Below are 72,089 nucleotides of genomic sequence, written 5' to 3'. Positions count from 1 at the left end.
AGTGAGGCCCACACGGCTCGACCTCACGGGAGCTTATAGTGAGGTCCAGCGCATAGGAAAAGGTACTATGAGGTCGAGTTGTGTGGGCCCCACCATGATGCATTTTGAACATCTACCCCATTAGTCAGATGCACTATTCCATCGTGGGTCTAGGTCTCAAAAATCAAGTCAATCTGTGATTTGTGTAGGCCAAACTACATACAAAAGTGGAGGGGCCGTGTACCATTAAAAAATTCATAATCATTTTTTGGGCCCACCGAGATGTGGTTTGCAAATCTAGCCCATCCATTATGTGTGTCCCACTTGGATGAGGGTTCATACCAAGTTTCAGCAACATTTAGAACTCAGGTGGGCCCCACCAAGTGCTTTTATATGTTTTTGGCATGTCTTCACATGATTTTAGATGGTATGGCCCACCTGAGTTCCGTATACGGCTGATTTTTGGGATATCCCATAATTTAGAGGGGACCCATCAAATTCACGGTGTTGATGGTTGACACGCATTATGGTGGGGCCCACACAGCTCGACCTCACAAGACCGTCCCATGAGGTCGAGTTGTGTGGGCCCCACCATGATGCATTTTGAACATCTACCCCATCAGTCAGATGCACCATTCCATCGTGGGTCTAGGTCTCAAAAATCAAGTCAATCCGTGACTTGTGTGGGCCACACCACATACAAAAGTGGGGAGGGGCTGTGCACCATTAAAACATTCATAATCATTTTTTGGGCCCACCGAGATGTGGTTTGCAAATCCAGCCCATCCATTATGTGTGTCCCACTTGGATCAGGGTTCAGACCAAGTTTCAGCAGCATTCAAAACTCAAGTGGGCCCCACCAAGTGCTTTTATATGTTTTTGGCATGTCTTCACATGATTTTAGATGGTATGACCCACCTGAGTTGAGTTCCGTATATGGCTGATTTTTGAGATATCCCATAATTTAGAGGGGATCCATCAAATGCATGGTGTTGATGGTCAACACGCATCATAGTGGGGCCCACACAGCTCGACCTAGTGGGAGCTTATCGCGAAGTCGAGCGCATAGAACCTTTCCCATATATATATATATATATATATATATATATTTTGCACACACCCATCCATTCAGCCTACGATAAGAGCCGAAAAATGTAGCAGATCCATATCTCAAGTCTCAGGTGGACTACACTACGGAAACAGTGGTGATGGATACCCACAGTTGAAACTTTCATAGGGCCCACCGTAATATTTATTTACCATCTACCCTGTTCGTAAGGTCACGTAGAGCTGGATGAAGGGAAATCATAAATATCACCTTCATCCAAAACTTCTGTGGCCTTAGGAGGTTTTGGACAGTAAGCGTTCATTCTCCACTATTTCTTGTGATATGGTCCACTTAGAGCCTTTGATCTGCCCCATGTTTGGGCTCATGCACTAAAATGATATGTCAAAATATATGAACGGCGTGGATAAAACACATGCACAGAGCCCTGCCAGAACCGTCCGTCTCTAGCTAGATCTGGTGAGGGTAGTACCCAATCCGCGCCCGTTTGTTTCAATGGCTGCACGTGGTAGGTGGGGGGCGCACAGGCAATCCGCGTCTCTGTCCAACATTATAGACTGGTATTGCGAGTTGAGTAACCGAGTGTACTGGTGAGCTACTCTATGGAACCTACCGTGATTTGTGTTCATTATCCATTCCGTCCATCCATTTTTCAAGCTGATTTTATGCTACGAACCCAAAATTGAAGCAATCCAAAGCTCAAATGATCACACTACATGAAATAGTAGAGATTGAACGCCAACTGTTGAAAAGCTTCTTTGGGCCACAGAAGTTTTTTCTCAACCTAATATTTGTGTTTCCCTTCATCTATGTTTTCTGACCTTATTAACAGTTTGGATGACAAATAAACATCAATGTAGGCCTGTGAAGGTTCTAGCGATATACATCATCATCCCACTGTTTACTGTATTAAAAAGGATGGTTATGATGGATTATGGAAAAAGAATGTCCAATCAACAATACAAGCCGTCCATAGTTGGGTAGAACTTGGGTTTCTGACTCGCCTGAATTGGAGGAATCAGCCTGACTCGCCCGATTTGTAATCAACCAAAACTCTCGAATCAGTGGCTTGGATCAATCTTGGATTAAAATGCTTCATAGGAAAGAAAGATGCAAGTGATAACACCGAATCTTTTTTCTCAATCCCAAAAGGCACGATCTGAGTCATTTCTCTATCGTATCATCCACGCACGAAAAGGCACGGGGGCATGCATGAGTAATGTAAGGTAACGGTATCCCCTGCAACACTGTTATGCGTACAACATCGATGCTATGTGGGATGCACCAGTTATATATGTACAATCTACTCCGTTCATCAGATTCTATACTAAATTATACATCCTAATAATAATAAAAAAATTTATATAAATTTTATTCAGGCCACAATAAATGGAAAAATAGGGAAAGGATGTCAACCGTAATTTTGTATGTGGGGTCACCATGGTGTGTATCTTTCATCAAACCCTTTAATCAGGTAGAATTCATTGGGATGAAGTGAAGATACCCAAATCAGCATGATTAAAAACTCAGTGACGCTACACCGAGAGAACTTAAATGTTTTAGGAAGTATTTTTACACTGCTTTATTGTAATGACTCAAAAAAATCTTTTAGGATAATATTTTATATGTACGGTTAAAATAAGATTTCCCACCTGATGGACGGATTGGATTCACATAAAAATTAGTGGGTCCTACATAGATGGGGTGTTTTACGCAGCTGCGTAAAATAGTTGTGCAGACAATCCCGGTCAACCGTTACCTGAAAATGAATTTTAAAAAAAGAAGAAATGATGGACGGTTCTGCACAGATCGCCATGATGGTGACGTTTTGATCATATGGTGTGTGAGCGAGCAGTGCCCGTGCCATCGTAGGTGATGGTACACAGGTATGTGGATGAAATCCAACCCGTCCAAAAAGTCAGTCCCACCGTGACGGCATACGCCCTAAAATAAAGGCAGATCCAATCATCAGGTGGGCCACACAATTGAAAGGTGAAAAAATACAACTCAAGTGGTGGGGTCCACGTGATGACTGAGTTGACTAGATTTTCGGACGGTCCTATCACAATGGTCGGTTGCACCTTCCATGGTTTAGAGGCCATGTGCATCACGTGGACCCCACCACTTGAATTGAAGGATTTTGGGGCAGTTTTACATGTTTCATATGGCGTGTACCTCCATACAGCTGGATTGGCCTGACTTTTGTGATGCGTGCACATCATGGTGACGTGGCTCCCCGAGCAACTCAAGATTTTCTTCGAGGGACCGTTTGAATTTTTTTACTGAACTGTAATTACCACGTAAATGGGTAATAATTATTTTCATAGGTAATTACGGTATCTTTTCCTTTGCAGATTTGAGTACTAAATTTTTTTTTTTTCTTTTTTAACACTTAAATCAAAAATTTTACAAAATCAATGCAGGGCATGTACTATGAATTATCCAAACTGCTTATTTGCCATGTAAGTTGAATTTAGAGCATGAGAAAAAATATAAGGCAATTCCAAAACTCAAGTGGACCATACCATAGGAAACAGTGGGAATTGAACACCTACCATTAAAAACTTCATAGGGCCTTAAAAGTTTAGATTATGTTGATATTTGTGTTTTCCCATCCTATGAACCGTTTAGATGATACAATAGCTTCAATGTGGCCCCGTCATGGAAACAACTTTCAACTGTGGACCAATTAAGGCCACCGTTCCCTTTCGTGTGGGCCATTTGAGTGTTGGACTAGGTCATACCAAGTCGTTTGGCCACTGGGTTGAATCTAAACTCACCTGAGGCCTATTTGCACTACTAACTCGGGATGAGTTGACTCGGACAAGTTGCATCTAACCCTAGACCGCACCCCTTATCATGACCATATCTGTTCAACAAAAAAGCAATCTGTAAGCGAAGGGTGATGACATGGTTGGCCAGCATTACTGGAGTATGGTAGGGCCATCTCCGTACAGCAACGTGGCTAGGTAACTTAGCAATCAGTACGGTTCATCTTGTTGCCTTATCATGGAGCATGCACTGCCTAGTAAGAAGGTCAATACAAGTTATGGTGCCTGGACACTTGAACAACCCAATAAATCAATTTGGGCCATCCATTATCACCAGGCCAGGATTCATGAGCTACTATCTAAAAATGACACAGGTCGGTTGATTTAATATATTAAAAGTTCAATGTTTGGTCGGAACTTAGTTTGTAGATGTGAGGCCCAGGGTTGGTCTATCCAAGCCATTGATCTTACTGTGCCCATCATGAATGGACAATTCTGATAAAATCTCCCAAATTGGAAGATCCCAAGCATGAGTCTGTGATTTTTCCTCCACTGAATGTGATTTGTTTGTTCATTTCTTTTTAAATAAATGAACAAATCACATTCAATGAAGAAAATGTCAGATATTCAATGGCTGGGATCTTCCAATTCAGGGAGATTTTGTTGGAATAATCCATTGTCGGGGGCTGTTGGATCAATGGCTTGGATGGACCAATCACGGCCCCCACACTTACCAACCAAGTTATGAAGGAAATGGAACTCAGCCTCTGAAAAAAACGGTTAAGATAGTTTATGGAAAAAAATGTCCAATCAACCAGTTCGGCCATCCATAGTGAGGGCCATCTTAGATTGTTTATTATTCCAAATAATCACTTTTCTCATACAATAAATGTTCACAAAAGGGCCAACTTATGAAGGGATTGGAACAATCCATCAATGTGAATTCCATATACGAGCATATGAGATGGGAGTTAAGCATGATGGACGGTCCACAAGTAATCTGATTTTGTGATCTTCATCTATAATCATATACCGAGCCTTCTCTGTGTTAATAAGATGGAAACCAAGGCTAGGGTCAAATTATTTATTTATTGTAACACGCGCACACACCCACGCTAGTGGAATTTCACCACCTATGGGCACTCGTACCCATGACCGGGTCGATTTGCTTTGTATCATAGAATCTTTTTAATGTTTATGACAGAGCCATTGAATGAAGCGGTGTGGGTGCGATAGCAAATGGGCTGGGCTGGGCCGTGTTCGAGCCTCTATGTGTCAAGCTCAAATCTTGCAAAAGGCGCTACGGTCTGAAATTTGGGGCCCAGCTCAAATCTTGGCCCTATTTAAAACACTTGGATTGACTAGTCAAAGCTGAATTAAAAACATGACTTTGCTTGCATGGGGTGAAATGGCATGACTTGCTCGAGTCAATGTTACTAATTGATGTACGATAGATTAAAAAAATCTTATCTACAGTTAGGATTGAGGAAAATTAGGGTAAGAAAGTTTCATTTAAAAATATATGACGCAAGGAGGGACATGACAAGATCAATCACCGTCTTTCTTAGGAAATATTTACTCCGAATCAATGAAACTATGGACTCGTTATAGAGCTTTTTCGAATCCACGGGGGATAAAAGTTAAAATAATTTCTAATAAATTTGAAATAAATTGAATGATGAATTTTTATTTTTATTTTAATGAAATTACAATCCTTTAAGTAATGGCTCAAACTTAAGTGAAGTTTTAGTCTTAAACACCCTGAAAACATGGCTTACTATTTATAGATGGTATACATTCCTACTAAACGTCACGATTTTTGGCCAAAAATAGCATCCAATTTAGTATAACCATGTTGTTCTCCTAACTTTTCTAAGTCCATTTCATGTTGGGCATGACTCCTACAACTCAAAAGGAGCAAAAGTTATACTCTAACTAAAACTTTTTATATACTCCTACAATTCAAAGGATCAAGAGTTATACTCCAGCTAAAACTTACAATTTAAGTATTAGAGAGAGAGAGAGAGAGAGAGAGAGAGAGAGAGAGAATTTTGACCATCAATATGATGGAATCTTGCAAATCCCATGTGGGTAACCTGGCAGAGCGGGGTTGGTTGGCTAAAGTAGCTTCTCCTACCCCAAAATCACGTATGATATGTCGAAAAACTCAACCGAAGATATGACTGTTTTATGGTTTGGACAGCCCATATCATTTCTGTCTCTGATCGAGCCTTCTTTGGTCCATCTTTGCCATGAAATTGTCTACGACCCTCTCTACATCAATATAGTGTGTACTATAGCCTTAGACAACTATGCCTATATAACCTATTATCTAATTTGTGTATATAATATATGGCTAGAAAGATATCTACAAGACTATAAGCTTTTAAATGTGGGCTAATGCCAACAACCATTATCTTTAAAAGTTTTACAAAAATAGATAATTTATCTTTTAAAGTTTTACAAAAATAGATAATTTAAAGTGTTAATTTTGAATTTTCAAGTCAAAATTTATTATTTTTAGTAAGTTTCTAATTTTGCTTCAAGTGTCCTTTAAAGCTTTAAGTCTTTGTTTGAGTTAATTTAAAAGTCATTTATTATTTTTAGTAAATTTGTTATTATTGAAATTTCATTCAGAAATATTACATATTTAAAGTTTAGAGCTTATATAAGTCATATAAAGAATCCTTATAAACAAACATTCATCAAATATCACTTTTATTTCTTCATTTTTTAAATATAAATTTTTATCTCCTTGTGAAATTAAGGGCTACGCTTGAGAAAACTTCTCTTTCTCCACACCCAACTACATTATTTGAATAGAGGAGACATTACATTATTTGTTATTAGACAGTAATCTACTAGGCTATCTCAAACATCTTCAAAAGATTGAAAAATATTAAACTTCTCATCAATGGCCAATGAAAAACAGTTAACAGTTGAAGCCAATAACTTATTCTTTTAAAAGTAAAGGAAAAGAGTTGAATGATCAGATCTTTAAGACATTCCAATCTAGGAGTTCTATTGTCGTGCATCCCCATCCATGTGAGGCCCATCATGTAAATGGCTTTTGATCACCAAACACGATTGGAGTGGTTGAACCCAGCAATGTAGGGCAGTCGATGGGCTGGGCCCAGGCCAGGCAAAATCAAAATTTTAAATAGGCCCAGCCCCCCAGCCCAGATGAACGGTTGAAAATTCGGCCGAAGCCAATCCCAAGTCCTGAATCTTTGACAGGTCCGAGCGAAAATCTCTCTACCCCCTGACAAACCGCAAATTCTCGTTAGGCCTGGAAGTCAGGCGGGTTGGGCCGGGTTGGTGCTCAACCCTAGCCCAACTAAAGGTTCCTATACCTCAATTGGGTTGGGAATTCTCAACCCAAGCAGGGGTCAGTCAGGAGGATACGTGCTAATATTTTCGTTATTACATTAGTCTATTATATTTTAAATATATGTCTTATTTTTCATACCTATGATTTTATTAATTATATATACGTAGTTATTTATCATAAAAACTTCAGTTTTCCAAAACAAACAAGTTAAAATATAGGACAAATGTTGTGTAGCACCTAATCTATCTAGGAGAGAAATCTGGCCTATCTTGTTTGCTTGAGTCATCGAAAATGCCGTGTACCAATGAAACCCAATGGCACTAGAATTTCTTGTGCCTTCAATGTAGATGATCCGCATTCAATTGTAATTTATAATAAGTAACTTATATATCGATCGGGTTCAAGTTGGGGTTGGGCAACCCCAAACCGACGTAGGTTTTATTGGGTTGGTGTTTGTATAGCCCAAGTCTGAGACTGAACCCGATACATTTTGCCCAAGCCCAACCCAATGTCGGGTCGGTCATGGGTCAATCGGTTGAACCTGCCCGACTTTCAGCCCTACCCATGATATCAATACATGGGCCGGAAACTCAGCTCGGGCTCAGCCCAATAAGAAGTTGAGAACGTGACCCAAGCCCAACCTTCTATTTAGTGGGCCTTGATATTAGGCCCAGATCTGGCCCGCTGGCTAAGGATCAGATTCATGCCAGATCAGACTCAATGGCCCAACGAAGCTTCGCTGTGTAGTATTCAGTGTCCATCTCATCCAATAACATCTCATGACTATCCGACCGACCGTGCCGGGTGCATTGGCCCCAAATGAGTGTGGGCCATATAACCCTCAAAAAATGGTTACACTCCAAAGCTGACGTGGAAGTATCTCAATCACACGATTTATGGACATCAACACCAGCAAGGATGGACGCACCGTGTACACACATAAGCAAGATTAGGCGAGACCCCGGCCTCACCCAACACGGTGTGGCCCTGACTGTGGGGCCCACCTTGATGTATGTATCATATATCCACGCGGTCCATCTTTTTTTTCTTTTTCTTTTTTTTTCTTTATTTCTTTTTCAGATCATTTAGTGCATAAGACCAAAAAATGAAGCAGATTCAAATCTCAGGTGGACCGCAGAAAAAGTGGCGATTGACCGTTAAAAACTTCTCACGGGCCACAAAAGTTTTAAATCAAGCTGATATTAGTTTTTTCCCTTCATCCGGGTCTTTGCGACCTTATCAACAGCTTAGATAGCAAATAAACATAGTGGGCCTGGGAAATTTTTAACGGTGGGCGTTCAATCATCACGTCTTGCTATAGGTGAACTGGCAAAATGGATGGACTGCAATAAAAACATCAAGGTGGGCCCCATGGTCAGGATCTCACCGCATTGGGTGACGCCAGGGCCAGGCCTACATAGTAGGGCCCACTGTTCAGATTGTTAAGACCATTGGAGCATTTTGCTCTCCCTCTCATCCATCTCAACTCCACACGTGGAACGTATCTAGGGCGACTTTAGGACTGTTGATCCAGTGGGCCATGACATGTGTTGGATATTACTAAAAAATCACTGCCCTTGGACTATTATAATTTTTGGCCTACCCTTACATGGGTGAAAATTACTCCAATTGGATGGATCCGATCGTCCGATTAAAGAAGTTAACGAGCTATGGTTTTGTCCGTGATGTGAGTGTTGGGTCTTCCATTGCTACACACGTGCGAAATGTGTACCGCAGAGATGACAACAGCAAAAGTCGAACTTTTGAAGTCTGAGCGGTTATCACATGAACTTGGTGTGCCATCAGCATCTGCATCACAGGATCCATAATGTCTTGATGCATGATAATGCAATGCGGATTGTGTGTCACCATACATGTTTGTGGTGACTCAACATGGCAGGATTTGATTAGACCATGTGTTATAAAAGAGATGACTAAACGCGGATTGCTTGTAGTCCTCTTCTTGAGGCCCCAAGCTAAGTGGGGCCCACCATGATGTTCGTTAGAAAACCACCCTGCTGATCCATATTGCTAGCTCATGTTAGGATATGAGCCTTGAAGTGAGTCAAATCCAAAACTTATGTGGTTACACAATACAAAACTGCGAAGATTGAACGAACACCGCCGAAACATTGACTAGGCCACAGAAGTTCATTATAGTGGGAATAATCTCATAAACAGTTTCGATGACATATAAATAGAGGTGGGCATTTTTGACTTGATCCGGTGGATCCAACCCGATCAGACCCGATCCGACCCATTCCGAACCGAACCGACGGCCTGGATCGGGTAGGATCGGGTAAGATCATTTAGATCCGACTAGTTTTCGGATTGATATCGGATAGTGGTTAATCCGGACTGTTCCGATCCGAAAACCCGATCCGAATAGATCCGGACCATTCCGATCCGGCCAGATCCGGAGTAAAAAATCAATATTTTTACTTTTTCTTATGGTGTGGTCCACTTGAGCTTTGAATATTCATCAATTTTAAGTTCAACAGCTAAAATAATTTGAAAAAACAAATGGACGGCGTGGATACACCACATGCATTCACGGTGGACCCCAACAAAGTTCACTCACATATGAGAATAAGTTACTTGCACGTTATGTCAACAGGCGGGCAACACCTGTTTACTTGCTTTGCAAGTCAACATGGTAGGTTGTGAGAGTATATATTAAAGTGGCTCAACCAAGTTACTTGGGCCCCACCATGATGTATGTTTTGTATCCAACCTTCCATCCATTTGGAGAGATCATTTCAGGGCAATATCCAAAGAATGAATGAAATCCAAAGCTCCAGTGGACCCCAACATAGAAAGTTCCATGGACAGTGACGCCCACCATTAAAAACTTTTAAAGGCTACAAAAGTTTTAGATCAACCTGGTATTTGTGTTTTCCCTTCTTTCTTTATTTTTCAACTTTTGAAGAGGTTGGATTTCAAATAAACATTACGGTGGGCCTTAAGATAGTTTCAATGGTGGGAATCATTCTCCCCACTTTTTTATGTGATGTGGTCTATTACAGTTTTTTATCTACATCATTATTTGGCTCATGCCCTAACATGATATCTCAAAATTGATGGACGGTGTGGATATAACACATACAGTGTAGTGGGGCCCATAGAACTTGGTGACGTTACTTCATTAGCCTGCCTGATGGGACGTAGCCTGCCCGATGGGACAACACATTACACATGCAGCAGGCGTTGATACAAATTTTTTATAGTCACGTGGGGCCCACCTTGATGTATATATGTTATCTAAGTCGTTCATCCTTTTTGACATATCAATTTAGGCGTTGAACAAAAAATTATGATACATTAAAGATTGAAGTGGACCACACCATATGAAATGATCCGAATAATGTCCAACCCGATCCGACTCGGTTTGCCTCACTGAGTCAGACTCGGATCGGGTCAAATAATTCAAGCATCGGATCTATCCGAGTCAAGTGACCTGAACTCGGTCTCGAATCGGATCGATTTCGGGTCAACCTATTAGAATTTCGAATCTGACCGGGTTAGGCCAAATCCGGTCCGACCAGGACCGATGCCCAGCTCTACATATAAACATCACAGTGGACCATGGAAAGGTTTCAACAGTAGGCATTTCCCTTCACATAATCTGTCTCATTTTTTGGCTCATACCCTAACATTGGCTGGAAAAACATACGGACATGGTGAATTTCTCACAAGCATTATGATGAACCCATCTATCTTCCAACTACAAAAACTTTTTGTGGTGAGGTAATGGGTAATTTACTTTGTTAGGTTGCCCATCTCTGACAATAGCACGTGGTTTACGTTAACATTGGACCAATACACGTTAACATCTATATATGGTTTTACAATAACATAAAATCCATAGGATCTTGACTTGATGCATTTGATAAAATGAAAACTAAAGAGTCACACTAATTAGAGAGTGTACCTCGCACCATTGAATTAGACGATGAAGAAACTTGATGATGATGAGCCATTGTTTTCAATGGTTTAAGTCTTCTCTACTTGGCACAATGACTGAGATCAACTAGCTTTGATCTTCTCTCTCCTCAACTCTCTTTGATGCGTGAATGAAGATGGGAGATCCAATGCAAAATGTTGAGTTGGAGAGAGGGACCAGGAGCCTGGAATTTATAGATGATTTGGTTCCAACCCATCAAAGGAACTAAGTAATTACATGACTCTTTATCTCCTCTAATTAATCAGAATATTCAAATCCATTACAGAATTCCAAAAGTTTTTTTAAAAAAAACCAAAGAAATGAATCTAACAGAATGTGAAAAATCACTCCTTAGAATGTGAAAAGACATTCTTGGAATGTGGAGAGACAACCCTCAAAATATGAAAAGGTTTGGAATATGAGAAGTTATTAGTTTTTAATACAAAGGTTGTGGTCATAAATGGGCCACTCTTTTGTATACATTCCAACATTCTCCCACTTGGCCTACATGACCATATCATGATGACTTTTCCCTAGATTCGAATTTAGACATTTAAAAGATACTTTCAATTGCGCCTGTAACGCCCCGGAAAAATCCGTACAAAGACCCGAGTACAACCTCAGGCGGAACAACCCAAGGATCGCACCTGGTTGTATAATTTAGATGAGATTTAGTTAAATGTTAAGTAATCGGTGGATTAAGCTTGGGCCACCATTTTCACAAATGGGGAGGCCTAAAACCATGAGTACCACTGACCCAATGCCATCTTAAGACCTAGGAGAAATCCCGAGGTTCTGTTACTCTCGGGAGTACATTGAAACTCTGTAACAGACCTAGACCGCACGTCGGAGATCCTATGACCTTGAAATTATAGGATGATGTCCATCCTACTAGGCTTGACAACCATCGCGGGAATCCATCGCAGATTGTGTCCAGAAACGCCCCAACTTGAGTCATGAGTTAAGAGCGTGAAAATTGTGAATATCCTTAGAAAACGAATTGAAACTTAAGTGAATTGGGTCGTTTGCTCTTACGCAAAGTTGAGGAATTCGGGCCGTTAGTTTGTGACCAAACTTCACGCATGGAGAAAGAAAATTTTCCTGCAACTATCCGTATAAACGAGGCCTCGATTGGACACGTATGATCGTTGATCTGACACGGGCTCTCCATGGTTGATCGGCTTAACTGATCGCACTAAAATCGTGTCCTAGCGTGGATCCATTGTCAGGGAGCATACCCTATGACGTAGATGAGTCGTGGGCCTCCCTAGGAGCCTTGTTCGTCGGAAACGGCCGCCCACAAGGTATAAACATAGTGTAAGGGGCCTTGGGGCCATTTGCACTCCATCTGGCACTATAAATAGCTCCCAACTCACCCCCTCTCCCATATACGAATTTCCTAAACCCTAGAGAAGAAAAAAGAGAAAATAGAGAGGAGGAAGTTTGAGAGATCGCTGCAACCATGGGAAATCTTCTCCCACGTATCCACGTGCCTAATCACCACTACTATTCGCTACCCAAAACTCTTCCGGCCACAACTTAGGGTAAGAAATACCAACCCTAATGGTGATATAGATATCCCGTATGGTTTTTCTCCAACTTAGCTAACCCATTTAATCGTTTAGGTGCCTGACATTTCATTTTTTGAAACGTAGTCTTAGGACCATATCTGAATCGATCGTGTTACCGAAAGGTGTGGACTATAAACGCTTAGGTTACAGTTTATCAATGCTTTCATTACAGCTAATGATTTATACTTGCCGTGATTGCTACCGTGTTGTCTTAAACACGTCGATTTCTATATGAGATGCACCCATGAATGGTGATAAGTAAATGTGGTGATAAGTAAATGATGTAACCCATGTATTTGATGAAATGTCTAGATGAGAAATGGAAAATGACTAGTGCTTGCCATGATTGTTAATTTAAGATTCATTATTGTCATATGCATATAGACTTCTCTGTGTCATGAATTGACAAAGCATATGTTGTAACTAACGTTGTCTATGTGTTTGATAAATTGCCTAAATGAAAAATCATTGGTGATTTATACTTACTATGAGTATTAAGGTAGGAGTCTTATCATCTTATGCATATGTATATTTTTCTCTATGTAACAAATTGATAAAATGCGAGTTATAGTTAACATGGATTATGTGTTTGATGAAATGCCCAAATGAGAAATTCACTAGGATGGCTTGTCAAATACTGATATGAATTACACATGGGTGTTAGTAGCATGTGGATAGGAATGAGGCTAAAATCATAGTCCAGGCAATCGGTAAACGCCCATGTTTGGGGTGGCCGAACTAGTTTGTCATCTCGGGTAAACTCAAAAGATTCGAGTCGTACGATGGCTACTGGCAGTGGCTAGGCCACGAGGGGCGCTTATGCGCTCCATGTCGATTAGGTCGGCATACGCCCGTACCAATCGAGCTTGCTTAACGAACTAGTTGACCTATTGTGTGTTTATCATGTATGGTCGCGACTGTTTGAATCTAAGGTACCCCTCACTAATGTAGAGATCCACCTTTAACCATGGTATTACGATCCTCAAGACTCGTGAGGCAGGCATGGTGGTATGGACACCGTGGTCATGCTGTCGGCCTATGCTGGGGTGATGAGCCTCCCTGTAGTGACCACAGGCACCACTTCTTGCAACTTGCCTATCGTATATGTTTATCTAGGAGTGACGAACCTAGATGGATGCAGAACACAAGAAGAGGACCGTTGCGGTTGTCTGATCCCTAACGTACGATTTGAGGTCAATATTTAAAAAGGGAGGTAACCTTGCTTCCCAAACTTACTGAATGAATAAGCATAATTAATCACTTGGCTAATATGACCATGCATCACATCGCATTAGTTAGAATGTGACAAAAAGGTGTTGGAGTTATACAATTGAGGAAGTGTCGTCATATGCGAAACAAGCAGTCGGAGTCACATATTGAGGGAGTGTCGATGGGTGAGGGCATGCATCATTATTTACCCTCCATTTCTACATTAAAAAGAATAGTTAAGAAGTTACTCCTATAATTGCTTTATCATTACTGCTTTGATTGACTTGATAACATGTGTAACTTTTGCCTTATATAACCACTGAGTTGATCACTCACTCTCACTCTAGGACGGTGTTTTAAAACATCAACTAGACGTTGATTTAGATGCAGGTACAGACGATGTTTATGCTTTGGAGCAGGACTTCTTGGATGAGGAGGAGGAATTCTCCTACTTCCAACTCTCGGGCGGGCCGATGTAGGCCACTTACCGTTACGCAGGGAACACTGGGCATCTGAGCTTAGTTGAACACATTTACATTACCACATTTTGTACATTTTGAAATTATACATGTATATATTGAACCCGGCCACGTACTCATACTCTGGAAGAACTTTTGTAAAACATCTGCATACTTACATAGACATGTTTTGGAATTCCGCACATGCTTAACTTCATTAAATCTGAAGTATGATACGCCGTTTAGTAAAATTTCATGCATGCTTAATCAATCAACATGGAAAAAATCAGAAAACTATCTTCCACAGGACATAAGTGATGTTCGGAATCTTAGGAGTCGAGCCTTGCTCGACCCTCGAGATTCAGGGCATTACAGCGCCACACTAGAAAAGACATTATACCTTGAATAAATGAAACTACTAATGTGAATCATGACGGTTATACATTATTTAGCGACACACTCCCTTCCATGTATTACAACACTAACAATTCACATCTAACCCGATGTTAAATGCGAAGACTAACGGGCTAAGCATAAGGCCGGTTAAACATAATGGTCCAACGCTTATATCTTACTTACATCACCATAAATGTATATACGTAAGTATAAATAAGAATGCATGAAAATGTGATTTCATATAGATAGTGTCTATTACATCAAGTCAATGACTAAGGTACATCATATCCTAACTAGGCCTATTTCAGCTACAAGACCCTTATAGGTATTTGGTAGTAATCCTTTGGTCATTGGATTCGCAATCATCTGGTTCGTCCTTAGATGTTCAATAAACACTAATTGATTTTGAACATTTTCTTTGACAAAATTATATTTAACTCCAATATGATTTGCTCGACTAGAATGCTTGTCATTTTTGGAGTAACATACTATTGCGGTATTATCACAATAAATTCTCAGTGGCTTCAAAATGGTGTCAACAACCCGAAGCCCTAAGATGAAGTTCCGCAACCAAATTGCCTGGGTAGTGGCCTCAAAGCATGCCAAAAACTCCACTTCCATTGTAGAAGTGAGACACAAGTTTGCTTAACACTTTTCCACGAAAATAGCCCCGTTAGGAAGCAGAAAGATATAACTAGATGTCGATTTTCTGCTATCAATGCATCCGGCATAATCAGAGTCAAATATCCAATCACTTCTAACTAATCGGATCCTTTATATGTGAGCATATAATCCTTAGTTCCATGTAAGTAATGCATGACTTTCTTTGCAGCTTTGCAGTGATCCATTCCAGGGCCACTTTGACATCTGCCTAACATTCTAACAGCAAAGCTGATATCGGGTCGAGTGCATGTTTGCGCATACATAAGACTCCCTACTGCAGAAGTATAGGGTATATCCTTCATCTGTGCTCGCTCTACATCATTCTTTGGGCATTGGTCCTGACTGAATTTATCTCCTTTAACAATAGGTGCATCACCAGCTCTACAGTTCTTCATACTGTATCTTTCGAGAATCCTATCAATGTAGGCTCTTTGAGATAGTCCAAGCAATCGACGTGATCTATCTTAATATATCTCAATGCTGATTACGAAAGTAGCCGCACTCATATCTTTTATTTCGAAATTCTCGGAGAGAAATTTTTTAGTTTCACACAACATGCTTAGATCATTACTAACAAGCAAAATATCTTCTACATATAGGACCAGAAAGATAAACTTACTTCCACTGACCTTTAGATATATGCACAAATCTACAATGTTTTCTTGAAAACCGAAGGCAACTATTATGTGGTTAAACTTGAGATATCACTGTCTAGAAGCTTGTTTAAGTCCATATATGGATTTATTTAATTTGCATACTAGTTGTTTATTACCTTGTTCAATAAAGCCCTTTGGTTGATTCATGTAGACTTCCTCATCTGGATTCCAATTTTAAAATGTCATTTTCATATCCATCTAATGTAACTCGAGATCATGATGAGCCACTAGTGCTAAAATGATTCTAAGTAAAAAAAATTTAGATATTGGAGAGAAGGTTTCATGATAATCGATACCTTCTCTTTGAGCGAATCCCTTAGCAACTAATCTGGCTTTATATCGTTTAACCTTACCATTTGAGTCGCGCTTGGTTTTATATATCCATTTATAACCAATTGCCTTAAAACCTATAGGTAATTGAATGATATCTCAAACTTTGTTGTCGTTCATGGATTTCAACTCATCTTTCATTGCATCAAGCCACTTATCAGAATCTTTATCATTCATGGCTTGTAAAAATGTTAGTAGATCATTTGTGACTCCTATATCATATTCAGACTCCTGAAGATAAACAATATAATCATCCAGAATTGCAGATCTCCTAACTCTATGAGATCTTCTCTGTACTTCCAGTTGTGACATTTCATTTACCGGTTCTACAACATTTTCTTTATAAAGTGGTTCATTCTCCAGCTGTTGTTCCTCATTGTTGTGAACAATGTCCTGCGGAATAACAATATTGTGATAAGGTACAAGTAATGAAATTGATACATGTTTTTCTTCTAATACCACATTGCGTGGTTTATCACTCCCACTATTGTTACCATCTTCCAAGAATCTAGTAGTTCGAATCTCAACGATCCTGGTGCTATAGTTAGGATAATAAAACCTATAGCCCTTTGATCTCTCACAATATCCGATGAAAAAACTCATGGTTTTGAGATCAAGTTTCTTTTCCTGTAGATTGCATAATTTAGCCTCAAATGTGTAGGGGTCTCAAACTAGGTTTCCTTCCTGTCCATAACTCGAAAGGAGTCTTAGGGACAGCCTTACTAGGAACCCGATTTAAGATATACATTATTGTTTTTAGAGCTTCACTCTACATGGATTTAGGCAATGAGGAATTCCTAATCATATTACGCACCACATCCATAAGTGTCCGATTACGCCTCTCAGTAACCCCATTTTGTTGAGGCGTACCCGGTGTCATATATTGAGGAACTATTCCTTTTGATTTGAGGAAACTGGCAAATGGGCCTTCACTTTTACCTAAGTCAGTATGTCTACCATAATACTCACCACCTCTATCTAACCTCACAACTTTAATGTTTCTGTCTAGTTGATTTGTCACTTCGACCCAAAAATTTATGAAAGCATTTATGGTCTCTGACTTTTCTTTTAGTAAATAGACATAACTGTATCGTAAATAGCCATCGATAAATGTGATAAAATATTTTTCTCCAGTAATAGAAGGTGAAAATTGTCCACAAATATCAGTATGTATCAATTCAAGGATTTCTTTGCAGCGTGTGACACCTTTCTTGTTAATTTTAGGGTGTTTTCCTTTTATACAATCTATACAGACGCCGAAGTCCGTGAAGTCAAGAGTGGCCAGCACCCCTTCTCTCACTAACGTCATAATTCTGTCTTTAGATATGTGACCTAAACGTCGGTGCTACAACAATGAGGAAGTATCATTAGGCGAGCCACATTTCGATCCAATATTCACATGCAGAGTAAGGAGAGATTGCTCAAATATGGAATCTAAGTTTAACTGATAAAGATCACCATTCAAAAATTTAGTACCAACTAAAATATTATCCTTATATAAACTAAGACAATTGTTTGCAAAATGAAAGCTAAATCCTTCTTTGTTCAATCTAGATAAAGAGATAAGATTTCTTGATATAGATGGTACGAATAAAATATTTTTTTAGGCCCAATTGAAAGCCAGTTTTCAAAATGAGTCTACAGATGCCGATTGCTCGTACTTCAGACTCCAACTAGTTTCCCATATAAACATTCTTCTCTCCATCACTTGGATTCCGGCTTGAAAGGAATCCCTACATTGAATTTGAAATATGGACAGATGTACCTAAGTCAATCCACCAACTATTTAAAGGAACATCGACAAGATTAGTTTGAAAACATATGGAGGTTAAATTATTACCTCTTGATTCAAACCAATGCTTTCGCTTCTGACAATCTTTCTAGAGGTATCCCTTCTTTTTACAGAAGAAACATCTCACTTTGTCAAGGTCGTTGTTATCTTTGCCTGTATCAGGTGTGGGGTTATTCTTCTTCTTTGGTGGACCCCTCTTGCCTTTTTAAAAATTTTCTCTTTTTACTTTATTTTCTTGTGATACTAAGTGGACGATATGTCCTACCTCTTATCTAAGTCGCGATTCCTCTTGCACACACATGCTTTGCAGTTCATTGAGATTCCATTTATCTTTATTGATGTTATAATGAATCTTAAACGGTCCAAACTGCTAAGGAAGCGAGTTTAAAATGAACTGTACGAGGAAAGGCTCGTTAACTTTCATATCTAAGGATTCAGGTTAGGCTGCTATGTGCGTCATTCCAAGAATGTGCTCTTACACACCACTCAGCCCATCATGCTTCATAGTTGTTAGCTTTTCCATGAGAGTTCCAGCCAATGATTTGTCCATTGACACAAAATGTTTTTCCACAGATGCAAGATATTCTTGTGCCTTCATGGACAATGGTATGGATCTACAGATATATTTGGCGATTGACATCTTTATGTACATAAGACTCAATCGGTTCGATCGCTTCCACTTTTCATATAAAATTTTATCTTCAGGAGAACTTTCAACTATGGGTTGAGTTGGTTCATCAATGCGCAGGGCCAAGTCCAAATCCATAGAGCCTAATGCAAACAAAATTTGCTCATACCATTCTGAGTAATTAGGTCCAGTGAGCATAGGAACGTTATAAGGAATTGAAGTTGAGGTGAGACTTGCTTGAAAAGATTATCATGATCATTTATTACTTATAATGCTTTGAGATTCACACTAATTTAATAATTCAGTAATTCAGAGTAATTCTAAAAAGCGTTTGTAAACATACTCTGAAGAGCGACTCATTGCATCATTATAATCTCTCCTTTAGGTCGAGACTACAATTTGCTATTGGTCCACTCTTGGATGAGCAACATCACCCATAGGGCTAACTAATCAATCATGCTACAATGGAGATGGGTTTATACCTTTGGATATTTCAACCCAAACCCAATCGGAATGATTTATTTCATTATCCTATACCGGTTTTGTAATTACTTAAAGATGATCGTACCTTTGGGCCATTGATCTATGATATCCAAATAGCAAAACCACGATTGCAATGCTATTATTCTTGAAATTATTATTCGAAAAATCAATAATTCCAATTGGATATCCATAAATCTTTCTAGTTGGATCACTTTGGTAACTACCAAACTATTCCAAGTTATGGATTTCTAATTAGAGTCAATAGCATCTACATAAGTGGCCTAAGTGATTGTTTGATTATTGTGCCATTAAAAGCCCACTTAAACTATTTTGGCCAAATATCAGTGATTTGAGCAAACCACTTTATTTTAGCTCGTGAGCAAAAAACATGCATAATGGGCCTCATAAGATAACAATCATAATATGAATAAGGCCAAAAACATGATTCCATGTGAGAATATGATGACTATCATATACATGCATATGCATATCAAGAGTGTAAGATTAAGTCATTGAATGTGAGCCCATCGATTCTTATTAACTGGTGAACCATCATATTTAAGCCATTCGAATATCTTGGGTTGTCAATTGGTGAATCCCAAATGGTATGATTCTACCAATAGACCACACAATTGCATTAATCTTGAAAATTGGCTATTTATCATTATGGTTTAAGAAAATATGTACCTAATATGTAAGAAGGCAATCTAATGTTAGATGACGATCAAATCATCACATGGATAGCTAATAAAGATTGTTTGCCAAATACATCAGTCTGAACCTAAGCTCTGATACCACATGTTAACGTTGGACCAATTCATGTTAACATCTACATACGGTTTTACAATAACGTAAAATCCATAGGATCTTGACTTGATGCATTCGACAAAATAAAAGCTAATGAGTTGCACTAATTAGAGAGTGTAACTTGCACCATTGAATAAACGATGAAGAAACTTGATGTTGATGAGCCATTACTTTCAACGGTTTAGGTCTTCTCTACTTGGCATAACGACTGAGATCAACTAGCTCTAATCTTCTCTCTCCTCAACTCTCTTTGATGCGTGAATGGAGATGGAAGATCAACTGCAAAATGTTGAGTTGGAGAGAAGGACCAGGAGCCTGGAATTTATAGATGATTTAGTTCCAACCCATCAAATGAACCAAGTAATTGCATGACTCTTTATCTCCTCCAATTAATCAGAATATTCAATGCCATTACAAAATTTCAAGAGTTTTTTTAAATCAAATGAATGAATCTGACGAAATGAGAAAAATCACTCGTTAGAATGTGAAAAAACATTCTTGGAATGTGGAGAGATAGCCCTCAAAATATGAAAAGGTGTGAAATATGAGAAGTTATTATTTTTTAATACAAAGGTTGTAGTCATAAATGAGCCACTCTTTTGTATACATTCCAATAGTTTAATCAAATCCTGCCACATTAGGTCAACTTTGATGATGGTTGGTTCACCACACAAGCCATGTTCATACGAGGAATCCTCGTGAACCATTCAAATGGGCTCGTGGTTCAACTTTTTCACTTAGAAATTAATTTCCAAATCGACAAAAATTTCTCATTTTTCTTGTGAAAAAAGGTTGTCCTACTTTTCAAACAGGTATGCATAAGAGAAATTACAAATGTCTTGATCCACTACTCTATAAAATGGGTCCCACAGTTGATTGAAACCGTTGTTATTATGGGCCTTACTATCTATGGAGGTCCCAAAAGTACCCCCACATAAGAGGTTCATAACATGTAGAACAATGGCCAATTATAGTACTATACAATATCAAATTATTACTTTATTGAAAAACATGGTTCAAGCTATCACCGTTGAAAGAGAAGTTCTTGTTTTCAAGGTAAAAATATCTCATTGAGAAAGACTAATCATCTCTTTCTAAAATTGCCTAATCACTCTAACAATTGGTGGCTGAATATAACGCCCTGAATTTTGCGGGTCGAGCAAATGCTCGACTCCCGAGATTCCGAGCATCACTTATACTTTGCATAAGCCAGTTTCTCGTTTACTTTTATATTAGGCAATTAAACATGTATAGGATTATACTAAACAGTGTATCATACTCCGGAATAAACACGGTTAAAGCAGAAGATTAAATTGAAACGCATGTAGTATGATTATCTAGAGTATGGGTCCAGCTGAGTTCAACATATAATTTCAAAATCAACAAAAATGTGAAAATGTGCCGTCTAGCTAAGCCCGATCGCTCGACTCTCTTTGTCGAGAAGTGCGCAGCCTACATCGGCCCATCAGAAAGTTAGAAGTAAGAGAATTCCTCCTCATTCATGCCCATCTGGTCCAATACATTGGCCTCAGTGGTCCCTGCATCTATATCAGCGCCTGGTTGGTGTTTTAAAACACCGTCTCAGTGTTGGGAGTGAGTGATCAACTCAATGGTTCCATAAGCATGGGTTACACATGTTATCAAGTCTATTAGCACAGGAATGATAAAGTAATGTAAAACAATCAATTTCTAATTATTTTTATTAATGCAAATAATGAGATTTATAAAATAATGCATGCCATCACCATCCAACACTCCCTCAACATGCGACTCCGACCACCTAGTTCGCAAATGACAACACTTCTTCAACACACGACTTCAACGCTTGTTTCGCCACATTCTATACTAATGCGATGCGCTGAATGGTTATGTTAGCCAAGTGATTGATTATGCATATTCATTCAGCAGTTTGGAGAAGCTAAGATACCTCCCTTTTAGTCATTGGTCTCAACTGAATCACTAGACGCGGGACGACCACAACGGTCCTACGCCTGTAATCCATGATCCGTCTGGGTTCATCACTCCCGGCTGAATACATACGAAAGGCAAGTTATAAAAGTAATGATTGCAGTCACTACGAGGAGGCTTGTCACCCCAGCGTAAGTCGACAATATGGACACGGTGTCCCATACCACCATGCTCGGCTCATGAGTCTTGAGGATCGCAATGGTAATGGTTAATAATAGACCTTTGCAATTGATAAGGGGGATGTCTCATATTCAAACAGTTGTAATCATACATGGTGAACATATACAGGGTTAGCTAGTTCTTTGGACAATTTCGGCTGATCCGGGCGAACACTGGCATAACCGGCATGGAGTGTGTAAGCACCCCACGTGGTCCAGCCATTGTCGATCGTCCATATTCTACCCCGATCAATCAAATGTGTCCCGGGTGGGCAACCTAAATTGGTCAACCCATATCCAAAAAATTTGTCGACTAACTACACTACTCTTGTAGTCCTACTTCTTAATTTAATGAAGTCAATGAGCATTAAAGATGATTGAATTCACATTCAATCATCAAAATCAATAATCTACTCATTCAGGCATTTTATCGAACACATAGGTGTCGTTATACTACAATTTGTAATCCATTGAACATAAATTGAAATATATATAAGTTATCATACACATACTATATTAGCAATTATAAATAATTAACTAGGGCAGTAGCATTGATAAATCGCAACCTAAACACTTATGGTCCATACCTTTACAATGATTCGCCCGATTCAAGCGCTTCTAGGATTAGAAATTTAGGAAAAATAATTCCTATACCAATTTAGAAGCAATTAGGTAAAATTTACACAATTTAATCTAAAAAATAACCTATGTTAAGAAGTAGGATTTGCTTCGCGAGTGAGGCTAGGGTAGATTCGGCGGAGGAAAACGATCGGGGCTAGGGTTTTGATTGGAGAAAACCGATAAAGGGAAGCACCAAAGCCTCTCGACTCCTATTCTCACTCTTTTTCTCCTCTTCTTTTTCTTTCTCTTTCTCTCGTTTGGCAAAGGTAAATTCGTATGGGGAGATGGGGTGCCCAAATGAAGGCTTTATATAGTACCAGAATTGGCAAAAATGGCCCTAAGGGCTAGGTTTTCGTTATAATATCCCAATGAAAGAGTATTTCTATCCTCTAAGGATCATTATGGGGTGTATATGTCGATATACAATGTAGGATTGTTAGTCCTAATGATGATCTACATATGGATATGATCGGCCCGCCATTTGGATGCGCCGATCAAGGGGTATGATCAGAAGTGTGTTCGACGGTCGTCGTTTGTTGATCGGGGCCACGATTATGCGAATATATGTGAAAAAATATATTTAGTCGATACCTCAACTTTGGCCATAAATCGACGGTCCGAAAGCTACAACTTCATGAAAGAACAAAGTGGCTAGTTTCACTTAAGTTTCAGATTTTCATCTAAGGTATTTGCACAACTCAAGCACTCACTTTGTAAGTCCAAATTGAGTGATTTGAGATGCGATATCGACTCGATGTCTTGCAATGGACGTCAAGCTCACTAAGACGAATGTATTTATATAGAATCAGGTTTGGTGGCCCACTAACGAGCAGTCTAGAGCTCGTTCAGATAATCAAGGAATTTCTAGAATGAATTAGGTAATGAGATTTGTTGTGTGAAATGATTAGGGTCTAGATTAGCGAAGTTCATAGTGTGGCCTATTTACAACTAACGAAAATAACGATTCGATTATAATAACTCTAAACTATCGGTTCTTAGGCTAAAAGGATACTGGGTTAGTTTAGTTTGTTAATTAAGATCTGACCCTTAGTTGTCTCGACTTTAGGTGGGTCTTTATTTAGTTGCAGTTTCCTTGATTAGTCAGTGATAGGTCAGCTAGATGTGAGCCCCATGTGAACAAATCATGTGGCTAAAATCGGTGTTTAAGTGATCGGCTAGATTCGTTGGCTTCCTACAGTTGATTAATCAGATTTGTGCGGTTCTTTATTGGTACCACTCGTGTATAGGCTAACATTGAGTGTTAATGGTCAATAAGTGACAATATAAGTTAATTATAATGAAAAATTTTAAGGGTTTTTGGAAATCCAAGATAGCCAAAATACAGAAAGTTACACTGAATAGTTAAGCTAATCTTCACAGATCTAGTCCTAATTAGGTTAGTTCGGCGTTTGTTCGAATCGAACTCAACTCCAGCATGCCCGATACCTAATCTAATCACACACGTTTAACCGAAATCGGATCGTTTGTTACACGTATTTCCAAGTATCTAGATTGAACAATAATAAAGCCCACCTAGCTTCCAATAGTAGGAACTTTCTGTGGTCGGGTTGCGAGCAATCAACATTGTTAAGTCTACCCATCTTTGACAAAAGCACATGACCTAATCAAATCCTATTGTAGCGAGTCAACTTTCACGGTGGCTGAGTCACCACAAAACCCACGTACACATGTATGGTATCTTTGTCAACCATTCTGCTAAAATCAACCCATGGTTGGGTGATCTAGATTGTTGATGTTATGTGGGATGCCTTAGATTCTGCCAATCTAAGAGTCGATGTAGAGCTCTATCAATTTGACTCACAAAGTGCCGGTTTTCTCAAAAGCAAAGTATGGGTTGTTTGTCCGACCAACGGACTCTAGTTTAATTACATGATTTTGTGCAAATCAAAGTATTTAAGGCCTAATACTCTTAGGGCTTGGTATTATGAGTGTTTTCTCATTAAGGGTAAGTGCTTTTGCAATGTTAAAAGGTTTTCTACACTTGTAAGGGCTTTAGAATGAATTTTCTCAAAGGGCTAGGTTTTTCTACGTACGCATTAAAAGGGAAGATCGGGTGAACGTATAATCGGAGAAGGTGAGTGGTATAAACTTTAAAGCTTTTGATTATAGTGGAGATCTCTGTTGCTTTATGCCGTGTTTTTTCCTACATGAATTTTTCGTGTAAAAAATCTTATGTTCTGTGTTTACTTGCTTGATTTTTTTAGTTATTCTAGTTATTGTGATTATTATATCTTCGTTGAATTTTCTTCCACAAAGCACACAGATTGACGGTGATATTGGATTTGAATTCCTAGTACCTAGGGTTGATCTGGGTTTGTTGATCGAAAAATCAATAAAGTGGTATCGGAGCATTAGGTTTAAAGACGTTTGGGAATTCAACGAAGATATCAGGGTCGAAATTCGATATACAGAAATTTAATGGGAAGAACAATTTTAGTTTGTCGCACTAGAATATTAAAGATATTCTAGTATCATAAGGTTTTAGCAAGGCATTCTTGGAGACTAAACTGGAGAAAATGTGGAATGATGATTGGAGTAAACTCGTGGAGAAGGCTATGAGCACTATCCGTGTATGTTTATCGGATGAATTCGTGTACAACATTCTAAATGAGGAATCTCTGCTGGAGATGTGGAAAAAACTAAAAGATCTATACATGATGATGTCTCTCATTAATAAGTTGTTTGTGAATAAACAACTTTTTAGGTTATAGATGAAGGATTTGATCTCATGGAACACGTAAACTTGTTTATGAAAATATGTAGTGAGTTGTTAAGGCTTAGAGTGATGATCGAGAATTAAGAGAAAGCGGTGCTACTTTTAACATCGCTTCCCAAATTATACAACCTTCTCGTCACTACTCTGCAATATGGAAAAAATATAGTCTCATTTCTAATGAGATGGTAGAGATGTCAAGTGATGATGACTCTGAGGCAGAAGGGTTAGTTGCGAAAGGGGGTCGGTGATGTGGGAGATTCATGGAGTGATCTTGGTTTAATAGGAAGAAAAATTCTATATCGAAATCAAAGGCCAAGGATGAATGCTTCTATTGTAGTGTGAAGGGGCACTTCGAGAGAGATTTTAAAAAAAGAAAAGAAAAGAAGGACTGATGAGCTAGAAAGCAAGGGTAAAAGGAACATAATGAATCGGATAGCATAGCGAAAGAGAGTTCGGAATGAGATCTCCTCCCAATTTTCTCAAGTACGAGCCATCTTTCAGATACTTGGATAATCAATTTAGGATGGTCGTATCATCTGCGTCCGAATAGGACTTAGTTTGATTCCTACAAATCATATAATATTGAAAGTATTCTGATGGGGAATAATGCAACATGCAAGGCTATCGAAATAGATATTATCCATATAAGGATGTTTGATGGAGTCGTACGGACTCTAAGTGATGTCAGGCATGTCACGAATTTGAAGAAAAATTTAATATCCTTGAGAGTTTTAGATACGAACGGGTGCAAGTTCAGCACATCTGGCGGTGTAATCAAGGTCACCGGAGGTGCAATGGTGTTAATAAATAGACATAAGATGGAAAATCTATATAAGTTGGTTGGGAGTATGGTTATAGGTGAGGTTGATACCACGTCAAATGTGGACTCCGGCACAGACAACACTAATCTGTGGCATATGCGGCTAGAGCATATGAGCGAGAGGGGCATGATGGAATTCCATAAATGGAAACTGTTAAAGGGAGTTGAGGCGTGCATGGTAGATTTCTGTGAGCATTGCATCTATGGGAAGCAATGTAGAATAAGGTTCAAGTCTGCTACACGTACTAGTAGTGGGGTACTTGATTATATACATTCTGATGTTTGGGACCCAGTGGCGGTACCATCTAAGGGAGGAGCATGATACTTCGTAATCAATGAAAGTTTGGGTCTACTTCTTAAAGCATAAGTTTGAGGTGTTTGCCTAGTTTAAGGGATGAAAGGCAAAAGTAGAAAAACAAACCGAAAGATAGGTTAAGTATCTCAGGTCAAATAATGATATAGAGTACAGAGAGGCAGGATTCGTGAAATTCTGCAAGGAATAGGCCATCACAAGGCACTCCTCAAGTCCAAGGACCCTATAACAGAACGGGATGACAAAGAAGATGAACAAAACTCTATTGGAGAGGGCTTAAAGCATATATATGCATGTGGGGCTACCTAAAAGTTTATAGACATAAGTGATTAATATAACATGTTATATTATAAATCGGTCACCATTTACAACACCAGACTTCAAGGTTGCAGCGGAAGTCTAGACAAGCAAGGACATCGATTACACATGGATGCATATCTTTAGGTGTCTAGCATACGTCCACATATAAAGTGGACATAGGATGACGTTGAATCCCAAATCTACGAAGTGTATCTTTATCGGGTATGAGAAATGTGTTAAAGGCTATAAGCTTTAAGATATAGTTTCACAGAAATGGCCATTAATAGAAATGTCTTCTTCGATGAGGTATCAATATTTAAGACCAACAAGAATGTTGTATGGAAGTCAGAAACATATGGTGATGTAGAAAAATTATCGATGCAGTGGAGCCAATTGAGCAGGTTACTGAAGGTGAAATTTAGCAAGAGCAAAATACTGACTAAAACAATTAATAAGATAAGCAGGAGTATATATCCAAGAACAGAGAGAGATGAACCATTAGAGCATGGGTTCAATATGGGTTCGAGGACATGGTTTTGTTCCCATCATTCATAGGGAGTGAAGATCCATCTACCTTTTAAGAGGATAAGTCGAAAGGATGGTGACAAGTAGATGTTAATATGGCGAATGAGATGAAATCTCTACGTATGAATTTGACATCAGAGTTGGTTGAACTTCTAAAAGGTCAGAAGATTATAGGGTACAAGTGGGTGTTCAGAAAATGGAAGCATTAAAAGAAAAAAATGGCGAAAAGTATAAGGCACAACTTGTAACAAAGGGGTACTCGTAAAGGGAATAAGCAAATTATAATAAAATTTTCTTTCCAATTGTGAAACATACGTCAATCAGGGAGTTACTAGATATGGTAGAATAATCAAATTTGGAATCAGAGCAACTTGATGTGAAGATGACATTCCTTCATAAAAAATTAGAGTAAGTCATTTACATTAGGCAATTTCAATGATCGAATGAGCTTAGTAAAGATGGTCATATATGTAAGCTAAAGAAGTCATTGCATGGGCTGAAGCAGTCTCTGAAGTAGTGGTACAAGCGATTTGATTCATACATACTTGAGATTGGGTGTATCAAATGTGAGTATGATTACTGCGTATATTACATGATGCTTGAGGATGGGTCCTATATTCTACTGATGTTTTACATTGATGATATGCTCATTTCTGCAAAGGACAAGGAGGCACTCTTGTTTACATCTTTGTTAAGCAAGGAGTTTGACATAAAGGATTTGGGCACTGCGAAGAATATCCTAGGCATGGAGATACACAGAGTCTGAAAAGTTGTGGCTTAGAGGGGAAATGTGTAGAAGGAGCTAGAGAGGTTCCACATGAAAAGTGTTAAGCCAGTTAGCACTCATTTAGCAGGTCACTTTAAGTTGTTAGCTAGGTCGTGTCCAAGCACAAAATATGATATTTCAGACATGTCATGGGTGTCGTACACATAGTAGTGGGGAGTCTCATGTATGCAATAATTTGTAAAAGGCCAGATATCTCACATGCAGTTAGCGTGGTCAGCAGATATATGGTGAATCCAAGAAATGAGCATTAGAATATTGTTAAGTGGATTCTCAGGTATCTCAGGGGCATAATCAACATTGGAATCATTCTCGAAGGATACGGATCTTCATATCCTCCAAGCATGAAATCTGGACAACAAGAGGTTCACTACGGGACATGTTTTCACATTAGCACGCGGACCAATATGTTGGAGATTTACACTAAAGTTTACGATAGTTTTGTCTACAGCCGAGGCGGAATATATGGTTGTGACATATGTGTCAAATGAGGCATTATGGTTGAAGGGTTTGATTACAGAACTCGAGTTGATGCAATAGACAATTTGATTGCATTGCGATAATCAAAGTGTTATCCATCTAGCATTGAATCAAGTATATCATGTAAGAACCAAGCATATAGATGTAAGGTTTCACAAGATATATGAACTCATTGCTTCGGGAGAGATTCTATTTCAGAAGATTCACATAGATGAGATTGCCGCGAACATGTTGACAAAGTCGGTGACCACATACTAGTTTAAGTACTACTTGGGCTTAATCAATCTCACCAGCCATTAAGGAAATTGGGCACCCTTGCACAAAGATGCGGATCGAGTTGTGTTTCAGGTGGAAGATGCAGAGAGCGGTCTACGCTCAAGGTGGAGGCGAGTACAAGAGATCTTCAGAGTGACTTGGCAGAATACAAGTAAAGGTGGAGATTGTTGTTTAAGATGCCTTGGATTTTGACAGTCTGAGAGTCGATGCAAAGCTTTGTTGGTCGGGCTGATGGATTGTTGGTCCGACCCACAAAGTGCGAGTTTTCTCAGACACAAAGTATGGTTATCGGTCCGACTAACAGACTCTGGTTTAATTACGTGATTTTGTGTAAATCAAGGTATTTACGGCCTAATACGATTATGGCTTTGTATTACTAGTGTTTTCTCTCTAAGGGCAATGATTTTTACAAGATGAGAGGGTTTTCTATACTTGTAAAGGCTTGTGAATGGATTTTCTCAAGAGGCTGGGGTTTCATAGATGCACCTCAGAAGGGGAGATCAGGTAATCCTATAATTGGAGAAGGTGAGTGGTGTGAAATCTAAGGCTTTTGATTATGGTGGGGATTTATATTGCTTTGTGCCGTGGTTTTCTTCCCATAAGGGTTTTTCATGTAAAATATATGGTATTTTGTAATTAATTATTTTGATTATTTTAGTTATTGTGATTATTTTATTTTCGTTGAACGTGATTTTACAAAGTGCATGAATTGATGGTGATATTATATTCAAATTTCTAATACCTAAAGTTAATCGGAGATTGTCAAGGGCTGAATTTCAAGAGTCAACCTTATGGGATCTACTTGGGATGAGGAATCCCTTGGAAATCTCCATATTAAAGCTTTCTTACCTTTGGGCAATTGTCCATGAAATACAAAGTTAAGATTAAAGAACATGACGGTTAGTCCAAAAAAAAAATTGTTGGCCCTTGACGATTTTTGGGTCATCCCCCATCGGCAGTGGAAACCCTTGATTTTGTGGAACCACAAAACTTGGGTTCCACTAATACGAAATGGGTGCACCAAGACACTGCTGTTCGCCCAATGGTTAACCCTTCTTGTGTTTTATGGACAGACACTCAAGTGGAGAGTCAGATCCATCTCAATGGACAGCAAAGCTACCATCCATTGCAGCCGACATATCATGTGTCCACAGATCCAAGCCGATGGAAAGGTTGGCCCCACTTAAAGATCACTAAGTACAAAAATCAGGCAAAAAATGTATCCTGAGCCAAGTCACTGGCTGTCCATTGTCTTCTATAATCACTACAGTGTGGCCCACTTCATGACCTGAAATGTAAAATCCCCCAAATTAACAAAACCTCTCTGAAGAGAGAAGTTTTAATCAATAAATTTTAATTATAGGGAGCTGTAAAGGAAATAATGTATGGGTGAACATGCTTTGGTTAGCATTTTTCAAGAAATCACAAAGCCCTTATGCATCAAAATGTGAATAATGTCTTGATCCACCATTGTATAAAAATGGGTCCCACAGATGATCAGAACCGTTGATGTTATGGGCCCTACTGTCGATGAATGTCCCAAAAGTACCCCAGATTAGAGGTTCATAAGAAATGTAAAAGATTTAACTGCCAGTCTACTAGAATTTTTGAATCTGCAACAGCATTGAATCATCCCCATTCCATTAGATAGACCATCTGGATCAATAAACCATGGGCCCCACCTCTATGAGATGGGTGCATAATGTAAATGACTCCATGTGATTCTTCCACTACATTATCACTATCTTATTCTTTAATTTCGGCCTTAAGACAAAACCATCCATGATTGTATAAGGAATACCCTCATGCACCTAGTTGCCCATTAACCTATGGTCCAACATGCAAATAAATTCCAACATATTCTATTTTTTATAAAATCCAACCCATGCAAAATGTTGATTCCATCTTGAAGATCACTTAATAAAAAAACCATCCAGATTTACTCATCCAGTGGGCCACATTTGTACTTTGAGCCAAGAAAGGTATCTTTCAATTGTTTTCAATGATGCGGACACTTGATGATTGGATCTAGCTTGAGTTTTGCTCCAACGTTTTTCATGGTGGACCTACCTTTTAGACGGGTTGGATGCCGTATAAAATTAATAGGATGGCAATTATTAGATGGTTGGACGGTTGTAGATGGTATAACTAGTTTATATGATCATTTCTATCATTTCTATTATTGTGAATGGGACGTGTATCATGTCATGACTGATGTCGGAATCCAAAAAAAAAGTGATTTTTATTTTGTCCTAGGCCCTTGATCCAAAACGTACCATGGCAGACTGGGCAATTTCTGGACTGTACATCAGGTGGGCCATGCCACATGGTTCATAACAAAAATCAGTAATCGAGCATTCCCTCACGGACAAAGAAGTCCAGTCCCAAACAAAGTATACAAGTTCCCTCATACTGTGCTCAGGAGCGCCCATTTGCTGGGCCATCATGGGTTTATACCTTACCCCAGAAATGGGAAACGGATTGGCTACTCCCCCTGCCACCAGCCCCGTGGCTGGTGGTCGGTGCTCTGTGGGCCCCACCATGATGTATATGTTTCATCCATCCCGTTCATCCATTTTTAAAGATCATTTTAGTAATTGATCCAAAAAATTGAGAGATATATAAATCTCAGGTGGACCACACCACATGAAAACAATAGTTATTGGACATCCACCATTAAAATCCTCCTAAGGTCTACTGTACTGTTTATTTGACATCCAATCTGTTGATTAGGTCATATAGGCCCAGATGAAGGGAAAAAACAAAAATCAGCTTGATCCAAAACTTTTATAGCCCTCAAATTGTTTTTAATGGTTGATACTCATTCAAAATTGTTTCCTGTAATGTGGTCCACTTGAGATTGAGATATGCCTCATCTTTGGTCCCATACCTTAAAATGATCTTTAAAAAATATGGATGGCATGGATGAAACAAATACATCATGGTGGGGCCCACAAAGCACCGACCACCAGCCATTGGTTGGGGTTATGGGGATATGAATGTAACCGAACTGAGGTAGCAGCCGTTCGATCACTAGATGACCCGTCCATATGGGTATAATGGGCCTGGTTAGGGCGGGCCAAGCTCTATCCAATTCCAGCCTGCATTTTCCCAGACCCGGCCCCGATTGTCAAGTCCAAGCCCGGTCTGAAGGTTCACAGGGTGAGGAGTGGGCCAGAGCGGGAGGAATTTTACAACGAAATTGGATTGCGTCCTGAGTTACTTAGTACGCTCTTATTTTACTGAGTAAATTCAGTTGGGCCCACCTTAAATGTATGTGGTCTATCCATGCCGTCAATCCTTTTTTCCATTTAATTTAAGGGGTTGAGCCCAAAATTGAAGCATATCCAATGATCAAGTGGATCATACCACTGGAAATAGTGGGGATAATGATTTCCACCACTGAAACCTTTCTAGGCCCCAAAATGATGTTTATTTGTCATCCAACATGTTCATAAGATCATACAGACATAGATGAAGGGAAAACACAAATATAAGCCTGATCCAAAACTTCTGTGGCCCCTAAAAATTTTTCAACGGTATAAGTTTAATTCAACTATTTCCTGCAGTGTGGTCTATTTGAACATTTTTATGTGTCATTTTTGAGATCTAGCTCTAAAATTATCTAAAAAAATGGATGGACGGAGCGGATAGATTACATAAATCATGGTGGACCTCACAGAGTTTACTCAGTACACCACTGAGTTACGCACTACGCAATCCATCCGCTTCCTTTTACAACATGCAGGTGATACAAGATCTGAAATTTTTTAAATTTGAAAATCGAGAGAGAGATGGAGTGCATTGGGAGTATTTATTTTCCATCCAACTGGTTAGTAAGGGAAGCGGATTGCGTACCGAGTAACTCAGTACGGTAAGCGTACTGAGTAAATTCCATGGGCCCCAGTGTCATTCATGCATTGTATCCACTCCGTCCATCTCTTTTAAAAAATAATTTTAGTGATTTATTCCAAAAATGGAGTATATCCAAACCTCAGATGGACCACACCATCGGAAACAGTGAGAATTGAACATTCACTGTTGAAAAATTCTTGGGGACAACAGAAGTTTTAGATCAAGCTGATATTTGTGTTTCCCTTCATCCATGTCTTTCTGATCTTATTAACAGGTTGGATGACAAATAAACATCACTGGGGGCCTTAGAAAGTTTTCAACGGTTGAAATCAATACGTCCACTTTTTCCAGTGGTATGGTTCACTTGAGCTTTGTATATGCATCAATTTTGGCATGAACCCATAAAATGATCTGGAAAAACGAATGGACGGCGTGGATAAACCACAAGCATTCACGGTGGGCCCAACTGAGTTTACTCACTACGATAAGAGCGTACTGAGTAACTCAGTACGCAATCTAATTTCGTTAGTAAGATATGAAGAAGTTCAACTGACGGCTGACATCACTTTCTCATTTTACACATGTGGTATTATTGTGCCACGTGTTGCATCATAATGCGCATTGTTCTGGCGACACTCCCAACTGAAGTGACGTCACAAAGTTCTTTGGGCCTTACCATGATGTATGCGTTGTATCCACACCGTTCATTCATTCGTAGGGATCAATTCAGGGCATGATCCAAAGAACAAGTCAAATCTAAAGCTCGAGTAGACCCCACCTCAAAATACAGTGGAGATTGAACGCCTATCATTAAAAGCTTCTAAGAGCCGCGGAAGTGTTCGCTCAAGCTGATATTTGTGTTTCCCTTTTTTCATATCTGTGTTAACTTATGAACAGGTTGGATCTCAAATAAAAGTCCTGGCAACAGTAGCGTCACTCCCCCCACTGTTCTATGGTGGGGTCCACTCAAGCTTTGGATATATCATATTCTCGGTCTTGTGGCCTAAAATGATCTCTCCAAATGGATGGACGGTGTGGATACAATCCCTTCAATATTGACTCTTGCTGCTGAGCCTATCAGCAGCTCATCCGCGTCCAACCGGTACATTGATACACTGGGACCGAGAATCTTGGGATTCTAGCCTTTGGTACCAAGAAACCAAAGATGGGTAGCTGATGCCTAAAAGTGATATCGACTCTGATGATTCTGTTGCTTGGATAAGGAGGATAAGACCAAGGACGAACAGGATCAGCAGTCCGGAAAAACAAGTCCTAATAGGTCCCACCACATCCACCTTAGTGGTCCCACCACATCCATAATTTGGATGGCAGGATGATGGGTCCCACTAGTGGAAAATGGATGCACAAGGACACTTGTATAAGGACTAACTGAGAGCTTACTTGAACTATAAATTACATCAATAATTTATACTAGCAAAAATATAATAATTAAAGACTCATTTATATCATTAAGTTACTTAGGAGCCGTTTGGCACTATAGACTAGAGGGATTTGAGGGTGTTTCAAATCCACTTGTTGTTTGGGAGTATAAAGTAACTGGGGTTTCAAATCTAGGGAGTTTCAAATCCCCCCTTTGAGGAGGTTTGCAATCAACCCAAGAGTTTCAAATGAATATACCTCAAATCATTTCAATAGTTACAGGTGTAACATGTGTGTCACTATATACTATCATTCTATTGGACACATGGCCCACTAATGATGATTAGCACCATCCAAACATTGTCCAAACATTGTCCATGTAAATCAATGATTAAAAATCGTTGATTAGTCACTTAGACATGATCTTGTGCTTGTGGCTCATTCTAGACTTGAAATTTCATCATTTTTGGGGAAAGCATGTATTTTAGCGGGCTTATCACAACCATTGTGTCAAAAATTACATATCCCACTAATTAGAGATATTAAAGTTGATTTAGTAATTAAATTCAAACCCCTATAAATATACTATACAGAGGTACTTTTGGATTGAAGTTGTTTCACACTCTTAGGTGCCAAAAACACTTAGAGGATTTCAAAGCTAGGGAGTTTCAAATCCAGGTTCAAATCCAAGGGCTTACAAAGTCTACACTTGAAATGCAAGTAAATCAATTTAAATGGTCCAAATTATGGGTCCTAGTTTAGAAGTACCGTAACCCAAAAAAATTAAAATTACTTAGATTCCTTGACCACTGGATCAATAAACATTTACTGGATGATTGAAAATGAAAATTTTAAAATTGAAATTATCTAATGATCTTATTTCAACATAACAAGTGTCTACTAGTTACGATTATTCAACTACTCTGAATCGGGGTTTTGGCCTAGCAATATTGGTTCTATAATTTACATGGTTTAATGTGAGTTAACTTATGCCACATGTAGAAGTTTTGGGCCCGCATATTAAGTGTCACATGCGGCCAGCGTATCAATTATTAGAACAAAAAAAATGTGTGGTGCTTGACCGGAAGACTTGCACAGCCTAATTGGGTTTTAAATTTATACAAGTGGAGCCCACTCAGTGACCCAGGGATTGGTCACTTGAGGGCTGCACCATGGATAGATCATTCCATGAGAATCTGACAAACTGGTCTAGGTTAGGTTTTTTTTTTTTTTTAGTTAAATGGGGACAATTCAATATCTATTCTCAATGTCTGTTTGTATGCTACAAAATGATAGGTTATGGTTGTAACTTACTAAGTATATCCAGGGCCATGCTAAAGGCTTGATTGTTCGTTGGTTTTTTTTGTTTTTTTTAACAAATCCCTTTTATTACTTATAAATAAATAGTAAATACTTTTTAGTAGTAGTTGGTTGACGGATGCAATGCAATGCAATGCAAAAAAAAAAAGTCTTTCTTACTCCCCCCCTTGTGTCGGTGAATTCCATATATTTGGATATAGAAATAAATTGTAAAGTATACCATAACTTATTCATATCCATGCCGTCCATTCATTCCATCAACTCATTTTGAAGCTTGAGCCCAAAAATAACGTAGATCTCATGTAGACCACAACAGATGAAACAATGGTCCTATTTTAGGTCAGCAATAGAAAGCTGAAACCTTCACACGCCCGTAATGATATTTATTTGTCATCCAACCTGCTTATAAGGCTCTATCCGGTAAAAATAAAACAGACCCAAAACTTCTGTGGGCCCTGAGAAGTGATCAATAACAGGCATTCAATTCCACTATTTTCTGGTGGTGTGGTTCACTCAAGCTTTGGATCCATCTCAATTTTAGGCTTATGCCCTAAAATAAACCGGCGGAATGGATGAATGGCATGGATATGATATATACATTACAGTGGGCCCCACAGTCTCTACTCAATCCTTATTTTCCCTGTCAGCCTAAACACAGGGGTAACAGCCCAACAAGCTAGCTGGAAACCTCAATTTTCGGTTACGGCTGCAATTATAGGTTGGAAGTAATGATAACTTAATTACAGTACATTTAGGGTGTAGATTGAGACGGTATCCAACGTGCCGATGCTTGGATGGATAACCACGGGCTCCACCTGTTGATAGAAAAAAAAAAACCGTTTTGCGAGGATGCTGGTTGGGGTCCAGCGTAATATTTGTGAAAAATTCACCCCGTCCATCCGTTTTGCAAGGTTATTTTTGGACTGAAAACTAAAAATGAGGTGGATACAAAACTCAACAGGGCCACACCTGAGGAAACAGTGGATATTCAGCTAGCACCGTTGAAACATTCTTATAGCCATAAAAGTTTTGTACCAAGTCAATTATTTTGTGTTTTCACTTCATCCCAGTGAGGATACCTTATAAATGGTTTGGATGGCGTATAAATATCAAGGTGGAACTTAGTAAGACTTCAACCGTAGGCATATCTGTTCCTAATTTTCCTCTCGTGTGACCCACTTGAGTATTGGATCCCCCTTATTTTTTGGTGGGATTTCGTAAGATGAGCTCGAAAAACGGATGGATGGAGTGGATTTCTCACAAAATTCTCGGTGGACACCACCTAGCATCCTTGCGCAGGAACTCCCCATCAAAGGCTTTTGCAGGAAATCCACGTCCCACACAGGTCGATTGAATGTTCATTTTCTGTAACTGGGTCCCACGGTTTAGAGATCCCAACCGTTGCGATGGACCATGCCCCCCCAAAAAAATCCCAGCCTAGAAAATCTAGTTTCCATTTCTTGTCATTTTCAAGTAAAGTGTGCACCATCGCTAACCGTTCAGCCTACAAAATGAACGGTTGGGATTGTTCTGTTGGGGATTTTCAGGGAGATAGTCAATCAAGGTAGGGCCCACTAAGCTAATGGTCTGGATCGTGTGTTCTCCAGAACACTTCCACGTACGGCGAAGTGTCAAAAGTAAGGGTGGTAGGTATTAAAAACAAGGGTGCATATGTCAAAGGACTGAATGATTGAAATAAATGCTGGAGAAGGATTGCTATGAAATGTGGAGACTTCCTTCCCTATTAACTGAGGGAACTCTTCAAAACCCAATCTCTCTCTCTCTCTCTCTCTCTCTCTCTCTCTCTGTTCAATCTTTCAAATTCCAGGATCTGATCTCTCTGTTCTCGTAAGTTCTCTCTCTCTCTCTCTCTCTCTCTCTCTCTCTCGATTTTATTTTATTTTTTTAAATTTTTTTAAATTTTATTTTAATATAGTTCATGCAAGAATCTTGAACACCCGTAGATGTATCTTCAAGGAGCATTAAAAAATCTGATTGTTGTTTCTTCCTCAATGAAATTCATGCAAAATCGACCATACCCATATTCTAGATTTTTATGCAGCTCAAAAAAATACGATTTTTCCTTCTTCCTTTGTTGGTGAATTGAGAAATTTCTTTAATGACTTGTAGTAAATTTTCTATCTTTTAAAAATTTTGTGTAGCTTTCATTGAGAATTGCTGCAGAATCTTTGATACCCGTGTTTTAGATCTCTTCTGCTAATGAGTTCTTTCTCTTCTTTCTGCTTTTCGTTTCGGTTCCTGTGGAGTCCATGCGAAATCTGTCATGCCCATGTTCTTAATCATTAAGGCGTTTAAGAAAAACTGATTTCTTAAAATTGAAACAAAATCTATTATTTTTTTGTAGCATCGATTTCCTTTAGTTGCTATGCAAATTCACCCAAATGTCCCATGCTCATATTTGTATTTTTTCTATGAATTCTCTCTTTTGCCTTCTTTTTTTTTTTGAGTGTTTTTTTTTTTTCTGAAATTCCAACAAGAACCTTCAAGACAATCTTCTTTTTTTTTTCCCCCTTCTATTTGATGGTGGCATGAGACATTAAAATGAAATCTTTCAAAATTTCTCAGCACTTAGGTTCTTTGCTACCAGTAAGTGTTTTCTCTTTTCATTGCTTTTATTATCAATTTCTGTGAAAATTATGCAAAAATCTCTGATACATATGATTTAGATCTTGTTATACTTCATTTTTCATCCAAATATCTGCAAGATGCCTGATACCCACATTTTAGTTCTTCGGATGATTGTAAGGAATATAGTCCTGGAAGCAAAAGATGGCTTATGGCCTGTTTGGTGGCTACTTAACAATGAGCTCATCTCATTTTAGTTAGTCATAATTATGTATTAGAGATTATATAAAGGTGTGATCTCCAGTGGTACCGGTACCACCATAAGCTACGGCAGTACCGGGCAGAAGTGGGGCCCAGGTGATACCTTCATGAAATCTAACCCATCCATTTGATTCATCACCTTATATACGTTCAGGGCCCTAAAATTAGGCCGATCCATGAATCAGATGGGCTAGAAAACAGGGATCAAGTAGGGAGGAAATGCCCACCCTTGATTTGGGTGGAAGGTCCACCATGTTGTGGAACGTGGACCACCTGCAGCACCTGCCGCTGGGGATATCCCTGGTGGCATGACTTTGTGGGTTGATGTATGTGTTTTATCCACGCCATCCATCTGTTTTGCTAGGTAATTTTAGGGCATGAGCCCCAAAATGAGGTAGATCCAAGGCTCGACTGGACCACACCACAGGAAACAGTGGGGATAATGACGCCCACCTTTGAAACCTTAGGGCCCACCGTTTATTTGCCATCCAACCTGTTCACAAGTTCACACAGATCTAGATGAATGGAAGCCACAAATATCAGCTTGATCCAAAACTTCTGTGACCTCCAAGAAGTTTCAATGGTGAGCATTCAATCCCTACTCTCCTGTGGTGTGGTCCACTTGGGCTTTGGATATGTTTCATTTTTGGGCTCATGCCCTAAGATGAGTTGGCAAGATGGATCGACAACATGGATAAAATGCATACATCACGGTGGGCCCCACATAGTCATGCCACCGGGGATCCTGGTGGCAAGTGCTGCAGGCATCTGCTTCCCATGTTGTGTATATGAGATCCTGTCTGTTCAAACCTTTCATCTATACTGGGTGAAGGGTCAGGCCAACAATCAGGCTGTTTTGAATTAAGGTGGACCCCTTGGGAAAACAATGGTGAGCATCCCCTCTCACATTGTTCCCTGTGTGTTTGACCCACCTGAATGTTGGATCCGGCTGATTTTGTCACCTGAGATAATATGAGGTGAAGAATCTGATGAACAGTTGGATGGCCTTCATTAATCACCTGCTTATGGTGGTACGAGTACCAATCGAGTGTGCCCCTCATATAAATTGTTGGTGATGAGGATTATTTTTAATTACTATCTAGAAAATTGATCTCTAATGGATAATTATGACTAACTAATTTTGTGGCCACTAAGGGCCTGTTTGGGTGCCACTTAAAAATGAGTTCATTCCATTTTAGCTAATTGTATGTATTAGAGATCATATTTCTTTTGATAACCAACAACTATGATCTCTAACACATAACTACGATTAGCTAAAATGAGATGAACCCATTTTTAAGTGGCACCCAAACAGACCCTTAAAGAATTTTGTTTGCGTTATATTCATTTAGTCTCTGATCTTGAAACCAATGGAAAATCTCCAAAGCCATTTTTTTAGATGTTCAATTTAGTTAAAACTACTTGGTTTTTATGTTTCTAACCTTCATTTTCTGTTGGTTTTATTTCAGTTCTTGAAGTTTCAACGAGATATCTACGCTTGTTCTAAGTTTCCAAGTGCTAGAGAAAGATGCCTGAGCTTTTTGCATTTATGGGGGGTAACATGCGATCTGGAAGTGAGAATGTGCTTAGTGCTGTCGTTCCCTTGTTGAAACTTCTCTCGCTTGCAGTCATAGGCCTAGTTCTTGCCCACCCAAAGATCCAAATCGTTCCCAAAGCGACCTTCAAGCTCCTCAGCAAACTTGTCTTCGCCCTCTTTCTGCCGTGCCTGATTTTCACCCATCTCGGTAAATCTATAACCCTCCATAACGTCTTACTTTGGTGGTTTGTTCCTGTAAACGTGCTGCTTAGTACAGTCATAGGCTGCATTTTGGGGTACTTGGTCGCACTTGTGTGCCGCCCACCACCTGAATTCTTCAGATTCACGATCATGATGACTGGATTTGGCAACACTGGAAACCTTCCTATTGCCATTGTGGGGTCCGTTTGCCATAGCCCAGATAACCCATTTGGACCCACTTGCCATCGTGATGGTGTCACCTATGTCTCCTTCGCCCAATGGGTTGCTGTGATTCTTGTTTATACATTAGTTTACCACATGATGGAGCCTCCATTGGAGTACTATGAGATCATCTCGGAGGGTATTGAGATTGAGGAAGTTCCGATCAATAACATCAGCAGGCCTCTCCTTGTTGAAGCTGAATGGCCTGGGATGGAGGATCAAGAAACAGAACATTCAAAGACACCCTTTATTGCCAGGGTCTTTAGAAGCATTTCAGGTGCTTCACAGACCAATTTCCCTGACCTTGATCTAACGGCAGAGGGAGGGAGCAGCAGTCCGAAATCGATCAGGTGTTTGGCGGAGCCGAGGGTGGTCCGAAGGATGAGAATTGTTGCCGAAAAGACTCCAGTACGTCACGTTCTTCAGCCACCTACAATCGCTTCTTTGTTAGCTATCATCATTGGGATGGTTCCCCAGTTGAAGGACTTTTTCTTTAGTGTAGATGCTCCACTTTCGTTCTTCACAGATAGTTTGGATATTTTGGCGGGTGCGATGGTTCCATCAGTCATGCTTATTCTCGGAGGAATGCTTTTGGAGGGGCCGAACGATTCAGGTCTTGGGATTCGAACTACTGTTGGGATTATGGTGGTGAGGCTTCTGGTGCTTCCACTGGTGGGGATTGGAGTGGTTGCATTGGCAGACAAATTGAACTTTTTGGTCCATGGCGATCAGATGTACCGATTTGTCCTTCTATTGCAGTACACGACACCAAGCGCCATTTTGCTGGGGGCGATTGCTAGTTTGAGGGGCTATGCTGTTAGAGAAGCATCAGCGCTCCTGTTCTGGCAACATATCTTTGCAGTGTTCTCACTCTCGTTGTATCTTGTGATCTATTTCAAATTGCTTTCATATATTTGAGGTAATCCAGAATCTATTTTGCTTGAAGCTCGGCAAAGACACATGGTATTATGTAATGGAATTAAAATTTACTGCTGTTGTGTTGTGTGGTATTTTCTTTGCATGGAAGAGTATTCACTTGAATAAATATGATTCATTCATGTGCTGGCTGAAATGTATAGGTATGGAATTCCCATGGATGTGAAACATGATTCAACCAGTTGTGTCAAATCACTAAGGCTGTGTTTGGATGCACAAGTGTATCAAAATGCAAAAAACAGTCTAATCAAGAGGAGAATGACATTGACTAATGATGTTTTGTAGTATTCATGAATAATTACTTCCTATTGAATTCCAACTTGAAATAAACATTTCTCTCATTTACAGCCCTGTCTCTCAGCATGAAGGAAATTGCAATTTGGTTATTTCAGCTTTATTAGACTACTTACTGCGGTTCAATTTGATAGGTCATCCAACCGCACACCTTTGGTTGGGATGTAAGTATGGTGATGTACAGTATTCATAATTATAAATTATATAGTATAAAGAGCTTTGCTCAGCCAACACACATGTGCAATAAAGCTGGTGTACACACCACATGTGCCAACATTATATGATAGTTCCAAGATCCAATCCATCCATCCATCAAACCCCGCCACTATATTCATTCCATTGCCCAAGAATCAGGTTGATCCACTTGTCAGGTGGGCCATAGTTTGCAAAAAGAATGAACGGCTTTGAAAAACTTGGCTGAAGTTTTCTAACCCATCCACCTGTTTATGATATTAGGGCCCACATGTTGAGTGGACCTGATTTATTTTTGGGAAGACACGTAGAGAAGGTCAGAACAACCTGATGGGTGGATTTGATCTCACTCCTATGTAACATGTTGGCACGTGTTCTGTGTACATGATCTTTATTGTAGACATGTGTGCACTTAGCAGAACTCTAATATATGTGTGCATGTGCGTGTGCGTGTGTTGACATTTCTCTAATACCCAATCAAGTGTACTGTATTCCACCCAAAACATAGCTTGTTATCAATCTTTTCTCTTGCCTGAATCATTATATTTTGCATGCAACATCCTTTCCATGAAATCAGCTAATTTTATTATCCTGTCAGGATCATGATAGCACTGGACTTGACTTCAGTGCATAGCTAACTGTGTTGATGTTCTTTTCCTGCATGTTCTTTTTTACCTTGTGAAACGTCTCTCTCTCTCTCTCTCTCTCTCTCTCCCTCTCTCTCCCTCTCCGTTTTCCTTTTCTTTTTGTTACCAGTGACTCTATTCTTGTACATGTGTATGACATACGTCAAGCGGGCCCTGCCTGCTGGATAGTCCATGGCACATCAATTGGATTATTCTCATCATCTGATATGAGGCATTTTATTTACCCATTCAATGTGTACTGCTAGTCAGTTCTTTTTCTCTTTAATTCTCCAATTTAATCCTAAAAAATCCCAAGGTCGGATGGTTAGGTTCATCTGTTGGTGCAATTTTGGGTTCTGGCTGACCATGTTGGAGCCTATGCAATGAAAATCCAGGTCTCGTTTCTGGCGAGACTCACATACCCATGTCAAAGTCGCCTAGTCTTCATGGTTTTGGCATTTTGGGCAATAAAACATATTACCTGCAGAACAAGATGACCCATTTTTCCTGACATTCTTCCACACCATTTTCTCATACCTCTCATGTCCCCACATAACCTTTTGATGGAGGCTGATTTGGGCCTATGATCCATGGGCCCGTTATACCCAAGCTCATCATTAAGGAGGCTCAAGCCTCCTATTTAGGTAGCTAGCCTATTTAGGTAATTAGCTAGCAAAATTAATTGCGTGTATCCGCAGGGATTAGTCTTGCTTCAAAAAAGAGGTCGGACACCCCGTGTTTTCAAAAAATTAAAAAAATAAATAATAAAAAAAATCAGCTATCTGTGAATAATCCACTAGTCAAATCCCTTTTATTTATTTTCCATATTTGTAACAAGTCCTTGGTTGTCAATGACATTAAGAATTTTCCTTATATGTACGTTTTAAAGCTTATATAAGGGCATGATTAGTATGAAGGCACATTTGAAATGAATCAAATCTCTTAAATTGTTCTCTTTTATTTGTTTGTGTTCTCGTGTTTAAGATTGAAGGTGCCTACGTTTGGGCGGATACTTCCCATCAACCAGTTGCACTAGTTTGGTATCAGAGCAAGGTTCCAATGGCTAGGCTGAAGTCCTGGATCAACGACAATCTTAATATTATTGTTTCCAGGTTCTTTAATCATAAAATTCTGCTTATTTTCCTTTATTTACTTCATTGCATCCATTCCTCCTACCCTTATTCACCTTTTTTCTTTTATTTTACAAAGCCCAAAAGTCCAATTTACAAGGGGAGACTGTCGAAATTTTTTCAGCCATCTACCTCCATAATCCAGCCCATTAAAACCCAAAATTAGCCATATTTCAACCCATTAAAACCCTTGAAATCATCCATATTCCAGCTCATTAGAACCTCCAAAATCAGCCATATTCCAACCCATAAAACCCTCCCAAAATCAGCCATTTTCCAACCTATTAAACCTCCAAAAAATTAGCCATTCCATTCCATTAAACCCCAAACCCCCCCCCCCCCCCCCCCCCCCCCCCCCCAAAAAAAAAAAACAAAAAAACCAGCTATATTCCAGTTCAAACCTAACCTATTTCAATCCATTAAAGTCTATAATCTCAGCCCATTGGCAATCTTTTGTTCTAAACCAGAAAGTGGCATATATTCTGTACATTACTTTCTGACATCATAATGTCTACCCGTAGTGGTAATATCTATCGAGGGAGGCTTACTAATCAACAACGAGATAATTGCATCACTGAGCTATTCTAATGTTGGGGCATTGTCACGTCGGGCTCGAGTGAGGTAGCCCGTGGGATGCGGGGACACACACGGGGTGGGTGACCCATGTGATTTGGGGCCCACGAGGGAGGTCTTGTGTTCGAGACTCCTCACCGGGGGTGATTAATGCAAGGGCATTTCACACCGGGCTCGAATGGGGTAGCACGTGGGATGCGGGGACACACTTGGGGTGGGTGGCCCATGTGATTTGGGGCCCACGAGCCCGCGATGGGGGGTTCGGCCAAGGTCCTAACCCATGAGATGTGGGGCCTGGGCTATGAGATAAAGGGATTAATTCGCCATACTCTAATAGTTCAAGCTTTTAGAGTAAGTGGTTAATTGTCCTGCATCAAATTGGTATTAGAGTGGGAGGTCTCGTGTTTGAGACTCCTCACCGGGGGTGATTAATGCAGGGGCATTTTCATATCGTGCTTGAGTGAGGTAGCCCGTGGGATGCGGGGACACACTTGGGCTGGGTGACCCATGTGATTTGGGGCCCATAGGGGAGGTCTCGTGTTCGAGACTCCTCACCGGGGGTGATTAATGCGTATTTCACACTGGGCACTTAGTGAGGTAGCCTGTAGGATGCAGGGACACACTCGGGGTGGGCGGGGCCCACGGGGGAGGTCTCCTGTTTGAGACTCCTCGCCAGAGGTGATTAATGCACATTTCACATCGAGTTCGAGTGGGGTAGCTTGTGGGACGCAAGGATACACTCGGAGTGGGCGGCCCGTGTGAGGCGGTACCCATGTGATTTGAGGCCCACGAGGGGGGTTGGGCCGAGGTCCTAACCCATGAGATGTGGAGCCTGGGCTATGAGATAAATGGATTAATTCGCCGTGCTCTAACAGTTCGAGCTTTTAGAGCAAGTGGTTAATTGTCCTGCATCAAATTGGTATCAGAGTGGAAGGACTCGTGTTCGAGACTCCTCATCAGGAGTGATTAATGTGGTGGCATTTTCACACCGGGCTCGAGTGGGGTCGCCTGTGGGATGCAGGGGCACACTCGGGGTGGGCATGGCCCACGGGGGAGGTCTCGTGTTCGAAACTCCTCACCGGGGGTGATTAATGCGCATTTCGCACCGGGCTTGAGTAGGGTAGCCTGTGGGATGCGAGGACACACTTGGGGTGAGCGGCCCGTGTGAGGCGGTACTCATGTGATTTGGGGCCCACGAGGGGGGTTCGGCCGATGTCCTAACCCATGAGATGTGGGGCCTAGGCTATGAGATAAATGGATTAATTCTCCATGCTCTAATAGTTTGAGCTTTTAGAGCAAGTGGTTAGTTGTCCTGCATCATATTCACGAGGGTAGCTAGCCTAGAAATTGTTGTTGACCAACTACGTGGAGAACGACATGGTGAGCAATCTAATCCTATCAGAGATCCCGATGGTGATCCAAATCCACAACAAGGGTTCTAACCTGAACCTTCAGCGAATTAAAGTGATATGGGTCATCGAGAGTCTGTTTATGACTTCATACAACAACTCTTTGTAGAGAGAGCCCATGACACAATGATAGAGATGCCTAAGAAAGATGATATTACCAAGTAAGTATGGGTTGAAGTTCCAGATTTCATGGGTCGTCTTGATGCAAAGGCTTTTGTCGATTGCATTACAACGCTGGAAGATTATTTTGCATGGTACGACATGCATGATGTTCAACGAATGGCCTTTATCAATGTCAAGTTGAAGGGCCCAGCAAGAATCTGGTAGCGAAGCATTCATGATAACCATCTCATCAGGGGTTGTCTTGCTATCACCGGGTGGGCTGACATGATGGAAAAACTGGAAAGTAAGTATTTGCCTTCAAATTATATGGATACTCTTCTCCAAGAGCTCCTTACGTTCAAACAGGGAAATTTATCGGTGGATGACTACACCAAAAAGTTTAATGAGCTTTTTGTCTGTTGTAAGCTTGTGGAGATAGACCGTGTGACGGCTAACCATTATCGGGTAGGGTTACGCCAAGAGATCCAACGCAGGATGGTCATGTGTGATTTCGAGTCAGTTGACGATGTTCATCAGAAGGCTCGACGAGTTGAACAACAACTGCAGTAGCATACTCTCCAATGCTTTGGTTCTCTAGTTGGGAAACCTTTTGTAAGAAAGGGTTTGGATCTACATCTCAATTGAACTCCACTATAGGGCCACTGACTACTTTCCCACCCTTTTTAGTCGCGCCCACAGATTCATACTCCTCTTATAAGGCAACCTCAACCTTTGCAACGCCCTTTGCCATAGATTTCATGGCAAAAGCAACCAGCGGTGCAGGGACATGACACCAGGGGATGATGTCTTAATCGTAATCATTTCCTCAGAAGACAACGGTGGGGTGTTGATTGTTATCATTGCGGATAGATATGACACTTTCCTAATGAGTGTCCATAAGCCAGGAACCACCATTACTGCGGTAATGAGGACCCCTATTACCTGGACGACCATGAGTATTACAATGAGCACATCGAGATGGAACGACTCTATGTAAAACTTGCATCACAGCTAGAGGACCCTCTTGCTGAAACTGCGGTTAAAGCTAAGGATGAGGGCCCCACTCATTATACGTTGCCTTCTTACCACCACCGAGGAAGAAGAAGATTGGTGATGGACCACTGTTTTTCGTACACGGGTAAAATACCAGGGGAGGTTATGTAACATGATTATTGATGGTGACAGTGCAATGAACATCATATCAAAAGAGGTGATTAATAAGCTCAAGTAGCCGACTAAAGGGCATCTAAAACCATATAAGGTTGTGTGGGTCGATGACACTGCCATCCCTGTGACTCGAAAGTGTTTGGCATCATTTAAAATTGGCATATATGAGGATAATATTGGTGTGACATAATTCTGATGAATGTCATCCACATCCTTCTCGGTCGATGTTGGCTCTTTGACCAAAAGGTACAAAGCGATGGTGAAGCTAACACGCATACCTTCCTATGGCAAGGTCATCATATTCTTCTTTGCCCATTGCAGCCTATGTCACTTCCTTCATCAACACCTTCATCATCGACATCGGCTACTCTCTCAACCTCCCATGTTCTCACCATGTGGAAGTTTGAAGAAGAAAGTAAGACGGAAGGTGTAATGTTCACTCTAGTCATAAAACAAGTGCAGGAGCTTGTTATTGACCAGGATGAGTCTATTCCTGATGAAGTCAAATCTTTGTTACATTATTTCCAAGATTTGATCCTCGATGATCTGCCAGAGGAGTTGCCTCCGCTGTGGGATATTTAGCACGTTATAGATTTGGTTCCTAGAGCATCATTACCCCGACTTTACCAGCATATCAGATGAATCCCAATGAGCACACTGAGTTAAAGCGTTAGGTTGATGAGTTGCCTAAAAAGGGCTACGTCCGAGAGAGCCTAAACCCACGTGCGGTGCCAACCCTCCTTACTTTCAAAAAGGATGGAAGTTGGCGCATGTGTGTAAACAATCGAGCTATTAATAAAATCATAGTGAAGTACTGTTTTCCCATTTCTTGGCTTGATGATATGTTGAACTTGATGTCAGGTGCTTGCGTCTTCTCCAAGATTAATCTTCGCAGCGGATACCACCAGATTTGCATCCGACCCGGTGATGAATGGAAGACGGCATTTAAGACGAAAGATGGCCTCTACGAGTGGCTAGTTATGCCATTCAGTCTCACAAACACACCTAACACTTTCATGTGTGTCATGACCCAATTGTTGCACCCTTTTATTGGTAAGTTTGTCGTTGCCTATTTCGATGACATTCTTATCTACAGTACGTCAAGAAAGGAACACTTCAATTACCTAATTCTTATCTTCAGAGTCCTTCGTTGCGGGGGCTTCTACATCAATTTAAAAAAGTGTACCTTCATTAGTACATTAGTGTTCTTCTTAGGGTACATTGTCTTGTCGCAAGGTGTAGAAGTGGACCCCACCAAGGTGAAAGCTATCGTTGATTGGCCGACACCTACCATTATCTCTGAAGTTCACAGTTTTCATGGCCTTGCTACATTTTACAGACGTTTTGTGCGGAGCTTTAGCAACATCATGGCCCCAATCACCAATTGTATGAAATAAAGGGAATTTCGATGGACAAGTGCAGCAACACGAGCATTTGATTGGATAAAATGTAAGATGACCAAAGCTCCAGTCTTGTGCTTTCCGAACTTTGAGAATGTATTTGAGGCTCTACGGCATTAACATCACTATTTGGTTGGCAAGGAGTTTGTTCTATATTCTGATCATGAAGCATTCAAGTATCTAACTCTTAGCAAAAGATGAGTACTCGTTGTGTCAAGTGGAGCGCATACCTTTAGGAGTTTTCTTTTGTCATTCGTCACAAGATTGGCAAGGACAATGAGGTTGCTAATGCATTAAGCTGTCGCATGCATCTATTGTCATCGATGACGGTCACTATTTCGAGATTCAAAGAGATACGGCATGAGTATGCCGACGGCATGGATTTTGGGCCTATTTATACCAGCGTTCTTAGCAGATAGCATGTGAGACACCCACATTTCAACATTCATGATGGCTACTTGTTCCAGGGAACACGACTTTGCCTACCCAATACGTTCATCTGTGAGCATGTTGTGAGGGAGTTGTACGCTAGATGTAGTGGACACTTGGTCGTAATAAGACCTTAGCTCTCGTTGAAGATTGATACTTTTGGCCTCGTATAAAATCAAATGTTGCCAAGATTTGCTAGTTATGTAGGGTTTACTATCTTGCTAAGGGTCAATAGAAAAACAATGGATTTTATCAACCATTGCCTATCCTACATACTCCGTGGGAATACCTCAGCATAGACTTCGTCCTCGATTTGCTAAAGACCGCTCAGAAAGTTGATTAAGTATTTGTGGTGGTTGATCGATTTTCAAAGATGTGTCATTTCATACTATGTTCGAATACAGCATACGCTCTCAAGATTGCTCAATTATTCTTTCGAGAGGTTGTTTGTCTTCATGAGCTTCTGAAGACAATTGTGTCTAATCGTGATACCAAGTTCATGAGTTATTTCTGAAAAAATATTTGGGCAGCAACGAAAACCAAGCTTTAGTTCTCTAGTGCCTACCACCCACAAATCAATGGTCAAACGGAAGTGGTCAATCGTACCTTAGGCAAGTTATTATGGTGCCTTGTCCACGATCATATATCTACGTGGGACCTGGTAATACCCATGGCTGTATTTACTTATAATAATTTAGTCAACAGGTCTACAGGGATATTACCTTTTGAAGCAATAATTGGTGTACGACCGCGTCTTCCTCTACTTATAGAGTTGAGACCAAGTGTTGATGTCGATGACTTCATCCGCCATATGCAGCATGTGCATGACGAAGTTTGATACAATATCGCCACTAGTAATGAAAGTTATAAGCAACATGCTAGCACAAGCCATCACACTTTTGACCATTTTACCACCTACAGACACAATTGTTGATGTTCTCGATGACCGGATCATTTTCATGCATCGAGGTAGTTATCAAAAGTTTCTCGTCTGTTGGCAATGACGACCTCTCTCCGATGCGACATGGATCACAACTACTAACTTCCAACGTTTGAATCCTGACCTCTATGAGCAATATCAAGCCATTAACTCGTCAGAGTTGAGTTCTTTCAAGATGGGAAGGACTGATGCAAGCTGATCAGGGCCCACGATCCATGGCCCAGGGTTAGGCCCATTAAGCCCAAGCCCATCAATAAGGAGGCTCAAGCCTCCTATTTAGGTAGCTAGCCTATTTAGGTAATTAGCTAGCAAAATTAATCAGCTAGCTATGAATTATCCGTTAGTCAAATCCCTTTTATTTATTTTTCATATTTGTAACAAGTCATTGGTTGTCAATGACATTAAGAATTTTCCTATATGTTCTTTTCAAAGCTTATATAAAGGCCTGAGAATCTGAGATGAGTAGTATGAAGGGACATTTGAAATGAATCGAATCTCTTAAATTGTTCTCTTTTATTTGTTTATGTTCTCGTGTTTAAGATTGAAGGTGCCTACGTTTGGGCGGATACTTCCCATCAACCAGCTGCACCACCATCATTGTTTCTCACCCGTTGTGTGAATGAATTTTCATGAAATTTTCTTCTTTTAATTAACTTCTTCCAGTTGGTCTACCATGTTAGGTTCTGTTGAAATAATACTGATGATGAATCTCATTTCGGCAATAGGGCGGTAAACCCCACATCTCAGGCTGGTCACATCATCAGGTGGCAAGTCATGTATGAAAAGCAGATGGTTAAATTTTATTTATTTATTTTGACTAGTGATCCAAGTACGACATGCATATGTGGCCTGCCTTATAAGCAGTCTGACTTGATTTCTGGCATACAGAAAGGGCTAGCAGGATGAATGACCTGGATCATGCACACACATGCCACCTGTGAGGAGAGTAGGATACAAGATCCTCCACTAGCAAGTAGCCTTTACATTTCTTCAGTAGTCAATGTGCTCAATAATCTTTTTGATTGGATACGAGGAATCAAAACTTGGTTTTGATGTACAACTCGTCCAGATACTGAAACTGTTCTTAGTCAGTTAGTCAATCTACAAGTTTAGCTGTGGAGGCTTATTTCGTTATCCACAGAAGCCTAGTCTTCTCGGTGTCGGGAGACTTTTTGAAACCTCAATTGGATTTCCTGACAGAGTCCTCCTAAGAAGGAAATATGGGCTAGTATATGTGGCTGTTGTTTTCATGTTGAGCCAATGTCATCCACCATTCTTTCCTGTCATGCTGCACAGTAGAAGTATCCATGAAAACCAAGTTGATTGTATTAGTTTCTAGTACTAATTCATGCTTCCCTTTCCTTCTTTTACTCCACCAAGCCATTCTATTCTATGAGAACTCGAACTGAATACTTAGTTTTTACATTTTGCCTTAAAAATTAAAAGAATTGAAAAAAAAAACAAAACTGTGGATGGTATATTGTAATATTTCATATCAGCATTTCTTTTCAATATTCTTTGACACCCATTTTACTGCAATCAAGGATATGAAAAAAAATCCAATTTTCTCATTTTAATGAGATTGAGAACCTCATTCCATCCAATACAATCCATGGATGTGTTTGGATGCTCAAGTTGAATTGAATTGCAATCACTCAACTTTGTAAATATTAAATTACCAAAGCAGGTGTCCCTCAAATTGCAATAAATATCGTTCCAAGTCCAGCTTGAAATGCATAGAATTTCGAATAAGGTTTGGCTATTTGATTTTGAATTAAAATCTTGTCATGCCACTTGTTTATTTCCTCTATGATGACTGACTGAATTTTGATTCAGTTCGATTGAACCCAAATACATGCTCCAATTCATTTTCCTCAGCATGTCTTATCCCATGATCTTTTTATCAAGAAGAAGAACCCATTTCCTTCTTTTGTTTTTGGTTGTTGGACTAATAGGGGAGTCGAAATCCTTGCTTGCTACTTTTATATCTACAAACACAGCTATCTTTATTAATAGCTGGAATTCGTGATAGAGATCTTTCAATCTGTTCTCTATTTCTTATGCAATAGCCTTGATGCCTTGTGTTCATGACTTTATTGGATGTCATCATGCAATGGTGCATCCTATCATCTGATGAATGGTCTGCATAAACCCAAGAATTGACTATGTGATGATTCTTCTGTTGACTGTGGTTTGGAACTTGTCCTCACCATCAGTTACAAATGGGTAGTTAGGAAAACTTTCAACCAAAGGATGACCTCAGATGGGAAAAAAAAACAATCGCCGGAGTCCATCGATATGATCATCCAACTGGTGTATTATTAACATTGCACCTATCCATGGCAGTTCACAATAGATGAGCACACCATATCTCGTATAAATGTGCCATGTTTATGGAGATTGAGTGCTTGATAACTAAAAGCTCCCATTTAAGTGGAAAACGAAAGGAAAATTAGGCACTTTTTCTATGATGGGACATTTCACTGTGTTCTGTTAGCAAAGAAAATAATAGATTCCACTTAGCAATCTTTAAATTCTTTAGCACAAGATTCAAAGCAACCATTGTCTCACAAATATGAGATTGCCACTTGCTTTTCACACAAGACCCTTTAACTTAGAATCCATGCAATCCATATATCAATAATGCTTATGAAAATCATCATTGGATAATTATTTTAAAAAAAATCTTTTCTTTTCATGCTTATCCAACAGCCCTAAGATATTAGCATTTATAATTGGATATTTTCTCATCGTTGTTTGTGTAGATACATTTTCATATATTTTCTAGATATGTGCACTTTTCTAAGGTTCCCATGTCAAACACGGGGGCACACGTGTCCAAATCCAGGTTATGCAGATGTTATTAATGAGATTAGGTGAATCATTGTTAATAGCATGTCCATGTTTAAGTTACCCGATACATAGATGTTATTAATTGGATCATCCAGTAGGGAAGAGTTTTGGTGCATGGGCACCCACACTACGGCCCATCATATCATCAGCTTGGATCACCAAATCATGCGCCCAACTTGTACAAACAGAAAACCCGAGCAAACGATAGATATTTCTTAGATTGATTCTTCACAAACACCTTAGAGCTTCTTTTGATTTGTGAGAAGTGTGTGAAACGAAACATTGTTTCTCGGGAAACCTTATTTCCAAGAATTTGTGGGAAAGAAACTTTGTTTTCCATGTTTGTTTTAAATAAGAATTTTTCTTAGAAAATTTGGGGTCTGTTTCCAAATTTATTATTAGGTAAAATGAAAACTCCAGGTAGGCATGTGCCAGGTTAACACACGACACATATGGGATGCTTAAAGATTGACGATGGCACATGTGGGTGCTTAAACTTAATGATGTCACACATGACACATTAAGGGTGCCTGTTGCTGTATGGTAGTGCATGTAAAACAAGTGATACATCAGCACATTGGACACATGTAAGCACAGGTAGATGGTGACACGTGTGCATATATGCACATTGGCACATGGGACACATATAGAGTGATGGATAATGGCTCGTGTGAGTGCCTTGCACATGTGGGGCGCACACATGTGGGGTGCAAGCGAAAGATGGATGGTGGCACATATACAACACAGTAGAAGATGGAAATTAAAAAGCACATGCGGCACATGTTAGGCACTTTGTACATGTGGGGCCTAAGTGAACATTGATGGCCACACGTGTGGCATAGTGGCACTTGTGCTATTCCACTTGCACGACACAACAGAAGATGGACAATTGAAAGTTGGCACATGCGGCACATTGAGGCGCTTTGTACATATGGAGAACTGAAGATGGATGGTGGCATATGTGGCATAGTGGCACGTGTGTGGCACAATAGAAGATGGACGATGGAACATTCTCACCTGTGACACATATGAGTTGATTGGAGAAAGGCGGCCGATGGCATAGATTTGTTTAACTCCTGAAAATTTTTGTTTTCTTCAATTGTGGGAAAATGCCTTTGGGGGGAGGTTGGAAAATAAATTTGCTGATTTTCCAACAAAAAGAGGAAATGAGAAATGGTGTTTCCCGATATTATTTGCCGCCAAGAACCTCTCTTCACATGTAGGGCGTGAAACGAATCACTTGTGACTCATGCCTTTCTTCCTTCATATTTTATCAAATATATGTTAGCTTGAAAAATTCAATGGTAAGAAGATCTCCAACAGCATGGGGGGATTTTTAGACTGGGTCCATGTTCACAACCCCAAGTGTAGGGTCACGATGTAGTAATAATCTCGATAAGATCGAGGTCGAATCCATAGGGACTGAAACTTGTACGTTTCTGAAATTAACTAGAAGTAAAAGTAGAAGATGTGAAACTAATTTTGAAGTATTTGAGAGAGTAATTGTGAATAGAGTAATTAAAACTAAGAATTTAAAGGTGGGAATTAGGGTGCCAAGGATCCACTTGTAGTGATCAGGGAGCCCTCTTACTTGATTTAAGTAACACAATTGGAATTGGAGTCCTATCCTATCCAATTGGAAGATATATCAATAAAACCAAATCTGAATTTCTATTGACCTAATTCTCAATGAAGGAGAACTATGATAATTGGTAGGGATTCCAACACCAAACCATGCCCAGGAGACGATGGCAAACAATAGAATTTACCAATCTCATAATCTCAAAGTAGGAGAATTGTGAAGATTAGGAAGGATTCCATCACCCTACCATGCCCAAGGGACGATGGTGAACAACGGGACTTACTAATTTCACAATCTCAAATCAAGAAAAAAAGATAGTCAAAGTTATTGCAGATCTACTGTAATTTGAGTCACAATAAACCATTAAAAACTGAAAGTATTTCTTAAATATCAAATTAGAATCCATGGAGTTCAACATAAACATGAATCAAAGCAATAAAAACATTCCATCATGCTACAAACTTCACCTCGTAGCCCTAGCTAAGAGGTTTAGCCAACCATAGACAATTGGACCAAAGTCTCTTAAGAAAAACATGAAAACAACTAAGGAAGAAGAAAAAAACTCTTGGCGACGGCTTCTCCACCCTTTTGCTCCATTCCTTAAACCCTAGAAGATGCCTAGGAACATCCTAGGGAGTCCTATTTATAGTTGTGGAACTCCAACTTTCGCACCTAGTTGGAAAACTCTAGAAACCGCCTCAAATTTACGCAGTTTGCTAAAATATACTTCACTCTGTGCAGTTTTCCAAAATAGACTTCACTCTGTGTAATTTCACAAAATGACCTAGAGTTTTAGAATATGCTTTTTCAGGACAATTTCAGGATTCATTTTCTTTATTTCAAATATTTGATTCTCTTCATTTCTCACTTGGTTTTCTTGGATCTTTGGTATGTGAATTCTTCAATCATGGTCTCCTAAGATCAGTCCCTTGCCATGGTGATTCTTGAGCATCAAATCCATGCTTTTAGCACCCATTTCAATCCAAGCTCTTAAATTCACCTTGCAACATAAACACTAGTAAAATAGAACATTAAGCATTATCATGTTCATAAAATTAAGACATAAATGGGGGATAATATGCAATATTTGACCCTCAACACAATCCCCAACCAACATTTTGTTAGTCCCGAGCAAAGTATGCGAAAAATATTTCGAGAACCACAGGATAATTTCTGTAAGCTCAAGTGGTTAAAAAAAAACAATCCAGATAATAAAATTCTAAAATACATCAATTTTGTGCATTACCTTCTCCTAAACTCTAGCACTCGGTAAGTTTCATAATCAAGTTCAAAACATTAATCCTTCAATTAGAACAATTCTAAACATTGAGTTCCATGGGTGAAGGTTCAATTCTTCACTTTTATGATAACATTGATAATTAAAAGAGCATTTAGGACAATCAAAACCTAAATCGAAATTTGCTTTACAGTTCATCTTTTAATTCCCTCTTTTATTCCTCCAGCTTTTGATTTTTCCATCGATGGCTTTCACGTTATGTCAACCTTTTTAAAGATCTTTAATAGGTGGCCTTTTTGAAGACAACTGTTTTTTTAGCTGGGTATTTTCTTTTTCTTTCTTTTCAATTCTTCTTATTGAACATGAAGGATAAATTACCCAAGTTGGTTCCTTACATGCGTAATAATCATCAAGTTAACAATTCAATATCAAACTAACACTTTACTGTGTAAGCTAGATGTGACATGTGAGATCATGACTCAATCAATGCTTAAAACTTCTAATTGAGGATTAATGACTTAATTTTGAGATCTCCCAAGTGACTATACTCCAAGAGACATAAGGCATCAACATTAAGCATCTTGTAATTCTAATTTTTCAAAATTTTTTCAATTTTCCGCAATTTTTGCTTAAAGACTAAGAAAACACTGATTGACTTGTCTAATCCACACCCCCTAACCTAAAATCTACATTGTCCTTAATGTAAAAGAAATAAGCATATAATGCAAAAGAGGCAATGAAAAGAAAAGGGAAGCGATGGAAAGATAATACTTGAAGAAGGAATTTTTGAGGCTTTTCCAATGATCTCAGTGTGAAGATGGGTTAGCACAAAAGACTTAATAGATAATGAACAAACTATCCTAAATAGCGGAAAGTAAATTATCCTAAAACAGCAGAAAACAAACTATCATAATCCTAAATTCTTTAAAAGCAGTAAACCTAACTAGGAAAATAGGGGAAAACTACTTAGTCATGCCACAAGGTTCCTCCTCCGGCCAGTATCTTGATAAATTTCTTAGTAGGTTTTGTAACAAGATCATCCAAAAGCCTTTTTTGCTATAGGCTTGGATGCCCTGGAGCATGATTTTCTAGAGAAATTTATGAACCTCAGCATAAAGTTTTCTTTTAATCTCCTAAGGTGTCCAAAGTACATATGATTCACCTGAGACAGAAAGTTTTAGAGTTAGCGTAACATGGTGAATCAGAGACTACAAGTAGATAAAATTCAGAGAAATTCTCAGTAGGTGATATAGTCTCAACATATTCCGAAGTTTCAGGTTTCGGTTCAACTTTCAGCTCCTCTCTTAATGGCAAACATTCAAGATCTGTGGAAGGAGAGGCTTCAGAATAAGGGTTCTCTCAGTCAGTAATAACCACTGAGGTATTGTTTTGCAAGGCATCCATTATTTCTTTTATCATGTTATCATTTGAATATGCAAAATATGCCAAGCGATTTTTTAGAGAGTTGAGATAGTCAGTTGAGAGAGACTCGTTTTCCACATTGAGGTCTGTGATGATATGCCCAATGATTCTTTTGTCTTCTCTTAGAATAGAGGGAAACATGATCTCTTGCTCTGCACCTTGGTGAGAGTCAATTGTCACCGGATACATCTCGCCTTGCCTTGCATAGATAGATTGTGGATTAGTAGGCGCATTGATGTGAAGACTCTGTTCATTGTTGCTACTCAGTAGAGGCATTATATCGTCAAGTGTTGACGGCTCAAAAGGTGGCCTTAACTGAGTGGTTTCAAATTCCAAAGTCATCTCGGGCAACTTGTCCATCTACCTAATCATATTATAATCTAAATCAGGGGAGTGGTCTACACACGCCTCAAAAGAGTTATGCGGTTCACTTGGAAGGGACTCTTCCTCCACATGTAAATCAAACGTGTCAGATGGGTGGAGTAAATCATTATGGTCGACAATGTCTTGTATCTCGTGATCACTTTTCTGAACCATAATTGAAATTGATTCCAGTGAATCTTGGGCTGTAAACTCATGATTCTCATTCCAATACTTATCATCTTCCAATTCAATACAGTTCACAAGTGGGATGAGATCACTTTCCTCACACTGTTTTCCTAGGTTGAGTTGAGGCTCGAATAAACTAGCCTCTTCCTCATTGAAGTCAAGTGTGTCATACGACTGGAGCATGTCAGTATTATTATATTTGAAAGACGCCCATCTTTCTTGATCATTCCTTTGGACAATCATCAAGATCGACTTTTCGGAAAATTGAGCCGTATGCTCGTTAACACAATCCAACTCTTCATTCTCAATTTCAGTACTCTCTACAAGCGAGTTAGGATCACTTTCCTCGCATTGTGTTTTTAGATTGGGTTGAGATTGCGAGGCGCAATTCAATTGCTTCCAATGATTTCATCATGCCTGCCACAAGTTGGTTGAACTGTTCTTGATAGTTGGTGAAATTCAAACGTGAATCCTCTTGGATCGTTTCTGGTTGGATTTCAAATGTAGGGGATCCAAGAGAATAGTCACTATATTCAATTATTGGTTCATCTCTCCAATGTTGATGTTTCCACTGATCATAGTCGTATGGGTCATAGGTGGGAGAGTCTAATGGTTGTTAGTACATATTATCACCTATAATATAATCTCACATTGGTTTCTTCTTGTCTGATGAGTGATAATAGTTCTCACTCCCATAATTATGATAACCCAAACAATCACGTATTATTTTCTTAATCTGTGGGGTGTAATTATTCTCCGGCATATGATCGCACAAGGACTTCTTAACCGGTGGAGCATTGTATTCTGGTTGGTTCTTGATGATGGTTTCAGAAATTTTTTGAAACATGGGTTGTTTTCTAACATAATCATATGACAGCCCTTCACAATTTCTCACATTCTCTAAAACTAACTCAACATACTGACGTTCCCACTCTTGCATATACATGGTGAAACCCTAATTCTGAACATAATCCTAAAATAGAATGAAAGAAAAATTCTACAGCAATATAGAAAGTAAGTAGAGGAGAAGTTAGAAGGAGTTTACCAGTTTGGAGAGTTCTATGTTAGGATCCTACAAAACAGAAAACAATGTTGGTTTCTAAAAATAAATAAGAAAAAACCCTAACCTAAAAATAAAACAAAAAGTTAGTCCTAAAAACAAATTAGTTCCTTAAAAAAAAAAAGTTAGTTTCTAAAAACAAATTTGGACATTTTATAAATTTGGAAATAGAAAGAAAAGTTAGTTTCTAAAAATAAATTAGAAAAGTTTCTAAATTTGAAAATAGAAAGAAAAGTTAGTTTCTAAAAACAAATTAGGAAAGTTTATAAATTTGGAAATAGAAAGAAAAGTTAGTTTCTAAAAACAAATTAGGAAAGTTTCTAAATATGGAAATATAAAGAAAAGTTAGTTTCTAAAAACAAATTTGGAAAGTTTCTAAATCTGGAAATAGAAAGAAAAGTTAGTTTCTAAAAACAAATTAGGAAAGTTTTTAAATCTGTAAATAGAAAGAAAAATTTGTTTCTAGAAACAAAGTAGAAAGAATCCTAACTTAAAAATAGAAAGTAAATAAATCCTAATCTTAACCTAATTCCAAAACTAATCAAATCCAGAAAACGCAACCGTCAATCTCCGGCAACGGTGTCAAAAACTTGTTCACAACCCAAGTGTAGGGTCGCGATGTAATAATAATCTCGGTAAGACTGAGGTCGAATTCACAAGGACTGAAACTTGTACGTTTCTGAAATTAACTAGAAGTAGAACTAGAAGAAGATGCGAAACTAATTTTGAAGTATTTGAAAGAGTAATTGTGAATAGAGTAATTAAAACTAAGAATTTAAAGGTGGGAACTAGGGTGCCAAGGATTCACTTGTAGTGATCAGGGAGCCCTCTTACTTGATTTAAGTAACACAATTAGAATTGGAGTCCTATCCTATCCAATTGGAAGATATATCAATAAAACCAAATCTGAACTTCCATTGACCTAATTCTCAATGAAGGAGAACTATGATAATTGGTAGGGATTCCATCACCAAACCATGCCCAGGAGACGATGGCAAACAATAGGATTTACCAATCTCATAATCTCAAAGGAGGAGAATTGTGAAGATTAGGAAGGATTCCATCACCCTACCATGCCCAAGGGACGATGGTGAACAACAAGACTTACTAATTTCACAATCTCAAATCAGGAAAAGAAGATACTCAAAGCTATTGCAGATCTACTGTAATTTGAGTCACAATAAACCATTAAAAACTGAAAGTATTCCTTAAATATCAAATTAGAATCCATGGAGTTCAACATAAACATGAATCAAAGCAATAAAAACATCCCATCATGCTACAAACTTCACCTCGTAACCCTATCTAAGAAGTTTAGCCAACCATAGACAATTGGACCAAAGTCTCTTAAGAAAAACATGAAAACAACTAAGGAAGAAGAAAAAAACTCTTGGCGACGGCTTCTCCACCCTTTTGCTCCACTCCTTAAACCCTAGAAGATGCCTAGGAACATCCTAGGGAGTCCTATTTATAGTTGTGGAACTCCAACTTTCGCACCTAGTTGGAAAACTCTAGAAACCGCCTCAAATTTACGCAGTTTGCTAAAATATACTTCACTCTGCGCAGTTTTCCAAAATAGACTTCACTCTGCGTAATTTCACAAAATGACCCAGAGTTTCAGAATATGCCTTTTCAATCCAATTTCAGGATTCCTTTTCTTTACTTCAAATATTTGATTTTCTTCATTCCTCACTTGGTTTTCTTGGATCTTTGGCACGTGAATTCTTCAATCATGGTCTCCTAACATCCATCCCTTGCCTTGGTGATTCTTGAGCATCAAATTTATACTTTTAGTATTCTTTTCAGTTCAAGCTCTTAAATTCACCTTGCAACACAAACATGAGTAAAATAGAACATTAAGCATTATGATGTTCATAAAACCAAGATATAGATGGGGCATAATATGCAATATTTGACCCTCAACAGTCTAGCAATAGGATTTGATTGAGCTTCCTTTTAGTGGGGTTCGGTCCACCTGGCCTATTGGTCAGTTGAGGTTGGCCATGTCTAGGTTGGACAGGTTCCTAGTCTGCCAATATTGATTGTCCAGATTTCCTTTGGTGGTTTAAAGAGAGCTCCTCAAACCCGTGTCAGACCGTTGTCCAATTTTGCTCGAGGCCAAGCAATATAATTGGGGTCTGAAGCCATTTCAGCTTGAACTTGCTTGGCTGGAAGTCGAAGGTTTTAAGGATTTGGGAGCGGGTCGGTGGAAGAACATGGATATCTGGGGATCAGCAGGATTCATTTTCGTTCAAAAACTGAAGTGTCTGAAAGAAAAATTGAAAGTTTGGAGAGCTGGATGGTATTCTCAATGCTATTCAAATTCTCGATTCTAAAGAAGAGGATGGGACTTTGTTCGAAGCTGAGAATACGGAAAGAAAGGCCTTATGTGCAGATTACAGCAAAAGGTTGAAAGAAGATGAAATTAAATGGAGGCAGCAATCGTGAGCTTTGTGGCTTTGGGAAGGGGATAGCAACACAAAGTATTTCCATTGTGTGGCCAACGCTTGGGCAGGATGCAACAAAATCTCTTCCTTGTGGGCTGACGGTAAATTGTTAGAGAAGAAGGATAAAATATTCTCAGAGGTTATCGGGTACTATTCTCAACTTCTCTGTAAGGTTGAATGGGATAGGCTGGTGTTGGAAATGTTAGATTTTAACAAAATTTCATTGTCTGAAAGCTGGTAGCATCGAAAAGCCTGTTTCTAAATATGAGGTTAGAGATGCAGTTTTTGACCTCGTCGGGATAAGGGCCCAGGGCCTGACGGGTTTCCCTTGCCTTTTTTCAGATCTTTTGGGACATGGTCAAAAGGGAGGTTCTCAGTTTTGTTTCTGATTTCTTCAAGTCAGGCAAATTGTTGCGGGAAATGGGTAGTTTGTTTATCGTTCTTATCCCCAAGATTGAGGGAGCCTCTTCTCTATAAAAAAATCCATCCCATCAGTCTCATCAATGGTCCATATAAAGATAGTAGCTAAGGTCCTTGCTCAAAGGTTCAGATTGGTCATACCCTCGGTTATTTTCCCATCCAAAGTGCGTTCATTGTAAATAGTGAGATTATCCATTGTCTTCTTCTCGCTCATGAAAGTATTCATTCTTGGCATAAGGCCGGGCTGAAAGGTGAGGTTTGCAAACTCAATCTTGAGAAGGCTTGGACCACATCAATTGGGATTTCTTAGACCTTATGTTGGGCAATTTGGGGTTTGGTGTCAAATAGAGAGGTTAGATGAGGGCTTTTGTGGAATCTGCTCACTTTTCAATCCTATTGAATGGATCTCCTTTTGGGTATTTGAAGTCTTCCAGGGGTTTGCGTCAGGGGTCCCTCTCTCTCCTTTTCTTTTCATTGTGGTCTCCGAAGCTCTAAGTAGTATGCTCAGCAAAGGGCAGCAGTTGGGCCTCTTAGAGAGCCTCAAAATCCCAAACGTGGAATCCCATTTGCAGTTTGCAGACGACATCCTTATTTTTTATAAAGAAGATTCAGGATATCTGGACTACTCATCCAAGTTATTTGGTGCTTTGAAGCTGTTTCTGTCCTTAAAAGTCAATTTGTCTAAAAGCCAGCTGTTGGTGATGAATATGGAAGATGGGGAAGTGGCATCTCTAGCAGGGATGCTGGGGAGTCGAGCAGGCTCTTTCCCATCTTCATATGTGGGTATGCCTCTGTGCATTGGTAAACCCACTAAGCATCCGTGGAATGCAGTGATAGAAAGGATGGAAAGGAAATTGGCCCCTTGGAAAGTTAGGCTTCTCTCTCTGGGTGAGAGAATCACCCTTCTCAAAGCCAGCCCTATTGAACCTCCCCGTTTATTTTATGTTGCTGTTCCGGTTCTTGAAATCAGTCCTTTCGAGGATTGATAAGCTCAGTAGGGAATTCTTATGGCAAGGGGGAGCTCTTCAAAGTAAATTTCACCTCCTCCGGTGGGATGAGGTTTGCAAACCTGTCCAAGATGTGGGGTGGGGGGTGTGGCTGGTATTAGCAACCTGGAAGAAATCAACTCCTTGGCAAATGGATTTGGAGATTTGAGATGGGGGAGAGCAACCTATAGTGCAAGGTCATCACCAGCAAATACAGAGTGGCAAACTCATGTACCAAAGAATCCTCCCTTTATAGAGCGTCTGCTTGCTGGAAATCCATTGCTTGTATGATGGGCAAGGTTCTTTCGGAGATCGAGATGTCTGTTGGAAGTAGATCTAATGTAAGCTTTTGGGATGACATATGGCTGGGTGAATCTTAGATCACAAGTTCCTCAATCATTGGCAAATGGATTTGAAGATTTGAGATGGAGGAGAACAACCTACGGTGCAAGGTCATCACCGGCGAATACAGAGTGGCAAACTCAGGCAAATGTACCAAAGAATCCTCCCTTTATAGAGCGTCTGCTTGCTGGAAATCCATTGCTTGTATGACGGGCGAGGTTCTTTTGGAGATCGGGATGTCTGTTGGAAGTAGATCTAATGTAAGCTTTTGGGATGACATATGGCTGGGTGACTCCTCTTAGATCACAATTTCCTCGCATTGCAGACCTCTGTCTGAATCAGCCCATCACAGTGGCCGATTGCTTTGCTAAGGTATTGGCTTCCTCCTTGCCGAAGATCATTAATCGAGTTAGAAATTGAAGAGTTTATGAGCCTGCTAGCTGCTTGGGAAGGAATCTGTCCCAATCTGCTATTCTAGATAAATCTGTCTGGTTATGGGATAAATCGGGGGAATTTTCAGTTCGGTCTTTTCTCAAGGTTATCTGTGAATCTGGTCCAGCTTCCAGCTACTTGCATATGGGGTCATATTTTGGCGATACCATGCTCCTCCAAAGCTGGCTGTGTTTGCGTGGCTCGCCGGCAGAAACAGGATTCTCATGGTGGATAATCTTTGCAAGAGAGGAATGATTCTCACCAGCATTTGCCTCTTATGCTATTAGGACAAGAAGTCGGTTGAGCACCTGCTCCTTATGTGTCCTTACTCTTTAGGTGTTTGAAACTATGTCCTGGCTTCTTCTAAGGTGCCATGGGTGTTTCCAAGCACCATGGAGGAGCTATTCTTGGGATGGCATGCAGGGGGTCATGCAGGGGGTCCTTTATCTTTAGAGACACGTCAGAGGCATCTGGCCCTGCTGGCTGTTTTATGGAACATCTGGATGGAATGGAACAGCAGATGTTTTAGGGGCGGGAGAAACTTTTGGGTTCTTCTGCAAGGAAAGTTTTCACATTCACCAGGAAGTGGGATTTGTAATTGTTGGGCTTGTGCTCTTTTGATTTCTTTGCCTTTGGCTGTTGCAATAAAATTCTCATTTCTTTAATAAATAAATAAAAGTCTTGAATCCTGGTTAAAACAAATGGCATGTACCTTCTACTGGTCCATGCTATACATAGTTTGCAACCAGTCTCTAGGATTGCGTCATTATTTTTTCAAGATCTTCCAATTCAGTGACCATTTTGTGTTTGGAAATTGATATTTACACCATATTTTAAAAACTCGAAGAAAAAAAAACTCCATGAATGACTCGACTCTAATAGTTTTCAATGTGACTTGAGAAAAAATCGATTTGGTCATGGACTCGGTTAAGACTTGAAGAACTCTTGATGAAACTCAGAAAAAACTTGACACGAAAAAAAAAAAAACCTTGGGAGAGACTCATCCAAATTACTTGGCTTGATTCGACATGCTTTTTAGTCTTGAGTTCTCTAGTTTTTAAACTATGATTTACACCCAATCATTTTTTGTATGTGCAGGTTTTATTTCTAACTTGGGCGACCCATAGTATGAAGATCAACCATTCTATCAAGAAGGGTACTGTAACAGTACAAGTAGTGTCTCACTTTGCAGTTTCCCAGTTTCCAATGCTTGAAAGAAGCCACATAGGGAAGTTTTTTATAGACATAAACTCAAAACCTTTCAGCTTTTTTTGGCCATGGGACCCTTTTGAGCCGGAACGGATCGTTGCAAAATGGGTCATTGGAGGTTTGTAACCTGAGACTTGGCTCATGTTCAAATTGTTTATTGTTTGTGAATCGAGCTGACTCGGTTAGTCTTCGTGCCTCCCTTTTTCTTTTCTTCAAGCAGAATATTTGCCGGGTCTGTTGTGTCTTTCTCCAATTGATTTGTGACAAGTCCATTTCTCTATTTCTATTGTTTTAAGGGGTGTTTGTGAATGTGGAAATCCAGGTTTCTGTTGAAAACCCTTTCCCATCATTTGAATAAAAAAGAAAAAGGAGAAACCCAACGTTGGAAACTGAATTTCATTTCCCAGCTTTTCCTTCAAAACTGTAGACATCCATTTCTTCCAAGGAAGGATGTTAAATGGATTTTCAACACAGAACTTACCTGAAGTGATCTTAAGGTGGAACCCCATGTAAAACTAGAATCCAAAACAAATAATGGAAGGAAAACCAGCATTCATGATTTTCCATTTCTTGAAGATTCCAGGTTACTTTTTCATATCTACATTTACGTTATCCCCCATCCAAATAAATAGATATCTAGGTTACTTTTTCAAATCTACATTTATTTTTTTTTATCCCCCATCCAAATAAATAGATTTCTGGGTCAAGACGTGCCACTGTTAATCTTGCCGGTTGGACCGGACAGAAATTCTTTTTGGGTTTTTGCAGATTTTCACGTCAATAATGGGTTATTTGCAAATACCCACATAAAAACATATAGTTTGCAAATACCTAGAACTTGCTAATTTTTTATTACTTCAGTTAGAAATCTATTAGGGCCTGTTTGGGAGTGTGGATTTGGAACCCCTGGTTTTGGAATCCTCCCATTGTGTTTGGCACCCTGATTTAGAATTCCGTGTAATCCAAAGGTAGCTATGCAGGGGTTTGAATTTACTTACTTTATCAACTTTAATATCTCAAATTAGTGTTTGTATGTAAATTTTGACATAATGGTTGTAATAAGCCTGTTGATATATATATACTTTCCTTGAAAATGATGAAATTCCAAGATTCGGATGGGCCACAAGCACATAATCACATCCAAGTGACTAACCAATGATTTTTACCTGTTGATTTACATGGACAATGTTTGGATGGCGCAGATTATTGTATTAAAAGTAATTATAGTGATGCAGTTGATAATCTAATCATTTTGGGATATCATCAGTGGGTCATGTGCCTAATAGACTATCAATCTAGCAACACACATGTTACACATGCAACTCTTGGAAGGATTTTAGATGTAATCCAAGCTTTCACCTTGGATTTGAAACCCCCTCTTTGAGGGGATTTGAAACCCCCGTTACTTTACTATGCCAAACATATTAGGGGATTTGAAATCCTCTCAAATCCATGGTGCCAAATGACCTTTTAGAAAATAATGAAAATGCTCATGCTCATATAAAACATATTACAAAATTGTCCTACATGGGGGGATTTCAAATCACCCGGTATGTTTGGCACCATAAAGTAACTGAGGGACTCTTAACTTTGGGTGCCAAACACAATGGGAGGATTTGAAATCCCCTGGTACGTTTGGCAACCCTCTAAATATACTGTGCATAGCTACTTTTAGATTAGAAGGGATTCTAAAATCAGGGTGACAAACACAATGGGAGGATTCCAAATCCACGCTCCAAACAGGCCTAGAATTTTAAAATCCTGATGTCTGTCAATGGTTGGAGTTCGATTGAGAATTGGATTCTGGCCTCGTTGGGTTCAGATACGGTTCCACGTATGAGGTATCGGGTCTAGTAGATCCAACCATGTATGGTCCATGAGATGGTGGGCTCAAATCTAACCAGCCCCTTTAAGTTCGCCCTGTGTCCCCAAAGGTCGGCCTGGTCCAACCCAAATGTAGATCACACCATAGAGAACAGCTTGGATGGGGGACATCTACGGTTAAAACCAGATCGTGTGCGAGCCCTAATGCGTTTCGTATATACCATCCAATCCACTCATAAGATGCACACAGCCAGGATGAATGGATATCCTAAGAATCAGGCAGATCCGAAACTCGGATGGGCCACACCATGTGATTCTAAAGATTTAAGGAACACTAGAATTTGGAATAGGTTTCTAGATTTTTTTTTTTACAGATTCATGTTAATCTCGATTAGGGTCCACCATTGAATAATAAATATAATAAAATAAAAGTTAAAACTAATCAAATATCTAGTGCCCCATAATACCCGGCTCGGGTACCTAATCTAACCCGGTTTTCTTCGGACCCTTAATTCGGGTATTCACCTAGGTCGGTTCTTTGGACGACCCTACTGTATAGTGTCCTGATACACAGGTCTGTATAAATGGGGCCCATGGTTTTGTGATTAGAATGTTGATCTTAGGACCTCCCCCAGATTAGAGGTTCCTGATCCTTCTGTCCGTGCCTTATGAATAGATGGATGTTCAGTTTTAAACCAAGGGTTCATGAAAAAAGATAAAGATTTGATCGCTGGAATCTAACAAATTTAAAGATTATTGGGTGGTCTCCCATCTGCAGTGGGCCCCATGAAATCAAAGGTCTGGATCAACAAACCATGCGTCCCATTGGCATGAATTATGAAATGGGTGCACTTGGACAGTATTCATGTCCTGAGGTATTAGCACCGTCATTCCTCTCTAGCAGTGGGCTGCGAGGCCCAGTTCTGTAGGACAAGGGCTTCGGCCCCTTAACTTGCTTGGGCCGGGCCCATCTTGAAATCTAGGCCCGTGTCTCGACAGGGGCCAATGATGAATGGGCCCAACCCAATAATCAAGTGAGAAAAGGAATGGACAATTTAAAGATATTTGTGGGCCCTGTTCAGAATAAATGTGTGGTCTAAAAGCTCTTGTTGATCGAGGGTTAACTTTCTATGATCAAAACCATTTATATGATGGCCTAGTCATGGATGGATGGGATGCACCGAAAATATCTTACATTTGAGCTAATTCGAACCTTTGATGATTTCATTCTTTCCTTACAAGGCCAGATCTAGCTAGCCAGACCCAGCAGGGCTAGGGCTAGGGCCATTCTAGCCTGATTAGAGCTTTGGCCAGGGCTGCAATTGGCCCGGCCCAAGACCGGCCCATTTCCACCCTTGTTTTCTTTGAGAAATGCTACAGTACTCTGGGAGCATTTAAGTTGTAATGCTCCTATTTGCATTGGGACACTTACAAAGTCCAATCCATTGATTCAGACCGTTCATTAGTTCTGAGACACATTTTATGGGCTACTCTGCAAGCATCAAGCCACTATAACAAATAATGAGCATTTGATCAGTAGCCTTTAATATGGACGGTCATGATTGTTACACAACAATTTAATCCATCTATTTGTTAGGGCCCATTATGGAGTTGTTATGGTTCTAAAGAATCACGCAATCATAACCATCCCATCTATGGCTTTTTTTTAAAAAAAAAAAAACAAGGGAGCGGATTGCTTGTGACCGGAGGCACTGAGATATCTCTGTTCTCGGGGCTGTGTGGGGTCCAAACAGATGTCCGTGACTAATCCATTCTATCAATATGTTTTGAAAGACTACAATAGGAAAGAATTCAAAAAATCAGGAAGATCCAGAACTCAGATGGGCCACACCAACAAAACAGCGTGAACAAAAACGTCCACCGTTGAAACCTTCCTGGAGCTGACCATGTTGTTTATATGCCATCCAAACCATTCATAGAATTATAACCACTCATAAACTGCAGGAACAAATATCATCCTGATACAAAACTTCTGTCACCGCCAGGAGTTCAATCCTCACTGTTTCGTGTGGTATAGCCTTTATCAGTTTTGGATCTGCTGATTTTTAGAATCCTGATCTATTCTCATCTTTCAAAACAGATAGACGGAGAGGATTTACCACAGACATCTCTATGGGCCCCACACAGCTCCGGGCACAGAGATGACTTCATGCCCGGGGTCATAGGCAATCCACTCCCAGAAAAAAAAGGCCAAATCAAGGATGGGTTGGATCATCAGATTATTGCATGATAATACATGAGATGGGTCATGGACTTGATAGACGGTCCAATCGAACCGTCCAAGTAAATCCATTCAACGAGGGGCATCATAACTTGTGCTCTCGAGTGCATCGGAGATTTCTTTCTTTTCTAAAAATATTATAAATTTATAGTGCTCGGCCCAAAGTTTGTGCAGTTTGATATGTGTTTTCAGCTTGTATAGGTGGGCCCACGGTTCAGTGATCCAAACCGTTGATACTGTGGGCCCCACTGTGGATGGCACTTGCACCAAAAGTTCATCAGATTTGATGAATCCTAACTTTTTGAGAGATGCCCAACAAAAAGACGTTAAATAAAGCAAAAAATCTCAATGTTTCACATTCAAATAAAGAAAATGCCAGATACTATGCGGCTAGGATCTTCTAATATAGGCTGCTTTTGGTACACATCCCATCTAATTGAGGCCCATCATATCAACGGTCAGATCAATGAACCATAGGCCCTACTTAAACTGCAAAATTAAAGGAGCCGTACATTTAATTGTGCATGTGGGGCCCACCCATGGTGATCTAAACTGATCAATCGATGGCCACACCATAAAGTAGATAACCAAAAATCTCCCCATTGGATGACCACTTGGTGGGGTCCACCATCGCCTGTAATAGTCCATTTGTGGGCAATCAAAACGGACGGTTAATACTACATGTGGTGGGAAAGACAGTTGGGTGTGGCCCAGCCAATGAAAGGGCCCACCATATGAATATATTTTGAATACTAAAAGGTGGGCCCCACATGAATCATTAAGAGAGCCGCTTGAACGAGCATCGTCTATCTCGGCCTTTATTCGCTGGGGACACACTTTTTCAAAGGACAGACCTTTTTCAATAAAGAAGACACAACGTTATCATCTTTTTTCCTTTTTCCCTCAGATACACATACAATAATGCGATGTGTTCATGAGAAGAGAGATTGTCTGATTTGAGTTTCGAATCCCATTTTGGAATATATTGGGATTCGTGCCACATTTTTGGACGGTGAGAAATGAGTCTGCAATGGACTCTTCTGGCTTCTCTCATGTGCGCTGAAGCTAACCACTGAAACATTTTGTTTTATATCCCATTTAAGGTGACTCAAGTGTAATGATGTGGCCCACCCAACAAGCACCAGGCTTTTATACAAGGTAATCATCATATCATGGTGGGGACCATCGAAAGATGGATCAAGTATCATGCACGCGTGACACATTTGCGGCAATGAAATAGATGTAACTTATCATTAATTCTCATATGTATGATATTAGAAAACTACAGCTTTTGTAATACTCAATCTGTTGTATTTTATTTTTATTTTATTGGATTTTTTTATTAGTACTTTAATTAAGATCCTAACAAGAGATTTAATTCTCTTCATTGTATTTAAGATCATTGTATTGTAATGAAAATACATAGAAAATTCAGCAAAAATCTTGCAAATTGTTACTTAATTCTCATTGTGTATTTTCATTATAATGCAAATGATCTTAAATATAATGATGAGAGAATTGAAAAATTCCATTGGGATTCTAATTAAATATCTAATAAAATAATCTAATAAATAAAAGGAATAAAATAAAATTACAATAATTAGAATTTCTTAATATATGAAGTTTGTTTACGGTTATTTTCAGCACACCGTTGTAAACTAAGAGTTTGATGCTATGAATAAGAAGTCAATGCGTATTGGCACTATGAGTTTGATGCTTGTAGAATTGTACTGGTATCCAAATATATCTTTCATCAAATTTTCTTTAGCAATATATCTTTCGTTATTAATGCGGTTGCATAAAATCGTATGAATATCTTCAGAGGATTGAACATTGAATGACACGTGGCCATAATTCGTGTAGCATTTGAATGAGGCAGTGTACCTAGCACATTTATAAAATTCCCACAAAAGCAAGGATCCTATCAAGTATGTGGATATGATATGCTCAATAAGCTTATCTCTCGTAGTCTTTCTAAAATGGAATATCTTCCTAAAAATATTTAAAACTCTCGTGGTGATTACGAAGATTTTAAATATCTAAATATCAAACTGGTATATGAAAAAATGGGTATTGATGGATTGGACTCATATTGGAGCAGATCAAAAACCAAATGAATGGTAGATCCACATATAGTGTATCCAGTTCCGCGATCAGAATGGACAAAGGGTGGAGATAACTCTAGTTGATCTATTTTTAAATGCAACATTATCCCGAATGTCTTCAATATGGGACTGTTTACGTAAAAGTGGATATATGAAAACCAACAATTCCTAATTTATGAAAATTTCTTTATACGACAACTTCAAGTTGTATATGCGAAGGATCATAGACCAGCCTCAACAACTTATAAAAGGAGTATAGGATGAGAAGCTCGAGGATTATGCCAAACACAATCTATCTTCTTTTTACTATTATCTTATCATATCTTATTCTTAACATATATCACTACTGTCCAGCGACATTGCTACAATATCGTGGGATTAGATTAAATATCTACAACCTTATGTTAGCGGATCCCAATCAATCGAGTTTTCACTTGAGCGATCAAACCTTCTAGTCACATCTTGTTGACCATCTGCATGCATTATCTATTTATACGGATATATCATGTATTTATCTTTCTTATTTTCTCTAGTTAATTTTACTCTATCGATTGGAATGAGCCATATCTATATATTAATAAAATTGTCATTGTTTTAACTTTTTTTGTTTATCTGTCCATCTTTGTTTTTTTGAGAAATGTGTTGGCTGCAATTAGTGATGAAAGAAAAGTCCTTAATATAAAACAAAAAGAATCCATTAGGAATGACTAAACCCTACCCCTTTGCAAATTATTTGATTGTCGTTAAATGATAGCCGGATTTCCAAATTCGATATTACTCAATCGTCTTAGCACGGGGGCACCAATGTTTAAACAAACATTGAGTCAAATACAACCCCGACATGCTCGTACTTATAATCGCACACCCAAACCAAATACTGGTCATCAATCACACATATACGTTTGTAGCCCACTTGATGAGTGGACCTACCTAGACCAATATACATTGTAAGCTCATCCGCAAGCAGACTTGGTTTCAGTAGTGACCCCTACAATACCCAACTTGCTACTAGAAAAGCTTTGTGGCCCCACCATGATGTGTGTGTTATATCAATACCATCCATTCATTTTTCCAGCTCATTTTAAAGCATGTGCCCAAAAAAGAGCCAGATCCAAAGCTCGAGTGGATCACATAATAGCAAGCAGTGGGAATAATGACTGCCACTATTGAAACCTTTCTAGGGCCCATCATGATGTTTATTTGCTATCCAACATATTCATAAGATCACATAGACTTGGATGAAGGTAAAAGACAACTACCAACTTGATCCAAAACTTTTGTGGCTCCCAATAAGTTTTCAATGGTAGGCATTAGCCTCTACCTTTTCCAATGGTGTGGTCCAATAGAACTTTGGATCTGCCTCATTTTTAGAATCATCCTGTAAAATAATGACATAGAGCGGGTCGTGGATAGTTTCATGGCCAAGATAGATCAAACAAGGCCTGGTCGACGACAGAAGTGATCCAAACCGTCAGACCTTAGATCGGGCATATCTCGCAATCCGAAATGAGTCATCGGGCATAAAATATATGATTTTGGGGTAGAACGAGCTACTTTAGCCACCCAACCTTGCTATGCCATATTGTGCAAGCGGGATTTGCGAAATACCACTGAATCGATGATTGTTTTCCTATTTTAATTCTATTTTTACTATAAATAGTAAGTTTTAGTTTGATTATTACTCTTCATTTGTTAGGCTTTATGAGTTGCACCCAACGTGAAAAGAGCTTAGAATAATTAGGAGATCAGCTTGG

General features: G+C 39.5%; 1 protein-coding gene across 2 annotated transcripts; it reads left to right on the top strand.

The window, feature by feature from the left end:
• Positions 1-37,427: 37,427 nt before the first annotated feature.
• On the top strand, positions 37,428-64,558 carry LOC131237689 (protein PIN-LIKES 2). Of its 2 annotated transcripts, XM_058235598.1 has the most exons (3): positions 37,428-37,468; positions 39,937-41,346; positions 64,054-64,558. In XM_058235598.1, the coding sequence occupies exon 2, from the start codon at positions 39,996-39,998 to the stop codon at positions 41,343-41,345; it is 1,350 nt and encodes a 449-aa protein (XP_058091581.1). In that variant the 5' UTR covers positions 37,428-37,468; positions 39,937-39,995; the 3' UTR covers position 41,346; positions 64,054-64,558. The 2 variants fall into 2 exon arrangements, with proteins under 2 accessions (XP_058091581.1, XP_058091580.1); XM_058235597.1 differs by lacking the exon at positions 64,054-64,558 and having other exon boundaries at positions 39,937-41,485.
• The last annotated feature ends 7,531 nt before the right edge of the window (positions 64,559-72,089 follow it).

This window comes from Magnolia sinica, chromosome 2 (genome assembly GCF_029962835.1).
Source record: "Magnolia sinica isolate HGM2019 chromosome 2, MsV1, whole genome shotgun sequence".
NCBI classification, from domain to species: domain Eukaryota; kingdom Viridiplantae; phylum Streptophyta; class Magnoliopsida; order Magnoliales; family Magnoliaceae; genus Magnolia; species Magnolia sinica.
Note: the sequence above shows the minus strand (reverse complement) of the source record. Positions and strands in the feature narration are given on the sequence as shown.

Bases quoted from the DNA above. Each gene is read 5' to 3' on its own strand.
- LOC131237689 (XM_058235598.1), top strand. From the start codon at position 39,996: ATGCCTGAGCTTTTTGCATTTATGGGGGGTAACATGCGATCTGGAAGT.